This window comes from Callithrix jacchus, chromosome 14, assembly GCF_049354715.1.
Source record: "Callithrix jacchus isolate 240 chromosome 14, calJac240_pri, whole genome shotgun sequence".
In the NCBI taxonomy this organism is placed as follows: domain Eukaryota; kingdom Metazoa; phylum Chordata; class Mammalia; order Primates; family Cebidae; genus Callithrix; species Callithrix jacchus.
In genome coordinates, this window is record NC_133515.1 from 5,610,653 (window position 1) to 5,680,712 (window position 70,060).

Below are 70,060 nucleotides of genomic sequence, written 5' to 3' on the forward strand. Positions count from 1 at the left end.
TGGATAAACACAGATTGTTCACACATTCACCTGTTAACGGAAAACAGGATGGTTTCCAGTTTGGAGATTTTACAAAAAGTCTGTTGTGAATATTTATGTATAAATGTTTGCATGAGCATATTTTTTCAATTCTCAGGTAAAAAACATAAATCTGGATTTCATAAGGAGAGAATTTATTCTAAAGGATTGTTGTGGGGTGTGGAGGGGACTATTGCAATAGGGAAACGTTGCAGCATGCCTACTCTCGGGCTCCCCATATGATCAGCAAGTGTCTCAGAAGTTAGGCAAGTGGCTAATCTTGTATAGGGAGGAATAAACTTGGCTAGAAATAACTACTATGGAAAAGTGGGCTGAGCAGGAGTGTCACAATCCAGCAGGTCTTACCCTGAGGACAGCCTGTTGTCACGAGGGACTCCCAGGAGGGCTGTGGGTTGCCACAAGCTGCTGGTGGGCCAAAGCTCAGGGGCCTGGAGGACAGAATCTGAACCAAAGTTTGGTTACAGGCAGTGTGTTCTTATTGATGCATGGGGACAAGCAGTCCAGCTAATCATTTATGACGCCAAGAATAGGAATTTAGAGGGTCTGCGTCTGGCCGGGTCATGGATGAACAAGGGAGCATCTGGGAGTCTTATCCAAGTTATATGGAAAGTCACTGGTTCTTTCCAGTAGGGTGTTTTCTGGAACCAAAGAGTGGCGGGATTCCTTAACCTTCACTATTTCTAGGAGCAAAAGGCAAAGGTAAAATTCAATACTGTCGATCGTCACAAGTGAAATGGCTAGATCCTATGCTAGGTGTATGTTTAACTCTCTTCACACACTGCCAAATGGTTTTCAATCGTGGTGGTAACTATTTTATGATCCCATCAGCAGTATACAAGAAGTCCCAGGTCCTCCACACTCTTGCCAAGACTTGGTATAATCAGTCTTCTTTGCCCATTCTAGTAGGTGTGAGATGGTGTCACATTGTGCTTGTAATTTGCATATCCTTAATGATTAATGATGTTGAGTATCTTTTCATGTCTTAATTTTCTATCTGTATATCTTTTTGGTGAAGTGTCTGTTCAAATATTTTGTCCATTTAAAAAACTGAATTTTGATTTTATCAATGGACTTTTAAGTGTTCTTTCTGTATTCTGAATACAAGTCTTTTATCAAATATATGCTTTGCAGATATTTTCTTCCAGGCTGTAACTTATCTCTTCAGAAAGTCTTTGGGAGCTATGGCTTAGTGACACGCTTTTGCCAGGTTCTCCTCAGCGCATCCCCCTGGTCACAGCCACCCCCACAGGTTCCATTTCTGTATCTGTGGTGACCTCCTTCTGCAAGTCAGGCTGAAGTCCCAAGCTCCTGACCCATGTCTCCAAGTGCCCACCATGCCCCATGCAAAACAGAGCTCACCATCCTCTCCCCAGACCTGCTGCTCTTCCAGAAGCCCTGTCTCCATGAATGGCCGTGCACCTACCCGGCTAGAGAACCCCAGGAGTCGGCCTTGGACGTCCTTCCCACTTCCACCTCCTGTCATCCAGAGCTGTCAGTTCTTCCTCCTGAACATCTCTGGACACTCACCTTCTCCCCCACACACCGCCATTATTCTCACCTGCACCACTCACCCAGACACCCTTCCTTCCTTACAGGGGTGGCCAGGGAAAAACTTCTCAAATACAAGTCGGGCACTCAAATACATGCCGGCAAGGACCTTCCAGCGGTCTCCTGTGCACTTAAACAAGATCCAGACTCCATCGTGGGCCAAGTAAACCCCTTGATGATCTGGTCCTTGAGTAATGTGGGGGCCTCTGGCCCAGAGCCCCTCACACTCTTCAAGCCCACAGCTCAAGAGCTAGCTGTAGCTGTCTGTGGAGTTCAGCCGCTGCTCCCTGCGTGCCTGCCCTCTGCCGGGGATGGAGCCTCGTTTCCTCTCTTCCCCACCTGCGCCCAGCAGTGCAGGTGAAGGCCGGGCTGCTGAGAGAGGCTGGGAAACGCTGGGCTTTGGGGTCAGGAATGCCAGCGCCACTACTCACTGCCTGTGTCGCCCTGGGAAAACAGCTCTGGCCCCAAGTTCCCCGTAAGAAAAACAGGGGCAGTGATCTGTCCCCTCCTCAACGACCTATGTCACAATCGGAAGCCACAAATCTCTACCAGCCAGCACGCTGCCTTGGTCTCCTCCACCACTTTCCCCAGCAATGAGAACGGCGCCAGGCCCAGAACGGGGCCGACACTGGGTGAGGCCAGCAAGGCGTTTAGGGAAAAACTTTCGGGCAGCGCCCACTCTCGGGCTCGAGCCAGAGCAGGGTAGCGAGCGACTTCGGAGAATATGCCGGTCGCCGGGCTACGTCAGGAGCCTAAGAACCACCAGTAAACGCCTGCCTAGCGTTGGGCCCGCCCCTCAGGCCCCTCAGGATTGGCGCCCGGCTTGTGGCCATTGCCTGTGACGTCACCGGACGCGTCGGCTTTTCGCTGGAAGGATCCGGCCGGGAGGCTCTGGGTTCGCTGGGGCCGCTTCAGTTTCCCGGCTGGTCGCAGTCACTGGTGCCAGTGCTCAGGCGCCCGCCGCCCTTAACCTTCAGCCCCGGGAGCCCTAACTGGGCGCGAGAGGACCGGCTGCCGCCGCCAGGTAAACTGGGCCTGGCTGGATCAGGCCAGAAGGGTGTCCATGGAGCGCGTCTCCAGCCGAGGGCAGAACTGGAACCGGTCCCCAGCAGCTTAGTGTGGAACCGTGTGAGCGCTCACTCACTGCAGCGGACGGAGCTGGGCATATAGAGAAACTGGGGGTTTCCAGGCGAGTGGACTGTGGTTTGGGATCCCACGTGCACAACCCAGTCTCGGGCTTTGGAAGATGGGGGCTGCTGTTTCCACCTCAGGTCACCGCCCCTTTGCTTACGGACTCTTGCAGAGTTGGATTGAGCTCGGGCTGCGTGACATAGTGGTTGCTGCAGAAGCCCCAGGGCCACTTTCTGACTGGTACCTTGGGCACGTGTCTTCGCCCCTTTGAGAGTCAGTGCCCCATTCTGTAAAATGAGGGCGCTCTACCTGAGGGGATTGCTGTAAGGTTGGAATGAACCCGCATGTGTGTCATGTGGGAAGGGCGCAGTCAGTGTGGCCCGGGGTCCTCTTGGAAAGCAGGTAACCAGCCTTGTCCCTGAGGCAACAGCCAGAGGGTGCCTGTAGTTTCCCCACTCATGGCTGTTAGCATTTAGGGCCTCTGAAGGATCTCCTGTGGAGGTCCCTGCTTCTCACCACAATCTTTAGGGCCTTTGAAGGATTTCCTATGGAAGATCGCCACTTCTCACAACACTCTGGGTTAAAATATCGTTGGGGGATGGGGGCTGAAGCTAGATTTTCTTATTTGCATTATAAGCTCTGAACCAAGGACTTCAGTGTCATCTGGACTTGGATTCATATCTCAGCTCCTTCCCCTCCTGTCTCTAGGACTGCGTAACCTTGGCCAAATCCCTTAGCCTCTCTAAGCCTTAATTTTTTTCATCTCTAACTTGGGGCTAACAGTACCTACCTTCCACAATTGTCAAGAGTTAAATCTGGCATTGTAGGTAGAGCACTTAATAGTTGGCATTCAGCATCAGCCGTTACCGTTATTTCTGGGTGTGGGGTGTGGAGTGTCTGAGCGTGTGCAGTTTGGCTCGAACCACCTTTTCACAGTAGCACAGCTGGTGCTTGTGTAAGACAGCAGGGCAGGGAACTCAAAGCCTCGGTTTTCTGGTCAGATTGGCGGGCCACAACAGTGGTGACCTAAGTCTAAGGAGTCTTTAACTGAACAAGGCAGATTGAATCATCCAGGTGAGGACCAAGAGGCTGGGGCTCAGGTGCCTCCACACTTTTGGGCATAAAAGGCTATACAACCTTTACCGTAAGAGCAAGGAGCAATTCAGGGAAGGCACTATGTGGTAAGGAATAGAGGCCAGACTTGGATTAAGAACAAAACAAAAGGGCAGTGTTTGTCTTTAAGTGGAGCCTTGGACTCAAAACAGGACCTGAGCCCTGTGGATAATTTTTTTTTTCTTGAGGTGTAGGTGCTCTGTCACCCCGGCTGGAGTGCCACGGCATGATCTCAGCTCACTGCAACCTCCGCCACCTGGGTTCAAGCAATTCTTGTGTCTCAGCCTCCCTAGTCGCTGGGATTGCAGGTGCCAGTCACCACTCCCACCTAATTTTTTACATTTTTAGTGGAGATGAGGTTTCACCATGTTGGCCAGACTGGTCTTGACCTCCTAACCTCAAGTGATCCACCTGCCTTAGTCTCCCAAAGTTCTGGGGATTATAGGTGGGAGCCACGGTGTCCAGCCCTTGTGGATACTTTCTAAGTGATTTGAGGAGGAAAGGCACAGCCATGTTTCCTGAAGTTAACAAGCACTAAACTTTCCCAAGTAGTGAAAAGTCAAGGCCCTGCTTCTGTCATTCGTTCATTCGGCAGAATGTCACTGAGAGCCTTCTGTGCAGCAAGCACAGTGCTAGGCAGTGAAAGAGACAAACATGTCCCCTGGACACAGGGAGGAGATGACCAAGTGATGCCTGTCAGGCCCAGACCCTGCTGTTTGTCTGCAACCTCTTCCCTTAGGCAACTTGTTCTCTGTCAGGAGAAAAGAAATAATTATTATCTGGAGAGGCAGGTGAGGCACTGCTCCTAGAAGACTGGGACAGCCTGGTAGAGGGTCTAGCTTGATCATGTGACCATTGGAAACCATTTTAAGTAGGAGGTTAACAGGAACAGATTAACATTTAAAATCATCTGCATATGGCCGCTGTGAAGCCTATTTCACCAGCAGTCTCTTGCCCACGCTGTGCTGCCACTCAGCCAATTCCTGGTTCCGCTCATTCAGCCCAGTTCAGCTCATATCACTTCCTGAAGAAACTAGATAAGAGTAGGGGCCCCTGATCATCTTCACAGCACTAGTCCTGATAGCTGAATCTTAGGTCGGTTGTTAACATCTGTGACCTCTGCAGGGAGAATGGCAGGGCTGAGTTTGAGCTACATTGTTTCCCCAATGCCTGCAGCAGAGCCAAGCACAATGGGAACTTTCAGAGAGCACCGGTTGAAGGAATCCTGGAATCCCTGGGACTTAGTGCCTAGCACATAGTAGTTGCTCCTCTAGAAAAGTTTCACCTTATGAAGTACAGCAAGGTAAAATACAAGCCTGGACCACTTCCCATGTGGTATGCAGGGAACAGTTGTTGGGGCAAAGGGCCTGGGGCTGTAGCCCTTGGAATTTCAGGGATCCTGATGATGGCTCTGGGATCCTCCGTCTCATGGATCCTGCTTTGTTCTTTGCAGGCTCTGATGCTGGTCTCTGGTAGAAGAAGGGTGCTCACAGCTCTGATGCAGGCTCAGAAATGGCCCATTCAACCATCCAGAGACATGAGACTAGTGCAGTTCCAGGCACCCCACCTAGTGGGGCCTCACTTGGGCCTGGAAACAGGGAATGGTGGAGGAGTTATCAACCTCAATGCCTTTGACCCCACACTCCCCAAAACAATGATACAGTTCCTCGAGCAGGGAGAAGTCACCCTGTCAGTGGCAAGAAGGTAAGTGGGCAGCACCGCCCTGAAGCAGCGGCCCTGGTCCCCCCGCACTCTCCCGCCCCATCCCTGCTCTGGGAAACAGCACCAACAAGTAGCTCTTTTGCAAGTGATCAGAGTAACCCCACCTTTCCTTTCCCACCTGTTCTCTTTAAAGATGCTTAGAAATCTTATTTAACAATATCTTCAATTTTCAGAGGGGAAAACTGAGGCCTAGGGCAGGTGATTAACCACGCAAGGCCATGCATTTGGTGCTGGAACCAGGACTCTATACTTCATCATACTGCCTCCTCTGGGAGTGGAGTCCGTGACTGACAGGTCTGGGACTAGGGGTCCTAAAAGACATCTTATGCAGCTGGGGATGTGATTTAGACTCCTGGATCCTGCAAGGAGAGAGGACTGCAAAGACGATTTCTACAATCCAATTGTTCCTGGGTTTGGACTAGATTAGGTGAGAGTGTCCCTGAAGCCTGGAGCCCTGTAGAATCTGGTCTAAAGAGTTGATGAACAATAAATTAAAAACACTTTAAAGATGTCATTTTCATCTATTAAAATGGGAAAAAATACAAATATTTCCCAGCCCCAGTATCATTAACTGTATGTTCCCATATTGCCATATTCTTTATTTTTTTAATTACATTTTAGGTTTTGGGGTACATGTGCAGAACATGCAAGATAGTTGCATAGGTACACATGTGGCAGTGTGATGTGCTGCCTTCCTCCCCTTCACCCATATTTGGCATTTCTCCCCATGCTCTCTCTCCCCAGCGCCCCCCCCCCACTCTGTCCCTCCCCTATTCCCCCCAGTAGACCCCAGTGTGTAGTGCTCCCCTCCCTGTGTCCATGTGTTCTCATTGTTCATCACCCGCCTATGAGTGAGAACATGCGGTATTTCATTTTCTGTTCTTGTGTCAGTTTGCTGAGAATGATGTTCTCCGGATTCATCCATGTCCTTACAAAGGACACGAACTCATCGTTTTTGACTGTGCCACATTTTCCCAGTTCAGTCTATCTTCGATGGGCATTTGGGTTGGTTCCAGGTCTTTGCTATTGTAAACAGTGCTGCAGTGAACATTCATGTGCATGTGTCCTTATAGTAGAACAATTTATAGTCCTTTGGATATATACCCAGTAATGGGATTGCTGGGTCAAATGGAATTTCTATTTCTAGGTCCTTGAGGAAACGCCACACTGTCTTCCACAATGGTTGAACTAATTTACACTCCCACTAGCAGTGTAAAAGTGTTCCTATTTCTCATATTGCCATATTCTGCAAAGATTGGAAACAACCTCCATGCCCCTCATTAGGGACTTAGGTATATCTCTATAGAGCAGTAATATGCAGCCATAAGAAAAACAAGAGGGGCCGGGCGCGGTGGCTCAAGCCTGTAATCCCAGCACTTTGGGAGGCCGAGGCGGGTGGATCACGAGGTCAACAGATCGAGACCATCTTGGTCAACATGGTGAAACCCCGTCTCTACTAAAATTACAAAAAATTAGCTGGGCACGGTGGTGCGTGCCTGTAATCCCAGCTGCTCGGGAGGCTGAGGCAGGAGAATTGCCTGAACCCAGGAGGCGGAGATTGCGGTGAGCCGAGATCGCGCCATTGCACTCCAGCCTGGGTAGCAAGAGCGAAACTCCGTCTCAAAAAAAAAAAAAGAAAAACAAGAGGATGCTCTCTATGTATTGTTACATAATGTTAAGGAGAGATCCCCAAAATCAGTTGTTTTTTTAAAAAACTGTAAATAATGTGCTATCATTTGCGTACAAAAGGGTTCTAGAAGAATATCCATAGAGTAGCAGTGAAGAGCCAGGGGAATGGGGTAAATAGAAGGGGAAAGGGAAACCTTTCCATGTATTCCAGTTTGCATCTTTTGAATTCTCTTACATGGACATGAGTTACCTAAGGGGAAGAGGAAATCGACACTGGATAAATAACAGCCCTGCTCTGATATCAAAGGACAATAGCTGGGCTTGATTTTCATGCTGACTCTGATGGTTGATAGAGCTAGGAAATCATTTCAAAAACCAAACCTGTAGCTGCTGCAGGATCTGCCCAGCCTGCCGGGGGTTTGCAACCTGTTCCCAGCCAGGCCGTCTCACTTGCTCTGGTCTCTACAGAGCCTTGGCTGCCCAGTTGCCAGTCCTACCACGGTCGGAGGTAACCTTCCTGGCTCCAGTCACACGGCCAGATAAGGTGGTGTGTGTGGGCATGAATTATGTGGACCACTGCAAAGAACAGAACGTGCCCGTGCCCAAGGAGCCCATCATCTTCAGCAAGTTTGCCAGCTCCATCGTGGGGCCCTATGATGAGGTGGTCCTCCCACCAGAGAGCCAGGTCAGTGCCTCCCCACTGCTCTCCCTAGTCACTGGGCCCACCACAAGGGTGTTCTGAGCTCAGTATTCAGCCTACTGGAGCCACCTCTCTCTCAATAGTGCATTCAACAGAAACTCTAGGCAATTATATACATAGTAATAACACTGGCCTTGGAAATAAAGTTAATGTACATGTTTTCCCAATTACAAAAGCAATACACCTTCACTGTAGAAAATTAATAAAATAAAGATAAATATTAAAAAATTACATCACCCATATTCCCACTGCCCAGGACTCACAATATTAATTTTTTTCTGTCTTCCCAGTGTTTCTCCACTCCCATATATGTTTATACTGTGCATATACTTACCTTTAACTTAAGACTGCATCAGAAGCAACTTTTCATGTCATTAAATACTCTCCCTGACGTGTTTTAGATTACTGTGCAGTTTTCTGTTGTACAGGATAGTTTATATTCCCAAGTATCTTACAGCTGGGTAGTTGTTTCCAGTTTTTGTCTTCTATAAATAAATGTTACAGTTAACATCCTTGTGTAGAAAATACTTTGCATGTCCATTAAAACATTATTATTTCATTTGAATAAACACTTAGAATTTGAATATGACAAACTATAGGCAATGTTTCAAAACTTTTGAGGAAATCTGCTAATTGGCCTTTAAAGAAATTGTAAAAGCAACTTACATATCCATCAGTAGTGTACATGCACTTACTAACACTGGTTACTTTTTCTCTCAAATTTTTATTTTAGAAGTGTCTTGGAAATTATAGAAAAGCTGAAAAGATAATACAGTGAATGCTCATATACTTTTCACCTGGTTTCACTGAAAACGTTTTGCCATATTTGCTTTCTCTCCCTTGCCTTTTCCCTGTCCTCCAGATGCAAACACATACTTTTTTTTCTTTTTTGCAGGGGGTAGGGTGGAGGGGACCTTTTAAAACACATTGCAAATATTAAGACAATTTAGTTATAGAAACTTAAATAGGCATCTTCTAAGAATAAGGACAATAGCTTTCATGACCATTACCACCATTATCGTAACCAAGATTAACTTGAATAATATTTAATATGAAATCATATTGTCCCAATTCCCAATCGGAACTACTGCTGACTGCCCCAAAAGTAACTTTTTATTTGGTTAGTTTATTGCTTGCTGATCAGCCAAGCTACACACTGTGTTCAGTTGTATATTTTTAGTGGTTTCAATCTAGAACAGGATTCCGTAGACTATTTTTTTAAAGGGCTGGATTAGTCTGTTTTCACACTGCTTATAAAGACATACCTGAGACTGGATGATTTATAAAAGAGGTTTAATTGGACTTACAGTTCTGTGTGACTGGGGAAGCCTCACAATCATGGCAGAAGAAAAGGAGGAGCAAATCACCTTAGGTGGATGACAGCAGGCAAAAAAAGAGTTTGTGCAGAGAAACTCCCGTTTTTTAAAACCATCAGATCCCTTGAGATTCACATTCACTATCACGAGAACAGCACAGGAAAAACCTGCTCCCAGAATTCATTCATCTCCCACCGGGTCCCTCCCACAGCATGTTGCAATTATTGGAGCTACAAGATGAGATTTGGGTAGGGAAACAGAGCTAAACCATATTAAGGGCCAATTAGTAAATGTGAGTCTTTGAATGTCATATGGTCTCTTTTGCAACAATTCAGTTCTGCTGTTGCAGTGTGAAAACCACCAGGGATGATACAGAAATGAATGGTGGGGTTTCAGTCAAACTTTATTATGGCAGACGGTGAACTGGCCATAGTTTGCCAACTCCTGACTTCAAACAATCCCCCCCTGCCCTTTCCCTGAAGCATTCATTTGTCTCATAGCACATTTCACATGCTGGGTTTGTCTGGTGGTTTCTTCATGATTAGTGTCAGGGTAAGCATTTTTATCAAGAGGTTTACAAAGAAGACATTATACATTTCCCGTTGCATTCCACTGGAAGGCTCATGTCAGTGGTCCCAGAATTTGACCACTTGGTTTACCTGATGTTCACTCGGTCCCTCCATTATGAAGATGCATGTCCACTTTTGTAATTAATAATCTATGGGTGGTAGTTTGAGATCACATAAGTATCTTATTGTCCCATGGCTTCTCATCCAGGGATCCTGCGGTCATCCTTACCATCCTTCCCGAATCCATTATTGCACTGGGGGATGGAGAACAATGACTTGACTTTTCTTTTTTTGTGATGGAGTCTTGCTCTGTCACCTGAACTGGAATGCAGTGGTACCATCTCAGCTCACTGCAACCACTACCTCCTACGTTCAAGCAATTCTCCTGCCTCAGTCTCCCTAATAGCTGGGATTACAGGCGTGCACCATCACACCCAGTTAATTTTTTTGTATTTTTAGTAGAGATAGGGTTTCACCATGTTGGCCAGGCTGGTCTTGAACTCCTGACCTAGGTGATCTACCCACCTCAACCTCTTAAGGTGCTGGGATTACAGGTGGGAGCCACCACACACCCACCAAGGACAATGACTTCTAAATCATGCTTTCTGTTTTTATTAACTGGTATTCTATGAAAAAAAGCTGCCTCCCTCATTACTCCTTTGTTTTCAATATCACTGTGAATTCCTTGGTTTTATTCAGTTGGTTGTAACCCACCATTTACATTCTTCAGGTGACCTCAATTTGGCCAGTAAGGGACCTTCAAGTTTTTCCATCCCCATCGCTTTCAGCATGTATTTGCTTTCTGGCCAAGACATTCCAAGCTCATCATGTACTGTCTGTCTTGGACCTGGAATTAGCCATTTCTCCCAAGGAACCTGGTGCTTCTTAGTGGGGAGGGGTATTAGAGACCAACATCTGGATGTCAGGTGTACTTAGCTATACCAACTCTGGTTATTATCATTAGAGAGAGCTGCCAATTTTAAAGCTAAATATGTGAACTTTGTAGCTGTATTTCATGAACTATGGGAGAGGCTGAGCATTTTTCATGTTTTATGGCCATGTGCCTTAACTTTTTGTTAATTGTTTATTCAAGTCCTTTATGGAATGTCAATCATTTTCTTACTAGAGCAAGTTAATACATTAAAGCACTTAGAGTAGTGCCTGACACAGTACGGTGACATAATGCTAGGTGGTATTACTTATTTATCCTTTGTCACAAGTATCCAGAGTGACTTAAACTCAGACCCCTGGACACACATGTTACTCTTCTGCAGTCACAGTGGGGTGGGGACCTGTGCCTGCAATCCCATGATGCTGCCTGCCACTGCCCAAAATGAATGTATAGGTCTGTAAGTCACACCTCCCTTGTCATTCATGTGGCTCTGGTTCGTGGTGATAGCAAACATGGGCTGGCAGCCAGGCCATACTGACAGAGATCCACAGTGTGCAGCCTCTCAGCATAAACAATGGGCCCAGAAACCACTGCGGCTCATTGCTCCTCTCCCACCCTACAGGAGGTAGACTGGGAAGTGGAGCTGGCCGTGGTCATTGGAAAGAAAGGCAAGCACATCAAGGTGAGGTGGAAAGGGTGGGCTCCCAGGCCAGAGTGCAGCAGAAGCCCCAGCTCCTGCCTCTCCTAGTGCTGACCTCACTCACCAACACACGAGTGCCAGCTGTCCCTGACACTAGAAAGTGGTCAGCCTCCTTGCTCCCTGACGCTGCCCTGCCCTTCACCCACCTTCAGCTGGCTCTGGCTACTAACATGGGATAACGGCTTTGAGATCCTTTGCTATAGGGGTTGGTGTCACCCATGATCTCACCTCCTGTATGGCCAAATCCCCTGCCCCCATAGGCCACAGATGCCATGGCCCATGTGGCCGGCTTCACTGTGGCTCATGACGTGAGTGCTCGTGACTGGCTAACAAGACGCAATGGGAAACAGTGGCTGCTGGGAAAAACCTTTGACACCTTCTGCCCTCTGGGCCCTGCCTTGGTGACCAAGGACAGTGTAGCAGGTAGGTCCCTGGTTCTTGCCCCCTTGTGCCTACTACTGTACAGATGAACAGCACTGCAGGGAGGAGTGTGGGTTCAGGTACGTGTGCACCTGCCCTCCCTGGCTGCCCTTTCACTGCTGACTCCATACAGGGCAAGTTTCTTATCCTCAGCCATGAGTTCTTCCATGGGCTTCCTTCCCAAGCCCCCTAGAGGAAACTCAACTGCAGAGGATAAAACTGCATGCATGAAGTAAATTACAAAGAACACTGAGCTGATGGGTGGATCGGGCTTCCTGTGGCTGCCACCATCTGGAACAGCCTTTAAGTTGAGCATCATGGAGCACAGCTCTCGCAAGGCCCAGGCATTTTCCACAGTACAGGAGACGAGAGCCAGTGCGACTCACCCAGCCACTGTGGAAACAGCAGCACTGACCACACATAGGAGAGCGCACCAGGACAGAGGCAGTGGCCCAGAGGGCAGAGTAGCCTCTAAGGCACAGACACCCACAACGGTGGTGGAGGTGGGGGGTTTCCATGTGGGCCAGCCTTGCCAGGATGCTGAAAACCCCAGTGCCTCAGAGCACCCCGTGCAGAGTCCTTGGCAAAGTTAAATTGTGTTTCAGCTGCTCTTCTTAAGGGGGTAGAACACAAAGACCACCAGCAAAACAGTTAAAAGTGCTGGTTAGCCAGGATGCTCTCACAGTAATGCATCCCCTGACAGCTTCCCTGTCACTGCTCATGCCATCACCTCACTTCTTTTTTCTTTTTTGAGACAGTCTCGCTCTATTACCAGGCTGGAGTGCAGTGGCGTGATCCCAGCTCACTGCAACTTCCGTTTTCCAGTTTCAAGTAATTCTCCTGCCTCAGCCTCCCGAGTAGCTGGGACTACAGGCACGCACCACCATGCCAAGCTAATTTTTTGTACTTTTAGTAGAGACAGGGTTTCACCATGTTAACCAGGATGGTCTCGATCTCTTGACCCTGTGATCTGCCTGCCTCGGCCTCCCAAAGGGCTGGGATTACAGGTGTGAGCCACCGCGCCCAGCTTTACCTCACTTCTTTATAGATGCTGAGTCTTTTTTTTAATCTTTTTATTTGAGGCACAGTCTCACTGTGTCACCCAGACTGGAGTGCAGCGGTGCTATCTCGGCTCACTGAAGCCTCAACCTGCTGGGCTCAAGCGATCTTCCCGCCTCACCCTCCTGAGTAGTTGGGACTACAGGCATGCACTACCGCACCTGGCTAAAGTTTTTATTATTTCACTACATTCTTCAGGCTGGTTTTGAATTCCTTAGCTTAGTCCTCACCTGCCCTGGCCTCCTAAAGTGCTGTGATGACAGGCGTGAGCCACCACGCTTGGCCCTGCCAAGTCATTTTTGTATCTACAAGTGTCGTCCTATACTGTAGACAGATGCCCCCCCCCCTTTTTTTTTTTTCAAGACAAAAACCCTAGCCAGTTTTCTCTCCCCCTTCAGAGTCTGGAACATCTTCTCAGCTCATCCAAGTGACCACTGCCTGGTGCTCTTGGTGGGGATACAGGGAGGCCTGAGAAGGCCAACGTCTATACAGAAAGTTCTAACGTAGAGCACTGAGTCAGTGTAGGCACAAAGCCTTTTCACCTGGCAAGTCACGAAGGCCCCCTACAGTTGTGTTTATGAAATATGGGGGGTCGAGGGGGGAAAAGGGATAACTCCAAGGTACCATTTTTGCATTTCAGATCCACACAACTTAAAGATCTGCTGCCGAGTGAACGGGGAAGTGGTCCAGAGCAGCAACACCAAGCAGATGGTGTTCAAGACAGAGGAGCTGATAGCCTGGGTCTCCCAGTGAGTGACGGCCTGTCCTGCCAGCCCCGCTTCACCTGCCACACATGGGGAGGCTGATGCGAGCCCTCCACCCTTGGCTGTGGCCACCTCAGTCAGCCCCTGGTTTCACTGGGTCCTCTTGCTTTGCTCCAGGTTTGTCACCTTTTACCCAGGGGATGTCATCCTGACTGGGACGCCCCCAGGTGTTGGTGTATTCAGGAAACCTCCTGTCTTTCTCAAGGTAGGTTAGCGAAAAGGAAAGAGAGCAAAGGCCCCGAAGACCTGGCAGGCTTGGCTCAGACTTGAGAAGTACAGGCTTGCGTGTATGTATGTGTGTCTGACAGAAGGGCTGACACCTTCATGGCCTCCTGCTCTGTTGCAGAAGGGGGATGAAGTCCAGTGTGAGATTGAAGAACTAGGTGTCATCATCAACAAGGTGGTGTGATGACTCCTGCACAGGCCCTCAACATAGGAGGGGGGCATTTGCTCCCACTCAGCCTAGCCCAGGGAAAGGCCCAATGCCAGGTGTGGGCAGGGGCCAGCCCTGCAAGCCTCTTCTTCTAGGTAGAAGGGAGAAAGACAACTCTCTTCAATAAACTCGTCTGGCCAAAGCAGCAGCTTGGCTTCTACGGTTTGTCTTCTTTTGAGCTTTCTTTCATGGGAAAAGATGGGGTAATTTTGTGGGACTGGGAAAGAGGAGAGCAAATAACACACATACACATATGCCGAAAAGATACTGCTGGGCTTGGGAAAAGACCACACGACCAGTCCCCTTGTTTATTATGTCAAAGGAGGGAATGGCAAGGGACAACCAAGCTCTGATTTTATAGAGCAGCTAAGGGTCTGCAGCCTCCTGTCTGTCTTCTGGCTCTAGGACACAGCTATGTTCTGGAGCTGAGAAGTCTCAATACGGGCTCCACCTCACAGTTCTAGCTACAAATGAACTGCCGGATGAACTGTTCCAGTTTTTCCTGATTGTCCCGGCTGGCAAAAGTAGAAGACAGGTGGAGCCTGGGGCCTGCAGGGCTCGGCATCTGCTGCAGAACCTGGGCCATGGAAAATAGGCCGTGAGTGCCCTGTCCACAGGGCCCAGGGGCCAGGCCTGTCCCCCAGAAACCTGTCTTGAGACCTCTGGCCCCTTAGGCCTCAGTGTTTAAGTACAAATGCTGCCTCAAAGCAGCCCCAATACCCCACGATGAGTCAGTGATTTGGAAAACCAAGAGGTAGGAAAACCATCCCACCTTCTCAAACCCATCAGCACATCTATTGCTGGAAGACACCAGGTAAACCCCAGGGTATTAATGAGGCACCATCAGGCCATCCCTGTGGGGTGATGGGACATAGCTGGGTTTTCCTGAGCAGCTCTATCGGGGTGGGAGCAGGAGGACAGGAAGATGGTGACATTGGTTCTTACCCCTAGGTCTCTGAAGGTCCAGATAGCACTGATGGTGAGCTTTGGGTCCACACACTCTGGAAAGAAGACAGAAGTGAAGGCTCTAGGTAGGGAGCACAGGGAGCCACTGGGCACAGGCTTCTCTCCTCTCGTTTAAAGCAGCAGCTCAGGGAGGGATAGAGCTCTGATTGGACAGAAGACCCTCTGTACTCTGCAGCCATCATTCCTAGAGTGGGCTGTCACTGTCCGGCAGGGGGCAGCAGCCACCAGCAAACACACCCCTGCCTCCAGAAAGCTTCGGACTTCCCACCCAGAGCCTCCCTCAGGAAGAGGGGTAGCAGCTCAGCATTCAGCCATGCCGGGGCTGACTACTTGGGACTCACCAAAGATCCCTTCTTCATGGGCGGTGGCCTGGAGGAACTGAAAAAGCTGCTTTGTGTAGCCAGACTCTGCGGAAGAGAAAAGACCTAGACCTGGGGCCCCGCACAGACACAGCCTGCCTGGAGGACTGCAAGGGAAGAAGGGCCTCACCAGTATCGGGCAGCTGGCCCTGGTGGAGGAAGGCTGCAGCCTGTGCAAAAGCCTTGAGCAGTGGGCTGAGCAGGCGGCAGAGGAAAAGAAAGAAGTCTGGGCAGCGCAACTGTTGGCTCAGCTGGAGGGGACAGGTGGGGGTGAGTGCAGCTCACCACAGCCTCCCTACCACATCCCTCCAGGGGCAGCTGCTTCCAACACACCCTGAAGTACCGGCCCTCGGCCTCTTCGAAGTCATCACTGTCACTATCAGTAAAGTCCCCACTCGGTTTCCACAGCAGCCTTCTGCTCATTCGCTGTCGCCCTGTGTCACAGGCTGCTCGGGAGCCTGGGGTCTAGGGGCCATGGAAGCATTGTTCTCTGACAAGCTGGCCAGAGATCAACCCTATACCCCCAGACCAGGCACATGCTCTGACAAGCTGGCCAGAGATCAACCCTATACCCCCAGACCAGGCACATGCAGGTGAATCCAGTAAAACCAGACCTAGAGAGCCCAAGAGGATGCCCAGAGCCATGCCACACCACAGCACCTGCTGGGCCAACTTGCAGAGTCAGAGGAAGTGAACACCCACCCTCAGTGGCAGCAGCCCTGTGGCCAAGAAACGTGAAACAGGAGGTGTGCAGAGAAGCTCAGAGGCACACAAGCCAGTGCTGTCCAGAGAGACGTACATGGGCCCAGGGCATAGGTGGCCATATCCCAAGGCACAGGGCGCAGAGGTGTGAGCTAGGCTTCCCCACTGCAAGGCCAGGGGCTTCCCACCCCCACAGCACACACAGGCCAGAGGAGGAGCCTGGGGCAGCTGGCACTCAGGGTGGGAGGCTGGAGGAGGCCAGGCCCCAGGCAGGGGTCTTACCTCCCCTGGCCCTGCCTACCTCCTCAGCAACCAGGAGCCCACATTGGATGAGCCGGTCGAGCACCTCCTGACAGTAACAGTAGGAAGACTGGCAGGGCTAGGGAGAAAAAGGGACCCATGTGGCCTCAGGCAAGCCAGGCACATGGGTGGGGGCCTAGCCAAAGGCAGGGCAAGGCCAAACCTACCACCCAGGAGATTTCAGAGGTGGTGCTTGGGCAGGGATGGCCATTCCTACCACCAAGAGGGGAAGGCCTAGGACCAAGTGGGCCGCAGGGGAGGCCTGACCTGCAGGAGCAGCAGCTCTTGCGGCAGCAGATGCATCAGCAGCAGGATCTGGCGGTACAGCTCGTTCTGGCTCAGCAGCTCTATGCCCTGCAGCTCCCAGGGCCCCTGGGGCGGCACTCTGCCTACCAGCAGCCCCCGCACCGCACAGGCTGGGGGAGGAGGGACCGTTATGAGGAAGGATCTGTTCCCTTAACACCTGCACACACATCCCACCTACCCCTCAAGACTCACCGCCCACAGCCTCACTCAGGAAGACGGGCAGCAGCTCAGCACTCAGCCGTGCCAGGTGCGCAAGGCCTGGGCCGGGCCGTGGCACCACTAGCAAATCCCCCCGGCGGATGCGTAGCAGAGCCACATGCGCCCGCAGCAGACTCAGAGTGTGCTGCAGTAGGCTCCGCAGCTGACCAGAGAAGCCTACATCAAAGCCACGCAACAGTATCTCCTCCGTCAGCCAGGAGAACTCTCCCAGGAGCTGCGACAGGAACACGCCCTGGGTGGGCAGAGCAGGGATGATCAGGAGGGCCATACCCCACCCAGAGTTCCCCACCATATTGTACCCCCTACCTTCTGGTGCTTGAAGAGCAGCAGTGTCGCCATGATGGCCGTGCTCATCACGGCAGAGCTCGCCACACTGGCTGGGGTGGGGCGAGGCAGGACAGCGGGTGGAGATGCTGGTCAGGCATTGAGGTCCAGCAGCTTGATCCCTCCATTATCAGACATCCCCACTCCACCCCAGGGAGGGGGAACATATGCCCAGAGCAGTGAATTTATCACACAGAGGCAGAGAGCCAGGCCAGGACCTAGGGGCCCTACCCTGGGTCTCATCATGGGGCCCACACACCAACCCACAGCCTCCACCACACAGGGGCACTAGAGAAGATACTGATGGATCTCCCTATAAGGGCCCTCTGCACAGGCACTGTGCTAAGCCCCTTACACATATCATTCCATTCAGTTAACACCATCCCCATCCACAGCTAGGGAGACTCTGCTCAGAAGGCAGGGCTGAGTGTGGCCTCGGGAAGCAGCTGCAGCCTCCTGTGCTCAGGCCATCATCTGTGTCCATGCAAGTAAGTGCTCCCTCATACTGGCCCTGACTGCCCTGCTCCTCCTGCAGGAGAAAGGTTCCATTCTTCTTCAGATGTCCCCAAGGTCCCACAGAAGGAGGGCAGCTCAGGTGCAGACACTCACTTGGAATGAAGGACCCTGGAAACTGGCTGACCCAGAGAGAGGGGACAGTTCAGGGACCCACCCCCAAAGGCCCAGATCTGGTTCATCCTCACCACTCAGGACATGATGGCTCAGTCTCCTGACCAGGAGCTGGTCCTCTTCCTTAAGGGCCAGGAGGGGCCCAGTTATGGGGGTCCACTCCTGCTCCTTCTCAGTGTCTGGAACAGCAGTACTGGGACAGAGACATAGATCACAGAATGAAGGCACCAACCTAAAAACAGTTGTGGGGAAGCCCTGGGCTTTCTGAAAGGTGAGGGTGTCCCCCCCATCCCAGCCCCAGGACAGAGGATAGCATTTATAATCCCCAGCCCCTTCCAGGCCTCTGTGCCATATCCCACACTCAGACTGTTAGCAAGGCGAGTGCCTGGAACTATTCTAGATCACCCCAGGATATCTGGTGAGGGAGGGCTGCTAGTATGTTTGTGTCTATGGAGGATACATAAGCTGATGTTGACGGGTTGCTTGCCTCTCCCCTGAGACCACACGCTCCCTTGCCCCTACCATTGGCCCAGCAAGATGGGCTGCAGTAGCTGCTCCAGGGTCTGCCTGCTGCCCCAGCAGCTTCTGGCACTGATGGTGTATTCCTGCCCAGGACAAGGCTATTAAGTGACCTGCTCTGGCCCACCAGGAAACTTGCCCACAGCCACTAGAAGTAGGCAAGGCTATCCCTGCAGTGGCTTTGAAGGCCAGGCTGCCAGGAGGCTCAGGACAGACCCCCAGGTACTCCCAGCCTTCCCCAGCTGGCTCCATACCTGCAGGGAGAAGGGCTGAGCTAGGTGCACCCGGGAGCAGATCTGACGGCTGCAGCCCAAGTGGCTGCAGAGGCTCCGCAGGACAGCCAGAGCTCCTGTCCACAGCCCAAGGGGGGCTGAGGCCTGCAAGAAGGGAGAGGATAACTGTACAGCCTCACCGGGGGCACTGCTCTCAGTGGACATCAGGGCTGCCCACCCCATCCTGCTCTCCAGGGGTATCCTCGGGTCCCAGCCTGCTCAGTTTTATCTCAGGCCACACTGGTGCATTACCTTGCCCTCCCCAAGTTCCTCTTTTCTTATCCAACAAACAGGGAAAATCCCTCCCTATCAAGGTCTTCAGAGGATGAAATGAGATGATGGCAATAGCCCTGGCAGGTGCTGCAAGATGACTATAGGGATGATTCCTTTGAAGCCCCCGCAGCTCTAAGAGGGACTCAGCCACAGGACACAATATTGTGCCTTCTCTCTGGAGCTGCTGTCCACCTAGGGGCCCCTTGCCTTATCAGCCTCTGCCCAAAGGGCTGGAGGGTCTCACATTCTCACATGGTATATGTCACATGGTGCATCCGGAACCACATCATAGGTGACAGCCACTGGTACCAGCAGAGCATCTGGGATGATGCCCACCTGGACTGCCCTTACCACAAATCCCAGCCAAGCCTGGCCCAGGGCTGACAGCCGTGGCCCTAGGGCCCCAGGAGGTTCCTCCAAGAAGATGAGCAGGGGCTGCCCACTGACCAGCAGCTGATCTATGACCTAGAATAGGAGGGGACAGAAGGGGTGTTAAGGCCAGTGCAGAAGCAGACCCCTGTCCCCTTAGCCTGGCCCATATATAACCACTGGGGGCACTCACCTCCTGGACCACGGCCCTTGCAAGGAGCCCCTCAGAGCTGTCCAGGGAGAGGTTGGCCTCTGAGGGCAGGAAAAGCCCCCCAAGCTTCCTCAGCAGAGCTCTGTGCAACATAGGGCAGAGCCTGATAAGGCAAGGGGCTCTGAAGATGAGAATGAATAAAGGGCTAGTGAGAGTCCCGGCTCCCCCAGGAATAGACTGTGTCCTACTTGAATACCCTGTGGCAAAGCCATGGCCCCAGGGCCTGTGGCTGACCCCTCCATCTAAGCCCCACAGGTTAGACTGCTGTGTGGCTAGGAACAGAGAGGCCAGGAAGAGGGCCTTTGGCAGGGAGCTGCCGCCAACACACCCCAATACACACCCCCCATCCCAACCTGCAACTTCTCCCATGTGTGTCTAGAGACACAGGGTTTTTACCTGAGGGAAGGGGAGCAGGCACGGGAGTCCCAGGCCACACGGAGCACACCCAGGCCCTGGGAGAGCAGCACAAAGGGCAGCAGGATCCCATCCAGGAGGGTTTTGTGAGTAGAGAGGAGGACAAGCGGTGAACCCTGCTCCAGGGAGAGCCAGAGGAAAGTGCCAGCCTGCCCCACTCTGAGGACACAAGCAGCCAAAAACCCAGGGCACCCCTGGAGGAGGGAGGGTTCAGCTGAAGAGTTCTTCCTCTGAGCACATTTCCCAAAAGCAAAGGAGCCTTTCCAAAACTTCTAAGGTAACTGCACTGACGCACTGATGCACTGACGTAATGGTTGTTAAGACCATGATGAAAAGACATTAGAGGAAGCCCCATGGGAGCAGGACCGTGAGACATAAAGGGAAGGTCGGCAAAGAGCAGTGGATTTTTCCCACCAGCTGATGGGGAATGCGCTGCTGTACAGCTGGGAGCAGAGAGGCCAGGAAGCAGGACCAGATGGGAGCTACTCCTGACTTAAGGGCTTGGCCCAGCCTCTGCTCCTCTGCTTCTCTGCTCCTGTCATCCCCATCCCAAAAGAGGGCAGGCCTTACCGTCTGGGCGGCCTTGTGGACCATCTTCATCTGACCCTTGTGGAGCTGCACATTCAGGAAGACGCAGTTCAGAAACCGCAGCAGCGCCCAGCTGAACAGCCTGGGAGTGACACCGGGGTTGAGGTGCAACAAGGGCGAATCTCAGCCCCATGTCACCTTGGAGGGCTGCCCAGTGTTCCTCTAAGGCAGGCCCCATCACCATCATCATTTTACAAAAGAGGAAAGTAAGGCTCAGGGAAGCTACAGAACTGCTTCATGGTAGAGAATACTAAGAAGAAGCAGTGCTGGGACTGTAAGTTCTGACCCAGAGTGCATGCCCACCAGATGCTGCTACTCTCCCAAGACCTCATGGTGCAGCTGCCTCACATCAGAATCAGAGCATCTGCCTCCATTTAGTCTAAAGGACACAAGAAGACCAAGCCTCTCCCCAGGCCAAACCCACCCTGGTCTTTGCAAACTGCCAGGAAAGGTGGAAGAACAGGGAAGAATTAGTGATAGAAAAAGGAAAGGGGATAACTGCAGGGGGGAAGTCCCTGGTGGGCAGGCAGGTGGGGTTGTCCCCCCAACTCAACAGGAGGAACAGCTCTATTTATTTTTGGAGACAGGGTCTTGCTATTTTGCCCTGGCTAGAGTGCAATGGCACCAACTTGGCTCACTACATCCTCTGCCTTCTAGGCTCAAGCAATCCTCCCACCTCAGCCTCTCAAGTAGTTGGGACGACAGGTGCACACCACTGTATCCGGCTAATTTTTTGGAGAGATGACATTGCCAGGCTGGTCTATTTTGCCTAGGCTGGTCTCGAGCTCCTGGGCTCAAGCAATCCACCTACCTTGGCCTCCCAAAGTGCTGGGATTACAGGCCTGAGCCACCACACCGACCTGGAACCTTTAATTGAAGACAGACACATAGCTGTATGTAGCAGGGAGGTGTGGTGGATAAGCAGCAGGTCCCATGTGATGGCTTTTATCTTTCTGTGAAGCATTACATGGGGCATCAGTTGACAATGGGTAAGTCCAAAAAGGAGCCGGCTGGGTGGGAGCCCTGGAGAGTGCCCTGTGTCCCTTTGACATTTGCACTTAGCAAGGAAACCAGTCCACTGTTGTGTTTCTCTGGCAATGCTGACCTGCTCAGGTGCAAAGAGAAGGCAGACAGCAGGGAGTTGTGCCCATGACTCTCTCACAAGAGCATTATTAGCACCCTGAGCCTGGAAACTCAGCTAGGCTCGGAAGGAAGGAAACACAGAAAGGGAGGCTAATGGCTGATGTCAAGGTAGGCAGATCAAGGGAGTAGAAATGAAATGTGAGCCCCCAAGCCTGGCTCCTTTTCCTCCTCTTGGCCCTGGCTTACAGTCTCTTTGTCCCCTTCCTGGTATTCTGTCTCAGCCCTGCTCCTTCCTTCTCCTAGCCACGTGTATCTGTTTACCCCTTCATTTCCCTGGAACAGTGCCCTGCATCTAACAGAAACTCAGACCTGTGCTGGGGGAATGTGAGGCGGTGGTGAAGGCAGCCACAGTTCCCTCTGGTAAACATTCTCCAGCTCCCCAGGAGGGAAGTCCAGCACTTCCCCAAGCCTGGCCAACACCCACTCTCCAGAAGGACCCCAACCGAGGGGTGAGTGCGCCTCAGCACAGTTACCTGACCAGGAAGGGCCAGGGTGGGGCCTGGATGTGACCCAGGATGCGCTGTACCTCTTTCTTCACAACGTCAGGCACCTGGCCTTCCCCAGCACCTCCTGGAACCTTCCCTGAGAGAAGGTTCTGTACCCTGTGAGGGGATTGGGAGAAGTGGTATCAGCTAGGGCGGGGCTTCACCCTCCTCTTTAAGGAAGAGTCCCAGGCAAAGCTCATGCTCTAGAACCTGTGCCCCAGCCTGCCCTCTCAACCACCCCTACCTAGTGTCATTTTCATCCCATTCAGGATCCCAGAAGTGCCAGCCAGACCCCAGTGCTTGCCTCCTCACCCAGTGCTTTCCAGGATCTTCTGTGGGGTATCCTGGCAGGAGGGGATGTGCTGCTCCAGGGACCACAGGAAATAGCAGAGCCTCCGAACCAGCCAGCCCCGAAACCTGGGAACAACTCCCAAAGCAGGAGGGAAGATCATTCAGAGAGGGCCCACCTCCAGCAGGGCTCACAGAGGGCTATTCAATCAGAAAGGAACCATACCCTAGTCTCATGTCCCAGGAACACCTGAGCAGGAAGAGGAACAGCCTACTCACCTGTGCCCCATTCCCACCCCTCACCCTGCTGAGTCGGGTACAGGTTCACAGCCTGACACATGGTGGGCAATCCATACATGCTCACAGAAGGAACTGCAAGAGAGCTCCAAGTGCCCCTCCCTGCAGACTTCTGTATGGAACAGAGGACGGGGCCCCTCTTTTTTTTATCACAGGAAGAAAATGGCCCCTAAACTCAGGGCCCCAGAAGCCCTGCACCAAAGGGGCCCTGTCCCCAACCCTGCTCCACTCTGCAGCTCTGACTACCTGGTGTTCTCCTCCTTCACCAGAATCACATTGCAAAAGCCTAGGTCCCTTATGCTTCTGTGGAAGAGGGAATCCTGCCAGAGAGGGAAGGAGATAGCATGTCCTGGAGGGCCACTGCAAACTGGCAAAAAAGAGCCGCTGTGCTGCCCCTCTGGTCTCTGCCTGGTGGCCTGCTAAGTCTTCCAGGAGAAAAGATTACAGCACAATATTTCCCAAAAGGTGTTTGATCCTAGATCCTGTGCTGGCCCAGGAAAAAGGGGCCCGTGCTCAAAACTGAAATGCCATATCCTGTACAGAATCACCCTCTTTCAGAGTGGCATAGGAAAGTCTCCAAGAAGTTATCTTCTTAACAGCAGACAGCATGAAGCCCGGGTCTTCATCAGAAATCTGGGACCCCTCACCACCATCACATGGCATGAACCAAAAGAGTTCTCCAAGTATGCACCAAGGGCTGGGGAAGTCTGAGTGCGTGATGTCCCCACAACTGAACAACAAAACTCACACAGGCATGATGAGACCCCAGCCCTCACGACACACCCTATCACCACCTAGGCCCCTCTGCACTTCCCCCACCCAACTCTCCCAGGCCTGGGAGCTAGCCCAACCACACAGCCAATACCAGTGCATCCATTCCCCTGAAAGACAGAAGCAGAGGCATGGGACAGGGAAGAGCCAAGCTCGGAGGGACACAAAGGAAGCAGCTTCCCAGAGCTTTGGCTCCCAGAACCATGCTTCCTGGTTGGGGCCCGGCCCTACTATCACTCACCCAGCTCTTGGGGGTGCAGGTCTGGCAGCAGCGACCCACAAAGGGACGATACTTGCCCAGGAATGGGGTGACAGCCTCCAGCTTCATCCCAAGGCCTGAGGACCACAGGCTAGTCTGGAAAGAGCAATGAGGAGAGATGAGAGGACTCAAAGTCCTTGGCAGGAGAAGGGGAAAGATGGACTGAAGGAGGCTCTAGGAGTCAGGGGCACAGCAGAAGGGGTAGCAGAACAGAGGGGATCTGAGGAATGGGAGGAGGCACACTACCTCTCGGTCATTGGGGCTGCTCCTTGGTTTGGTCTGGAGTCTGCTTTCCAACATGGTGGCAATGAGAGCCTATATGATTCGGGAACCAGTCACCTCTGCCACTCTCCTTCTCTCCACAGAAACCTGAGCTAGGAAAGGTGCAAGGATGGAGCCATATGGAATCTGAGCCATAATCCAGGGATTCCTGGGGTAACTGCAATACCCCACTCCCAGGACAGACATCACTTAGGCCATCAGCAGTGAGTAGAACTTAGGGTGAAACTAGGGGCTGGCTCAGATCAAGGCCCCGCCCCACACCCAACTGGTCCCACCAAGGAGCCAGCTGTCCTCAAAAGGTCTCACAATGTCCAGGTCAGGGGCTGCCTAAGGCCAACGTGAGTGGGACTGGTTGTCTTACCATCCACACCCATCCTGCCATCTGCTAGCACAGATAGGGGCTGTACTGGAGATGCTGATTCTTTCTGTGCAGAGAGAACGAGTAAGGGCTGGATTGGCAGGAAGGAGGCATAAAACTGCCAAGGAGGACAAAGACCATCACCATGAGGCCACCAGGTCCTACTCAGCTGCCCTTTCCCTCTGCACCAGGAGATACCCCTGTAACCATCCAAACATTATGGGAAGGTGGGCTGACTAACAGAAGAGGGACAACTGGGGGTCAGAACACAGAGACCTACTCACAGGGAATGAGCATCTAGTCGGAGACAATCAATCCCCTCTCACATGAACTTTCTCCTCAGAAGAAGCCACTTGTACCTCCTCAACCACTCCTTCCCACCACAATATTTCCCTGAACTAACAAATATCTGTGTTCCTTAAAACAGCACTGAACCCCTTCTGACTCAAAACTTGGGGCCTAAAAGCCCCTCTTCCCTACTTCCTAGCATGACCCTGATGAGTAGGCTGGTCTAATCATATTTCTCCATCCCCACCGCACGGTGATCAGGCCCACCTGGGAGCCTCTTCTCCCTTCCCAGCCACCCACCCAACTCTGCACAGGGCTCTAAGTCCACGTTGCTTCTGGTACACCCTCTAGGCCCTCCCTCTCATCCTTGAATTCCCCAGCCCAAGCCTCCCAGGCAAGGAGCCATACAAAGCCCTCTTCCAGGGCTACAGTTTACCTCCCTATGTGATCAGAGTGTCCTGAGGGCAGAGGCTCATCTCTGTATGTCCGGCTGTCTGCCCTCAGTGCAAGAGGGGCCCAGAAGAGCCAGCTGACCCACGGTAACTTCCTCCCAAGAATTCCCCAGGCATACTCCTCCTTTCCCGAGTCAGCTCACTTTCAAGCCATGAATCCAGACAGTAATGGGATCAGGATTCCTGCAGTGCCCAGGGCTGGGGAGCCGTGGGAGGCTCATCCCAAAGGCACTAGCTATTTTGAAAATATTTGCATAGCCCCGTTCACAGACACATGGTACAGGAAGGCTACAAACACAGGCCTGTGGCGAGTCCTGCCTACTTTGCAAGGAGGTGTCTGTCCCCTAGCTTCAGATCACCCCCAGTGCCCATATCTAACCCCGGTAGGTCTCTGCTAGCTTTACCGAAGCAGAGTCAAAGCCAGGGTGAGGGGTAACCCCCATCTTCCAATTAACTCAACGACTAAGCTCAGGATTCCTATGGCAGAGGCTGCAAACTGGCACCCCAGGGAAATTCAACTCATAGATATATAGAGAGAGACAGATAGATATAGATATTTGGCTATACAATATGCTAAAACATTATAAATTAAAACGTACATTAACACCAGAGGGCTTGAGATACACACACACACACACACACACACACACACTTCCTTTTTTTAAAACAAGGTTTCCGGTCGTGGTTGTCATAGAAAAGGCTGAACTCTGGCATCTCTGAGCACACACCCCGCAGGGCCCAGCTGCCCGCCACTGTCCCTTTAGCCCAGCAACAGGACCCCTCCCCTTTGCCTCCATCTTGATTATCACTGATGCCTGGCCTTGTACACATCTGGGCGTTCAGCCCTTGATCAAGGGTAAAACTCTAAACCTGCCCCCATGTTTGGAATGCCTGTGCCCTACAGAGAGCCTGGAACATGGCCTCGGCGCCCCACAGTCCCCGCCCAGGGCCGCTCAAAACTCTGCTCCCTCACCAGAGCCATGGCGGGCGCTCCCAGAACTACGTCAAGATATTCGCAGAGCACCTGCCCCACGTCGGGTCCCGGATGCCCCCTCTGGATGTAGGGGAACAGGATGCCAAGGACGAGGCAAAGCGGCGCTCTCCACCACCGCCCCCAACACCACGCCCCAGAGAGACTCATTCCCACCACAGGCCCCGCACTGCCAGCGCTCCGTCCCCTTCAACTCCTGCGGGGTCCTCAACAGGCCGCTCAGACCAGGCTCCTGGAGCACGAAAGCCCCTGGATGGTCCCGATCGGGGTCTGACAGGGCCTCGCCAGAGAGGGGCCATTGCGAGTCTCACCTCACACCAGCCGCCAACTCCCGCCAAAGAAGCGGCCCCGCGAAGCCTCTGGAAGGCGCGGACCCACCTCCCTGCGACCAGCTCAAAGAAAGCCCCGAAGCCAATTGGGAAGCGCGGCTGGGTCGGAAGCCCCGCCCCACGCAGCGTGCCCTCGTAGCTGGACGTGGTCACCTGACCCGTGTTCTGGGCGGGGTCTGTTCCTCTTCTCAGTCAGCCCGGGCTGGCGGTGCGAGGGTGATGATGCAAGCAGCCGCGAGGCCCCGGATGACCGAGCCTCAAGCAAGAACTCAGGCCATCTTCTGATAAGGAGGTTCCCAGGGCTCACTCTCCTCGAAGCAGGGGTTTCGCAAAATTCCCAGTTGGAGACGTTTAGCAGAAAAGATCGTCAAGAGCCAGTTGCAGTCATGAAAAACAAGTCAGCTCCCCCCGCCCAGGGTCATTTCCTTTGTTCGTGAAAACCCTAGACCTCACTTGGGGACCTTCCGCAGCCTCGAGGTGCCGAGGTTTCAGCTGGGCCTGTGGCCAGTGTGTTCGTCCGTGTGGTTATTCCATTAACACCCGACTCCTGTCTCGGCCCTAAGGTCCACGTGAACAGAGACCTGGGTTCCTTCGTGTTTTGACTGTGCTCCCAGCACACAGCAGGAGACCAGCCAGTGGGAGGGAGGCAAGCAGTATAGAACAAAAGAACCCGCAATGACTGTCTCTCTGTTCCTGCCCCCATGGAAGGAGCCCACCTGACATGCCAGAGGATTCCAGTGTCACAGCATGTAACACAAACGTGTCGGAGCAAAGCCACACGTGAGCCTGGCGGGACCCAAGAGAGCACAGAACGTGTTCACATCCCTCCCTCCTCTCTGACTCACCAACCCTGATGTGACTCCACACCCTGTCCCTGCAGCATGTAGCCTTTCTCTCCCTTTGTGCCATTTCCTGTCTATCCAGGCTGGGTGTGGCTCCATTCACCTTCACCCGGATTTGCAATGTCCTCCCGGTACCTGCAGACTCTATTTTGTACCCCATCTTACCTTTCTTTTTTATCACGGTGCCCTGTCTGCATTGAGATCCTGAGACTCTGAAGCTGAAAAACGAAAAATATAGACCATTTAGAAGTTGTAAGTTGCCCCCTAACAGGGCAGACTTGAACTTACCGAGGGCTGATGCCCGTTAGTTCTAGGAACACCGTCTGTACAGGCAGCTGAGTTTTGCCATTGTGAACAGGTCCTCACCTCTTACGTTCTCATGCTGAGAAGTACCCCAAGGCAGAGGCCTTAGACTAGAAGTTTGCATGGGTTGGCTATAGAGAGGAGGCCCAGCAGCTCACATAGTTGAGTTCGCAGGTGTGCAGCTTCTTCGGAAGAAACATACTTTGTCGTTGTGGTGGTGCTGGAGGTTGTTTGCTGCAATTTGGACATTTAAAAAGAAGCATTCCTCTCAGACCTGGACTGGGACACCAAGGACTCAGTGTACTCTTTCTCCTTCAAGCAGTTTGCAGGACAAGCAGAGCTGCAATGCAGCAAGACCTGCAGGCCAGCCACCATGCCCACTGATGGTGACCGACCCGACCCGGAGAGAAACAGAAACCAATTTGGGGTGTGCTCTGCCCAATCTGGTCTGGGCTTGGTGAGCCCCATCCTGGACTTACGCCATAATGCATTACCCAGAATGTCCTGATGCAACCATAACTGCCTGCTCCCAGAGGGACAAAGGCCCTCCCTGTGGCTGGGGACAGGTTTTCCCTGAAGGTGCTGACAGGCCTTTCTCCTGTACATCATCTGGAGAAAAGGACTTGGGCTGGCATTAGAATGGGCAGAGGGTCTCCTGCCTATCTGTCTGGGGCTTAGAAAAGGAGATGTGATGTGTAATTTTAGCTGTCAGCTTGACTGGGATACCCAGATACCCAGATAGCTGATAGGGCATTATATCTGGGTATATCTATGAGGGTATTTTCAGAAGAGACTGGCATTTGATTCACTGGACTGAGTAAGGATATTCACTTTCACTCAATGGGGGCAGACACCATCCAATTGGTTAAGGGCCTTGATAGAACAAAAGGCAGAGGAAAAGTGAATTTGCCATTCAGGCTCTCTCTTTTCTTCTCTCTCTTTCCCTCTCACCACCCACCGCTTCCCCCTTCCTCTCTTCTGCAGCTGGGACACCCTTCTTCTCCTGCCCTTGGACATCAGATCCAGCCTTTGGATTCTATAACTTGTACCAGCAGCACCCCCACACCCAGGTTCTCAGGCTTTCAAACTTGGACTGAACTACGCCACCAGCTTCCCTGGTTCTCTAGCTTGCAGAAAGCATATGGTGGGGCTTTTCAGCTTCCATAATGATAGGAGCCAATTCCCATAATAGAGCTCATCTGTCCCTCTCCGTACCTATGCTCTTGGTTCTGTTTCTCCATTCTTGGCGAGAATGGAGATTGTGGTTTGCTACAATGTCGAACAAGACTTTATGGAAGGTTCTGGAATAATGGAAGGGATCTACAACATAGACACCACCAATGGTTACCTCTGAAGGTGGCTGTGCTCAGAGCACATAGGCCTGGGAGGGAAAGGGGTGTCTCAGAAGGAGGCATGTCTCCTCCATTAGTCATGGTTATGTGGAAATTCGCTTTTCTTTTGCCTTTTGTTTCTATCAAGGCCCTCCCCCGATTGGATGGTGTCTGCCCTGTGGGGTGAAGGTGAACATTCCTTACTCAGTCCAGTGATTCTAATGCCAATCTCCGAGTAACCTGATTAATGGAGGAGACATGCCTCTTTCTGAGACACCCCTTTCCTTCCCAGGCCCAGGTCCTCTGAGCACAGCCACCTCAAGAGGTAGCCACTGGTGGTGCTCTATGTTGTAGTTCCCTTCCGTTATTCCAGAACCTTCCATAAAGCCTTGCTAAGCGTTGCAGCAAACCACAGCCTAGAATGGAGAAGTCCAGGTTGGGCACTAGTGGCTGGAGAATGGGAACATTGATGCTAGAAGCTGCCAACAGACACTCACCACACAGGCCACTTTCCTCTGGCCAAGGCTGGCACCACCTCTATAGATGAAAACTTGAGCCAAGAGACTGTGAGAGAGTGAGTGGGGAACCTGAGGTCATTTCTAATATTGGGACTCCGGGATTCTGTGAAGGGACAGTGTGAAAGCTTCAAGGGCTGACACCCTGAGGGAGGAGGGTGCAGCATGCTACACTGTTCTGCCTCCACATCAGTATCTTCATCACCAACTTGTAGGATGACACAGAAGGCAGGCTTGGCCTTCTAGCAGATGTTAGAAATCAATAAGGAATAAAGGATACTTACTGGCAGAATCTGGATTCAAAGACATTTTGAGAAAGGGGAATTATGATCAAAATAAGCCCCAACCAAAAAGAGTCTGGTGGAATCTGAGGGGTGAAAGTTCATTAGAGGGAGCAGAGAGGTGGATTTGTTGGTAGGGGCTCTGTCCAGTGGGACTCCTTGTTTCCACTTATTCCAACTCAAATTAGCATAAGCCAAAAGATCATGGGTTGGCTCACATAGAAAGTATGAATGTGTTAACTTCGGGCATGGCTGGACCCAAGTACTAAAGCAACATTGGCAGGCCTCTAGTTCTCTCTCCTGTGTCCATACTGCTTGTCTCTGCTTGGTTTTCTTCTTCCTGAAGCCTCTTTCCTTTAAAAAGATGACTGGCAACAGCCCAAGATTTGTTTCCACCCTCCTCCAGCAACCTTAGTAGAAAGAAACGTCTTTCCCCAACATACATGTGAAACCCCAGGGCAGACTCTGGTCCTGCAGGGCTCTTCATCTTGCCCTCTCAGTCAATCAGTGTGGCTAGGGGGTGTGGCATGTCCTGCCATAGTGGCTGGACCTAGACAATTGCCCTCTTTCCTGTCTTTGGCGAGGGGGCACCACGATTGACCGGCCTAGCAGGAATGGAGTGCAGGGGGTTTGTTCTCTCAGGAAATGGTGCTGCCTGACAAGAACAACATGTCCACCATGGTGTCTAATGCTGACTGGAACCATTTGACCATTTGTCTGGTCTCTGCCAGCTCCCAGGGCCGAGAAGCTGCTGCGCTATGGGCTCTTGATAAATGTTTGTCAAGTGATGAGTGAACTTCCTTCTCTGCGGACCTTAGCAGGAGATGGCTTCTCCTCTTCTCCTGAATAGGGGTGATAATCTGGCTCCTTACTTCACAAGGTTGAGGTGTGGCTCAGTCAAGTCATGAGGAAGACAAGCTGAGTGAAGCACATCAATCCTCCCAATGCCCAGGACGAGGGGGAGCTAGCCGGTGCCACCTCAAGATGCTGACTGGGAGGACTGGCTCATGCTAGGGAAAGCCAGGAATTCTGTTGCTCTGTGTCCCCTCGTCCTTTGCCCCAACTTCCCGCCGTAACTGCTTCCTCTAGGATACCTGGGTTTCATCCACCCAGGAAATATAGATCTATGACAAGATGTTTCCTCCCTCTTGCCAGGCATGGCTGGGAATGGAAGCAGTGGTACAGAAGAATATTCCAGGCCCACTCTGTTTTCCTCCCTGGAGATCTCTTCCCTAGCATCGATTTAGCAAACTCCATCCATTGCTGATTCATTGGTGGGTGGGAGTAGAACGGGGTGTAGACACTCCCCACGTAAATTCATGTCCTGCTCCTGGGAGGGGTGGCCTGATATATCAAGGTGTCAGTTTTCCCTTATTCAGCTATCACTTCACTTCAGGCGATTCTCCTGCCTCAGCCTCCTGAGTAGCTGGGATTACAGGCACGCGCCACCGTGCCCAGCTAATGTTTTGTAATTTTTAGTAGAGACGGGGTTTCACCATGTTGACCAGGATGGTCTCAATCTGTTGACCTCGTGATCCACCCGCCTCGGCCTCCCAAAGTGCTGGGATTACAGGCTTGAGCCACCGCGCCCGGCCAAGAGTTGCTATTGTTATTGAAAAACCTCTTACTTAGTATGTGGAGAAAAACAATGTGATCCCATAGAATGTGGATGCTCAGATGATGGATTAAAGAATCAGTGAATGATTCTTTTCAGTTTGTTTCACATTCTTTTCACATTGTTCATGAATAATTCTTTAATCCGTTATCTGAGCGTCCACATTATATGGGATTATTTTTCATGCTGACCACCATGCATGACCAGATTATAACATGCTAGAAAAAAAAAAAAAACATACACTCACACAAAGGGAAACATCTTTTAGACTCAAAGGCAGTAAGAGATTTCTTAGACAAAAATTCAAAGCAGAAACCATAAGGCAGAAAAAGCAGAGGGGACTTCATGGTGTTAAAATCAAATAGATCTGTTCCAAATGACACATGGCAAAATGAGAGAAGTTACGTGCAGTATAAAATTGACAGGAGATTAGTAGCCTCAATATACAAGGAACTCCTGAAAATTAACAAGGAAAATAAATGGACAAAGGACACGAGCAGGTAATTTTTGGGAGAGGAAACCCCAAAATCCAGGAAGCACATGAGGAGGTGGCCAAGATCATTAGTACAGAAACATACATTATAACAATATGAGCAGATATTTCTCCAAAAAAGATATACAGATGGCCAATGAGCACACAAAAAGATGCTCAGCATCACTTAGGATAAGGGAAATGTGGACGGAAAGCACAGTGAGATATCACCTCATACCCTCTAGAAGAGCTACTGTCAAGAAAACTGAAAATACCGAGTGTTGGTGAGGAGTGAGACATTATACCCTTGTGCACGGCTGGTGGGTATGCACAAGGTGCAGCCACTGTGGAAAACAACATGGCCATTCCTAAAAAAACAATTCAATAGAATCACCATATGACCAAGAATTTCCACTTCTGGACATATTCCCAAAAGGATTGAAAGCAGGATGTCAAAGAGATACTGTATATCCAAGTTCATAGCAGCAGCATTCACGGGAACTGAAAGGTGAAGCAAGTGTCCATTGTTGGATGAATACATAAACAAAATGTGGTCTACACGTGCAATGAAATATGATTCGGCCTTAAAGAGGGAGAGAATCCTGTGACAGGCTACACCATGGATGAACCTCGAGGGCATTGTGCTAAGTGTAATAAGCCAGTGACAAAAAGACAGTATTGCATTTACCTCTGATACCTAGAATAATCAAATTCATAGAAACATAAACTGGAATGATTGCCAAAAGCTTGAGCCAAGAGGGAATGGGAAGATAGTGTCTAATGGGACACAGTGTTTCAGTTTTGCAAAATTAAAGAGTTCTTGAGATGGATGGTGGTAATGGTTGCACAATAGTGTGAATATATTTGATACCCCTGAAGTGTACAATTAACAGTGGTTAAGATGGGAAATTTTACATTATGCTTATTTTACTACAATTTGAACAACAAGATACCACCTAATACGTACATAGGAGACAAAATTCTCAGCTGAACCCCAATAGGCAAGCCCTTCTGTAATCCTCTCCTGGTAACTGTGGGGAGAACCTGTAACATGTTTCTAATCAATAGCTTATAACAAAGGTGACAGTGTGCCATATGGAAAAAGGGAAAGGAACTTGTCAATGTAATTAAAGTCCCTGATCAGTTGACTTTGAATTAATCAAAAAGGACATCATCCTGGGTGCAACTAAGCAGGTGAGCCCTTTAAAAGAGGATGTAAAGGTATGAGACTCCCTTGCTCCTGCTGACCTTGAAGAAACGAGTCTCCTTGAGTTCTACAACGACTCGGAGATGACTTCCACCAGGGAACTAAGGCAGCCTGGAATCAGATCTTCCTCCAATGGAGCCTCTGATGAGAATGCAGCCTGGCCAACACCTGATTGCAGTCTGAGGAGAGAACCCAGCTAAGCTGAGCCCAGAATTTTGGCCCACAGAAAATGGAAGATGAAAACTATATGGTGTTTCAAGCCACACAACTTGTGTTAACTTGTTCAGTAGCAGTAGAAGACTAATGCAATCTATTGGGCAAAATTTAGCTGGGTAAAGACAAGTATTGGAGCTGGGCACAGTGGCACATGCCTGTCATCCCATCTACTCGGAAGGCTGAGATGAGACGATCGCTTGAGCTCGGGAGTTTGGGGCTGCAGTGAGCTATTACGACAACTGTCAATAGCCAGGGCAGCAACCGAGATTCTGTCTCTTAAAAAAACAAAAACACAAGCGTTTGTGTTGGGTGTGGACGTGGGACGTTGGTGAGGGCACTGCTTGTGGAGTATAGACCAGAGCCACCATTGTGGAGGGATTTTGGTCAATAATATGCATCCTCTACAACCATAGATGTAGAAGAAACTGACACAGATTCATCAAACATGCACACCGAGATGTTCACTGCAGAGTTCTGTGAGGCAGTGTGGGATGGGGGCTGTGGGAGGCACCCTAGGGGTCTACGCTGGAGAATGGAAAGGCAAAGTGGGAATGGTCCACACCATGGAGAATTCTGCAGCAGCAAGGAGAGACGAAATGCACACACGGCCACATGGTTGGGCCTGAACACAGGGCTGAGTTTAAAAAGGAGGAAGCAACATGGGAACCCAAACATTACCATTTGCAGAAATTAAAAGCACATAAAGTATCTGTTTTGCAAGAGCATTTTAAAAGCAGGGCAAGAGGTGGGGGAATCTATGGGGAGTGTGTTGCCCATGCAGGGGAAGGGAAGGGGAGTAAGTGTGGAGAGAAAAGAATAAATAAAACCAGACCGCTTTGATTGGACCAATGATAATAATTCACCGAGGAGTTTAGCTGGACTTGAGAGTAGAATTAACTGCAACTGGATCCAGGGGTGGCTGCAGAGGCAGCGCTGTCCACTCCTTTGTGGAGGAGGGAGGTCACCCGTGCAGGTGGGGAAACAGTAAACACCAGTGAAGTGGGTATGTGTGGTATAGAGAGAGCAATAAAGGAGAGATTAATTTGGCTTAAGAGGGACATCTGCCTTTATATTACTAAAGACTTTCCATTGCAAGACACAGAGTCTGACTCAAATTGATTTGTTTTTAACAAAGACAATTTATTGATTAAAATGGCTAAAAAGTCCAGGCTGACTCCATTGTGTGGGAAAGACGGTCTCCAGCAGTGCCAGGCATATTCTCTCCAGCTGGGAAACCAGAAATGTGAGCCTCCATTACTAAGAGGTTTTCACAAACGCCCTAAGGCTGCCCCCTTGGCCTAGAAAGAATGGCATGCCTGTAGTAATTCCCAGCTCCAGGCCTGGGTCACATCACCACCTGCCGCCAGCACGGGCATCCAGCATTGGCATGGCAGGAGCACGAGCTCATGGAGGGACGTCTTGGAGAATGAATCTTGAAAAGTAGAAAGCGCGATTCCGCGGCTGTGCAGCTCACCTGTGACCTTCGCCCCATTCCCTCAACTTGGCAGCTAGTAGTGATGGAAGAGAGCCCTGGAGCATTTCCTCCTAGAAAGAAAATGCCTCCAGAAGTGCCTCCCTCTGGGCCTTTCTCACTACCAAAATGTCCCTTTCCCAGAGAGAAAGGAGGCTGAAGGGCGCAGAGTGTTCTCAACACAAATGCCTGTAGGGAGGGCCCTCATGGGGGCCTGGGTCATTGCAAGAGGCAGCTCATGTGGATGCACATCTATATAATCAGTTGGCAGAAAAGTACCAAGCTGGCCACTTTTCATCTGGCACCAGGCAGGCTGCAGGGGACAGAATGTCCATGATGTCTCTATAGAAACACATTCCGGCCTAGCCCCAGGGCCTTGGGGTTCTCCAGCACTTAACCACCAGCCCTCCTGCCCTGCCCAGCACAGGAGAAGCCAGTGGATGACTGCCTTCATTGTCTCCAGGGGCACTGGAGGAGATGCTGGGCTGGGTAGGGCTGTGTGGGGTGAAGGCAGTGTGGGCTCTGAGGGTCAGGGAATGGCCTTCCTTTATCCATTCCCACAACACCTCCCCAAACCACTCCTCCCACTTCCTGGGGTTTTGAACACAGTCCTTGAAAAGTAGAAAGGACTGGTGGCAGGCAGTGTGGTTATGGAATGAGCAGCCAGCCGCAGGAGGCAGCGCTCCCACTGTGTCAGCGAAGAATAAGCACTGTTGCTTTTCCCCAGAGCCAGGCTGCCTGGTACTGGTCTGCACCTGTGTCTCTGGAGCAGGAAATTGAGCAGAGGGAAATGTGTGGATTGGTTAGAGTGCTGTCAGCTGTGAGGAACAGAAAGCCCAACTCACAGGGCTTAAACAATCAAAATGCGTCTCCTGTGCCAAGCAGTGCAGAGGTAGGACAGCTCAGGGCTGCTTAGTTCAGTGCCACAGGGACATCAGCAAGGACCCAGGTTTCTTCCACCTTTCCGTACTGCCCTCTTCAGTGGGCCAGCTCTGTTTTCAGGCCAGGTTCCCTCATGATCACAAGACAGCTGCCACAGTTCCAGGCATCACCTCCAGATATGACAACACCCAGCAGAGGAGACTCTCTTTTCCTGGATCCATCTTTCAAAGAGTAAGGGAACTATTCCCAGAATCCCACCCAGCAGCTCTTCCATCATGTCTCACTGGTCAGAATTGCATCACAGACCTATCCTTAGCCAGTATCTGGCAAAGCAAACAGGAAAGCCATGACTGGCTTGAAGGGTGCGGACTACCCCAGTAGCACACGGTTCAGATACTCCTGCACATGCTTCAACAGCCTCCACCACACAAGGAGACAGAGGCCCTTCCCAATCGGAGATTAGCTTTATTCACCATTGAGGATGTGCTGTTTGGAGCTATGGGGGACATCTTGCCACACTGGGAGACATCTTGCAACAATGGGGGAAAATCAAGACAATCTCAGACCTGCCAACCTCATGACTTCATTGGCCTGTGAGACAATCTTGGGACCACACTAGTTTGTTACATGAGTAAAATTAACTCCTGTTCAATGAGGCCTCCATTACTTGAGATTTCTTTGCTTGCAGCCCACCTGACACAGACCTCAGTGTTTGCAGCAGTGGAGGGAGAGGAAAGGCTCCAATGGCGGCCATTCTCCTTTGGGCTCCCGTCCTCCGTGACGAGAAATCCTTGTAAAATTCACCCACCAGTCACTGAGAAGGCCAAATTTCTGCTGACTTTCCATCTGTCCTTGCAAACTTGAGAGGAAACTGGACCCTGAGCAAAATGATGAAATTAGAAAGTCCCTGAGCCCTTCTTCTTCTCACCAGAAAGCTCCACCCATGACCCAAATTTTCAGAGGACATAGGAAAGGATCAGTTATAATTGCAAATAACAAAGACTCAGAAACCTGACAACAGGGTCTTAAGCAAGCAGGATTAGATGTTTTTCTTTTCCTTGAGTAATGAGAAGCCCAGAGGTCAGGATCCCTGCTGGTCCCACTGCTGGGGTTGGGTGAGGCTTTAGGGGACCAGGGTTCTTCCAGTTCCCTTTGCCATCCTCAGCAGGTTCCTTCATCCTCAGGATCACAAATGGCTGCTGCTGCACCTTTAGGCAGAGTTTCGTGCCCCAGGGAGCAATATAGGGATGGGGAAGGGTACAGTGAAGAGCCACCAGCTCCAACAGGAAAGCAGTAGCTGTCCTGGAAGCCCCACTCAGAGGACGGACACCTGTCCTGCGCTGTCCTGAGTTGTGTAGCCACTTTGGCTTTGAGGGAGAAGAAGGGGAGAATGGCTGTGGGCTGGGCAGCTAGCTGCCTGGGCCACCAGGTGTGGCGTAAGGAGTCCTGGGACTCAACTCAACACTGCTTCCTGCTGCCTTCAGTAACCCGGGGCAGCCCACATCATGCCTGCCACCTCAGCAGCCTCCCATGCCTGGCACAAGGTGGGAGAAGAGAACTGCCTCGGTGAGGGTCCCTGCAAGCTGGGTGTTCACTTGGCCTTCTCCCCATCTGGGGCAGTGGGACCTGGGGCAAGCGTGGGATTGGGAAGAGTGGCTTATTCAAGGCTCTTCTGATAGCAAGTGATGGACATTCATTTATCTCATTGAAAGCGAAAATGGCCGGATGATCATTGATTTATTTCAGACCCAGTGGGCAAGAGGAGCTGTCAGACCTCAGGAAGAACCTGACCTCAAGCTAGTGAGCGCTTGGAGACAGAGGCAGCTGCTCCTTCTGGCTCCCCTGGCCCCAGGGTTGCCTGCCTCTGCTGTTCTCTCCTCACCCACCATACCTTCCCTCCCTCTGGATAGAAAGGGGTTTCTCAGCCCCACAGCTCCTGCATTCCCATGGACAATGGGCTGCTGGCCTCTCTGAATTCATATTTCAGATTCCTAGGAGAGACTGTCTGATAGTCCAGCTCACCCTGGTGTCTCTCTTGGCCAGTCAATCCAGCCATGGAGTTAGAGCAGTTTCCAGAAAAGAGGGGCTGGATGAGGCTGACCAGCACACCTAAACACTGACTCCAGGGAAGGAAGAGAAGTAGAGGCAGGAGGCTCCTCTTGGAGATCTGGGGGAAGGTGAGACAGGGCATTCGTTTAGGACCCGTGCCTCAAAGGCTGGTGAGAAGTGACAACTGGGTGAGGACAGGCTTCATGAGCTCTCATGAGTCCAGATCAAATATGGCTTTAACCCCTCTCTGAGTCATGGCAGATCTTTATCTTGCAAATAGCAGAAAATCCAATTCAAACGGCTTGGCCAAAAAAGACAATGTGTGGATTCACCTAACTGAAAAGTCAGAGCCAGGAGGGACTCAGGCATGGTTCGATCCAGAGGTTCAAACTGTACTTGCAATATTTTCTCTGCAAGTTTCATTTTCTTTCTGTTTCCAGTTCTCTACAAGTCATTCATCTCTATTTCTTTGTGAGACAGTTTCATTTCAGGCTGGCTTTCCCCTGTGGCACAAATGGCCTGCTTTTGTCAGCATCTCAGTGAAGTCCTTATATGGGCTGTGAGTGGCCCAGCTTCTGTCACATGCCCCGTCCTGAACAAGAGGGAGGGTCGTTTGCTGATTGGCTTGGTCAAGTCACATGCTCCCTTCTTCTCACTCCCTTCAAGGAGGAAATTGGCTTGTTTGGGGTCACACCATCCCCCAGCAGATCTCTGAACTATAACCAAGAAAAGGGAGAAAATGAAGCAGTCCCCACACCAGTCATTTCCAAGACCTGGCCAGTTTGCACAGAACAAGAAAACAGATGTATGGGGCACAGGCAAGTGGGCAGCTGAAGAAAGGCCCCAAAGATGAACAAGTCCTAATTTCTGGAAGCCATGCATATGTCAGCAAACTGGACCCTGGGCAAAAGAAGTTCAGGTAGCAAATGGGATTAAGGTAACTAGTCAGCTGACTTCAATGTAAGGAAATAATACTGAATTATTCAGGTGGGCTCTGTACAATCACGCTCATCCTTCCAATGTGCAAGAGGGAGGTAGGAGAGTCCGCATGAGAATGTGAGGCATGAAAAATCCTCACAACAATTGCTCACTTTAGAAATGGAAGGGGGCCATGAGCCAGGGCATGTGGGCAGCTCAGAGAAGCAGATTCTTCTCCACAGTCTCCAGAAGGAATGCAGCCCTGGTGACACCTTGGCTGTAGCCCAGTGACACCCAGGTCAGAGTCTGACCTTGAGAACTGCAAAATAATAAACGAGTTGTTCTGAATCACTGAGCTGGTGGCAATTTGTTACAGCAGCAGTAAGAAACAAAGCCACGGCATTCCAAGAGCAGGGTTCCCCATGGTGAGAGTGACAGAGCGGTGCCCTGTGCAGTGGTGGGTGACAGAAATACAACGTGCACTGCAATGGGGAACTAAAGTTTTCTAGTGGCCACATTAACAAAGAAAAAGAGGCCCTGTCCCCTCGCCGAGTCCTTCTGCTGCCGCCACGATGATGTGCGCGGCGCCCTCCGCCGCGCAGCCGGCCACCGCCGAGACCCAGAACATCGCCAACCAGGTAAGGTCCCAGCTTGAAGAAAAAGAAAACAAGAAGTTCCCCGTGTTCGAGGCTGTGTCCTTCAGGAGCCAGGTGGTTGCGGAGACGAACTACTTCATCAGGGTGCATGTCGGTGATGAGGAATTTGTCCACTTGCGAGTATTCCAAAGTCTCCCTCATGAAAACAAGCCCTTGACCTTGTCTAACTACCAGACCAACAAAGCCAAACACGATGAGCTGTCCTATTTCTGACCCTGACTTTGGGCAGGGTCCTTCCACCAGAAGGCTGGTAATTAGTGATTTCTGTGTGGACCACAGCGTACACTTGGGATCATAAAATTAGCATCTCCTGGCTGCGCCCCTCGGGTGGAAGGGGCCGGATGCAGCAGCTGCTCTTGCATTTCTGTTCCTAAATTTCATTGTGTTGATTTTTTCTCCCTTCCAATCAGGTATCTTAATTACTTTCAAAATATTTTCAAAAAATAAAATACGTATTTTAAAAATCAAAAAAAAAAAAAAAAAGAAAGAAAGAAAAAGAGGCCAGGCATGGTGGCTGGAATACCAGCACTGTTGTAGGCTGAGATGGGAAGATCTCGAGGTCGGGAGTTCAAGACCAGTCTGGTCAACATAGTGAAACCTCATCTCTACTAAAAATATAAATATTAACACAGAGTGATGATGGGCACCTGTAATCCCTGCTACTTAGGAGGCTAAGACAGGAGAGTCACTTGAATCCCAGAGACGGAGGTTGCAGTGAGCCAAGATCGCACCACTACACTCCAGCCTGGGCAACAGAGCGAGACAACATGTCAAAAAAAAAAAGAAGAAAAAGAACAAGTAAAATTAATTTCAATAATATATTTTAACCTAGTATATTCAAAATACTATCATTTCAGTGTGTCATCAATACACAAAATGGTGATGAGGTATTTCACATTCTTTTTATACCCAGTCTTTAGAATTCAGTGTGTATTTTACACCCACAGCACATCTCAGCTTTTCTGAGCTCCTCTCAAGTACTCATCAGCCACATGTGGCCAGTGGCTGCTGTCCTGGATGGCACAAGCCCAATGACTGTACCTCTGGTTGTAAGGTTGGCAGCAGCTGGCATGACCCAGAACAGGAGTTTGCTTGTGACAGCGACAAGGAAACCGCTAACCCTTGCTGATCTGTGTGTCCAGTTTTCTTTCTCCCTTTTTTCAAATTCTTTATTTCTATGCATGCCCTGCTTAGGTATCAAGTTCTTTTCTAATCAGGGATCCTCAAATGACAGGAGATAACCTCTGATTGTGTTTGTGAATTTCATAGTCCAGAGCTGTGACCTCAGCCACGGTGGGCAGGAAGGGCGCTGGAGAAGGGTATTAAAGCTGCCAGCTTTGTGGGAGAAATGGTGTCTTCTTGGGTAAGCGGGAAAGAGTCCCAGGGAAATATGCAAAAGCTAGGAAGGACATTTTTATAGCCTGTGCTTGGAACATTCTGCCCCTAAAGAATCAGGTGAGCTGGCTCGGAGCAGGGAGCCAACTGCAGAGCCAGGGTGAGAGGGCTTTGAATTTGGAAAGTGAAAAGAATACGGTGGCTTGGGCTTTGGACACAGAGCATCAGAAACTCCAGAGAAATGAGATCAACCAAAAAAAAAAAGTGGGTTTGATGTTGTGGACCAAACATGAACACTGGAGAACAGGCTGAAAAAGGAGGGGAGGAGAACAGCCAGAGGCTTCCATGGCTTCTCCCAAATGGAGGGAAGCAGGGTCAGCTCAGGGGACAAGCTGGAGGTTTATGATGGAAAGGTAAGTGGGGTATAGGTGTGGCCAGGAGAGGAGAAAAGGCTGGGGCTGCTATGGGACAGAGGGGCAGAGGAAAAGTTCATGCTGCTGATAGGGTCACAAGAGTCACTTGTGGCCTGAGGCCTTGAAGAACCAAGGGAAGCCTTTCCAGAGCCCAGCAACACCTCGAGCAATGCTCACCGCTCCAGCCAGCAAGAGTTGGGGTGGCAGCCCCCAACCTCTCTCCCCATACTAGAGACAGAAAAGAGCTGAAGAAGCCAGAGAGAGGGAGCTGGCCAAGCCCCCTCTGAGAGGGCACAGCCCAGGCCGCCAGCATCCCATGGCTCAGGCCCCTCCCCATATGTGTTCAACCCTTTAACACTTTGCTCAGCATTATAGTAGTGGCTTCTGCTAGAAGTGGCCAATCAAATGTCCCTGACCTTGGCTCTTGGCCCATGGCAACATTCCTTGCTTTTGGAGAGGGTGTGGGGTCCAGGAGCTGAGTGTACCCTTCAACCAAGTCATAGATCATCTCACTCAACCTCACAATAATGGTTCTAGGTGGTGTCTTTCTTACCCATTTTACAAAGGTGAGGTTGCCCCTGTTTAATAGTCAGGGTAGGCTTGGTTATGCTGCTGTAACACACAGCTCTAGCCATCACATAACTTAACACAGTAGTTTACCTCTCACTCCCACTACATGTCTCAGGGGTGCTGGTGAGGGAATCTGTTCCATGCAGGCACGCAGGGATTCAGGCTGATTGAGGACCTGCTCTCTGGAACAGCAGCCTCTGCCAACTCCCTGGGAAGGGAAGACACAGATGCAGGTGCATACTGGCTCCTTTAGAATTTGGCATGATCCTGGCTAACTGAGAAGTCTGAGGAGCATCTGGGCTGTTTGATGACCTCCGAATTCCCTAGGGTGGGGAGTGGAGCGAGGCTTAACTGAAGCGTGTTTAACATGAAAGTCCTTGCTACCAGCCCTGCCTTATGCAGCTTCCCCCAGATCACTGTGAAAACGTGTGAGCCCTGTGGTGATATGCAAATTTCAGGGGTGTCAGCACCATGACCCCCAGATATTCTCATAAAGGGCCTCCTTAGCCCATCCCAGGCAAAGAGGGCTCTGCAATCCAGGGGCTGTGTGAGGCCAGGGGACAGTTGGGATTATACTGCCCCATCCACTCTGGCCTGCCTCCTGCCCTTCCAGCCTGCTCACTGTGTCCTTGCTGAGTCTCACAACCAGGTTCCCCAGTCCAAAGAGTCCGTTCCATCCTGTGGAATCTGGAGCCTGGTCCTTCCTCACTGGCAGCAAGCAGCCTTGCCAACAACCTTTCTAATCTGTTAATTATCTGCTTTTAGCAGAGGACCTGTTAATTGAAAACTCCACCCTCTTCTTTAATTGCCTGCCTGCCTCTGGCTGTCTAGGTTTCCCTGAGTTCTCCCCAGGCCCCCCAGCCCTTAGTTCTCTGCCTTTGGGCTCCTGACTTCTTCCTGGTCAGTAAGGGTGTCTGTGGCTGCCTCTGCAGTGCCCATTACTGGGGTTGTCAGGTAAAAATCCGGGGCTACACCCCCTACCCACAGCTAACAGCCTTTCTCCTGCCTGGCCCACTGTGGGAGGAAGGAAGGCTTCTAAGGCAATTTACACCAAGAATTGAGGGGGAGGTATGGGGCCTGCAGGAGTATTCCACAGGGAAGCAGATTTCACTAAAATCAAAGGCTGAACTCTTCCAGGCCAGAGCTAGCCCAAGGGACCGACTGCCTGGAGGGGCTACTGGGAGCCTCAGGAGGAGCCGCACCAGTTTCTGGAAGATTCTACCTGAGTCGAAGTCTCAGCCATGCCTGGAGGATTTTCTGACCTCAGTCGTTTTAGTCTGGACACACAAGGGCCCAAGGTGGCCCTGACCTTCTTCACCGCTTCCTTCCTGGACACATCACCAGATTTGCCAGGCAAAGAGGGAATCTGGCAATTTTGACAATCTGAAGAGTGAAAAAAGTGAATTGCAGAAAGAAGAGGTGAATATTCCATTTTCCAATTTAACTGTATGAGTGCGGTATACATACATCTTTACAAACACATGCTTTAAAAGGTCTAATACAATGCCCACCAAACTCTTAAGAGTGGCTGTTAGGGACGAGCTGCCTCAGAAAACCTGTTCCTGGTAAGCTGACCCCTCCCCGCCACTGACTGCTCTGCAGCTGCATTCCTGAACCCCTAGCTGGGCACCACATCAAGGCTGCCAGACGTGTTACATTTAAACAAAGCCTGATTACAGCCATCCAGGCAGCTTGAGGGAGGACAAAGAAAACATATGTTGGTTATCTATACTTGTAAATTCCTGTTTGACACATATCTGTAAAAAAATCCTGGTTTCTCTCTTTTTTTAAAACACTGCCAGCACAAAAGTCACAGGATGATGTATTGTCTGTTAAAAGTAGACAAACTATCCCTGTGCCTGTTACCAGCAGATAGATTACCTCAGTCCTGAAACTCCCTTATGCCCCTCTCACCCCTTATAAACCCCTGTTTGGTAAGCTTGGGATTGCCTCCTCTGATTGTTATGGAGCAGCCGGACAGGTTAGTAAAACTTGCTTGCCTGGCTTTGGGTCTATTCTTTCTCTTGGCTACCCTTACAGTGGCCACTTCTGAGAGTGGGGTAGGAGAGGGAGAGGGAGGACTCACAATGGATTTTACCGTTTGGGTTATTTCACCAGAAAGGGAGCAGGTGAGCATTAGTCCTCAATGGCCCTATGATCCTGGACAAGCGCTTGGCCACTCTGAGCCTCAGTGTCTCATCTGTAAGATGGAGACTTCTCCCATGTCCCCTTTGACTCTGTTAGGACTCATGGTTGTGAGGAAGGAGACCTTGAATCACCCTTAAGCATCTAAGAGCACCTCTCCCTTGACTTCTACATTGCATTTCAACAGGAGAAGTAAAGGCTGGCAGACAGGGTGCCACCTGTAATCACCCTCCTATAGATCTCAGGCATCCTATGGAGGAATCTTTCCATAAGGTATTGTTTTTACTTAAGCACGATCAAACCCCCACCTAAGTCACGTACCCCAAACCTACTCCATGGACCCAGACCATTTCACATGTAAATTCTAGAGTTGTGAGCCTTTAAAAGGACAGGGATTTTCTTTTTGTTAGGGGATCTCAGCTATTTGGGGCATTCAGACCTGCCCCAGCTCCCAGCTGAATAAATCACCCCTTCCTTCCCAGTTCACTGTTCAAGAGATTTTGTCTGTGGGCTGCCCTACAATACTTGAAGCAACCTAAACCAACCCAAGCTTGTACAGGAAAAGGGAAGTGTTTTCCAGGACACAGGGAGATTTAGGCATCCAGATCTTAGGCAGCAGAGAGAATCCTGAGGAGGGCTGTGCACCTCTCCTTACCGTGTGCCTGCTTCCTTCACTGTCCTTGAAAAATGATCCCACAGTGCAAAACACAGCAGCCAGGTTTACATCTTACGGGCCCAGCCCTCTGGAGAGTTGGAGGTCCTATTTCTGAAGTCCTGGGCAGGGATCTTACTGGCCAGCGTGGTGACTATATCGAGGCTGACAGGCTGGGTTACGTTGGTAACAAGCCGCCCCTGATCTCAGTGGCTGAAAACAGTGAAGTTTCCTTCTGACATATTCAGCGGGAGGGCTCTGGGCATCACAGTCACTGGGTGACCCAGTGTGACAGAGGCTTCATCTCAACAGGTGTGCCCTGGATCTCAGAGACAGGGAAAGAGAACATGGGCTCCTAAGGCTTCTGCCTGAAAGTGACGTTCCATCCACTTCCACCCACATTTTTCTGGTCAGGACAACTCACATGGCCATGCTTGAATTGAGGTGGATGGAGAAGTCAGCTCCTACCATGGGCCTGGTGTAAAGGAGGCTTGAACACCTGTGAACAGCCCCAGTGACTACCATAATGACACCTCACCAAGAGCCCCTGCCTGCTCCGTTTCACCTGGCCCTTCGCTGCAGGAATTCCCACTATGCAAGTGAATGTTGCCAGGGAAGGAGGAAGACATTCCATGGAGGGTTCAGTTTCTAGCTATTGCTATCTGGCTCCTTTTCTGTGGCTATAAATAAATAAAAATTATCATGGCAGAGATCTAGGAGTCCCATAGGAGGCTCCCTATGAATCCCAGAGAGCTGCTCAGCCCAGCCTCTGGGCCTCAGGGTCCAGGGAAGATGTCTTCCCAGTTCAACCCTTCCCCCTCTTAGCATGAAAGATGAACTTTTGAAGGTGATGGCCGGGTGGGGTGAGGTGGGAGTGTGGGACCTTTGGCATTTTCTGTCTGAACAAAACTGCGGCACCTGTTTGCCTTGGCAGCCCTCCCTGGCTTTGCTTTCAGAGACCTCACCTCCCTGTGGTCATTTAGGAGGAAGATGTGGACTCAGGATCCAGAGACCTGGGTTCAAGCCCTGGCTCGGTCGCTAATGGGCTGGCTCCGTGACCTAGGCAGGTCAGTGAACCCCTCCAGAGGCTCTGTTTCCTCATCTGTAAACTGGGTTATCATAATGTCTGCCCTTCTAGTGAGCTCTCTGGGTCCTTGTGAGGACTGGCAGTTATGGGGGCATCACAGCTCTTTGTCCAGGTGACGCGTGGGAAATCTGAGGGCTTATCTTTGTGCTGCTGTGGGCTTCCTGGGATTCTCCCTGAGGACCGGCCCTGCCCTGCCTTGCTCCTGCCCCTGCAAACGGCCCATCCTGTCTCCTGCCTCCCCACCCAGACATGAAGCTGTCACTGTGCCAGCTCTCAAGGACTCATCTCTGAGATTTTAGACAGAATAATTTCCTCTCCCTCTCACACCTGCTGTCCAGAAAAATTACACAACCCATTTGGGCCCCCACACGTGCACCCACATGCCCCACAGCCATTGCCTCCTTCACCAGTCAGCAGAAAAGCAGAGTGGGGGCATGGGAGGAGGACTGGGAGGCAGCAGGAAGGGGGGCAACCTTCCCAACCCTGAGGGGCTCCTAGCATCAGGCCAACGGCTGACATCCACATGGGGAGGCAGGAGCCAGGCTCTTCCAGATCCCCCAACAACCTGGGTTTCAGCCACCCTCAGCCACCCTGCTGAGGCCACAGGAGCTGCACAAGACCACAGGCGGGTGTCCGGCTAAGGACCAAGGTAGGGGCTGGATCCCACAGCCCACTGGTGGCAGAGACTGGATAAGAACGCCCAAATCCTGTGCTGTTTCTACACTGCTTCCCAAAACTTCCTGCCACTAGGGGCTTGCAAGCCAGAAGGGACAGGGCAGGATGTACAGAGATCCTGCTCCCAGAGACAGCCCAGGGACAAAAGGGGCCTCATTCCTCCCAACCAGCACCGGCCACGCCCAGGCCAGTCAGGACCACCCACAGGGCGCTGCCTAGCCCTGCTTGGGCTGGGATCACCAATCCTTAGGAACAGCAGGCCCCACCTCCCAGGCACAAACACTTGGCAGGGGAAAGCCTTGGGTCCATATAAAATGCAGGCATCCCCAGACAGAGAATTGGTCTCCCCAGGATGGGAAGATTTGCCCAGGGAGGGGCCACCCTGGATACCCTGCCCTCCAGTAGGAGCCAGGCTCTGGAAGACTCCCCAAGGGGTCGATGTGGACCCCTCCCCTTTGACCATCCAGGCCTGCAGAGCTAGGGCTGATGGTGGGGAAAAGAGGCTGAAGGACCTGAGTAAGGAGGGACAGAATAAGGAGATGGAGGCAGAAGGTGAGCAGATCTCAGGTGCATTTTCTGTGGTGATGAAGACCTTTTGCTCTGCAGCTAGCTTCCACGGGCAACTCTCCCCGGGATGGTGCTGTCCTAGGGCCACAGGAGAAGGTTGGGAGTAGGCTGAGGCATTGGGTCCCCTTCCTTCTTCCAAACACACCTGACTACAGGGGCCACTGCCCCTTCTCAGAGACTGGGGCTAGAGGCTTAGCTGCAGGGGGCTGGGTGGCTCCAGGACAGGAGAGCCATGCAAGAGAAGGCAAGGGCTCTGGGAGAAGAGGGGGTCCTACCGCCCTCCTGGAACAGGGCTCCTGGCCTGTGAAGCCATCCCCATGGCTGCCACAGCTGCCTCCTCCTGCGCCTCCGCAAACTCCCACAGCCGCCTCCAGCTCCCAAGCCATGAGGTCCGCTCCATACCCACAGGAGCCAGAGAGGGAGCATTTCTGGGTGGCTGGGCTAGCCTCAGGCACCAAAGGAAAGACACTTTTGTGGGTGTTCACCCAGAGCTAGACCTCAGGGAAAACATGGGTGGCCTGGGGGCTGAGAATTAGGCAGTCCCAGTACCCAGTACATCCGGGACCATAAATATGCCATGCTCTTTGACCCACTAATCCCTCTTTTTGGAATTTCTCCCAAAAACATAATTGCAAAGCGAAAAATAGCTATATGTGCACAGCTGTTTATAGCAACATTATTTATAATAGTAAACAAGTCAAGTCAGCCAAAATACTTTGCAAGTTGTGGGAGGGGGAACTGTGGGTCAATAAGGCAGGGTATTTATTAGACATCCAAGAAAACTGGTAAACTTGGAAAATTACTGATAAATATTGTTAAGGGCAGTGAGAAGACAAATTTGCACATATTTCTGCAGGCAGCAGATGCTGACTGAGCACCCGTCTGGGCTATGCAGCTGCTCCAGGTGCCAGAGAGATCCCCATGAACAGGACCAAGTCCCTGCCCTCATGGAGGGAACATTCCAGAAGTGAGACACAGGATCAAAAGTGAATCAAAACCACAGGTAAGTACTTCCCCAAGGCAGGGAGATGAACAGAACTGAGTGTTGCCCACGGCGGGGTCCGTCCTGCCAGGGCTGGGTGGGTCACCAGGGAGTGGCCCCACAGAGGTCCGAAGGCTGCTAAGGCAGGAGCCAGGCCCAAGATCAAAGCCAGGGTGCCTAACCAAGGGCAATGGGTCCTGCCAGACCACAGGGTCTTCTCCCCACAGGAGGGAAATTTTTCACGCTGCTTTTAGGAAGCCCATGAAGCTTACAGATTTGTGGGTGGACTCGGGGAGGAGCTGTCCCCAAGAATGTGAGTTGAGCTTTCTAATAACCTAACCAGTAGGGGCTCAGGAAGGGTCAAAAATGAGGGGCTAACAGGGTGGGGTCCATCCTGCCCTCATCATGGCAGATCTGCACTAGAAGACATTGTATAGCTGCCTTGGAGGCAAAGGAGTCTGAGACAGGAGTAGAGTTGTAATCAGAAGGTGCCCCGGCCTCTGCTCCGCCAGCTCCCTGTGGTCTAGAGAGTTGGAAAAAGCCCCTTGGACCAGAACCTTCCCACACGTAGTCCAGTGTCAGGTAAGAGATTTGCCAGAGGCCGTTTCTGCTGTCCCAGAGCTCAGACAGACTTCCCTGGAGTGTGGGAGCCAAGGCATGGCATTGCAGGCCACCTCCCAAGTGCAGGGCCCTGGGTGAAGCCACTGGCTACAGCCAGGGCCAGGGTGTCAGAGATGCCCCTCTGCCACACTGTCCCACCCCAGCCAAGGAAGAGACTCCAAGCTCTGGGCCCGTGGGAGGCACCAGGCAAACAGGAGTCGGCAAGCTAAACATGCTATTAGCAGTGATGGAGAGTGACAATTACCTGCACAGCTGTCAGAAGCAGCTCCCCACTGCCTCACACCAACACCTGGGGAGGGGCCGTCACTCATCGGCCTTCACAGAGATGCCCCAAGCTGGGCAAGAAAGGCCAGCAGGCCTGACATTCTGTGCCACCACTCCCTGGTCCTTGGCTGTAGGGATCTTGCCCTTCATCCAGAGGCTGAGACCTGGGAGCCAGGCCCACCTCTGCACCTGCCCCTGCACCTGGGCCTTCGTTCCTCAAACTGTGTGCTGGGGATGAAAGTAACACCACCTTTGGTGGCGGAATTGTTGGGAGGGACCAGTGAGATGTGTCTGAAAGTACCTTGCAAATGGTAAAGGTTATGGGGTCACTGCTGTTACAATTCTTCTATCAAAAATCTAATCTTCAAGGGCTTTCACTATCTGTTTCATTCACACACAATGAAATTGAGGTTCAAGAGGTTACACGATTCGACCAAGTCACGCAACTGCAAACAGAAGTAGGTGTCGGTTTCCAGGATGGGAGCCAGGAGGAAGCTCAAAGACCATCCAACCCCACGCTGTAAAAGGGATTCAAGGCCCAGAAATGGGAGATGATTGGCCTTGGAGCAGGAGAGGGGGCAGACAGCACTGGAGTCCAGCTCTGCTTGCTCTGCTGGGCGCACTTCCCAGGCCACTGTGGATCTGGGCCTGGTCCTCAGCTGGAGGTGGCTACAGGAGCAGGCTGAAAATTGAAGCCATGCCAGAGCACTGAAGATGGGCCCCCCACCCCACAGACTCTCCACCTGGGTCGATTCATCTCAAAGGGGTTTTCATAGATGCCCAGGGCTATGGACTGGAGGAACACACTCCACCTTTCCTGATATCCAGCCCATCTGTCACTCTAATGGTGGAAAGGTGGGTTCCAGAGTCTGCTCAAGATGGGAAGCCCAGAGCAGGGAAGGAGCCTGCCCAGGTGCAAGGCAGGGACACCCCTCAAAGCCTCAAGTGCTGCCTGGAGACCTTGACAACCCAAGGCCTTCCAGGAATTTTTGAACTTGGTCTTCCCAGCCCTGCTGCTGCCCCACTTGACAGAATAGAGATGGACTGGGAGGTGATAAGCATTGCCCACCTGACCACCCACTGCCTGTTGCCTCTGCCTTTTGAAAGCACTTTTGTGGGCAGAGAGGGGAGATGCTGATTGCACCATGTGGGAGGGATGAGGAGGGTGGAGCAGTGACTCACAGGACAGTGGGGGATAGGAAGCAGCTCCAGAGCCTCCCTGACAGTGGAAAGGAAGGGTGCCGGTGACTCAGGGACAGCTGGGGAGGGGTGCGTGTGGAGGGAGCTCATTCCTCGAAGTCACGGTTGTCTGCACCCAGCTCTGTGTCCTGGGTGCCTGGGGGGTGACCTCCTGCTGTGGTTCCTGCTCTTGCCCTGGTGGGGCAGTCTTTGCCCTCAGCTTGCTTCCCAGCAGAGGCCAGGCCTCTAGTGGCTGCATGGGAGTGAATTCCATCCTCACCCAGTGCCGCCCAGCTGTGCAGACCTGTGGGCTGAGTGCCCCTTTGACTTCACATGTAGGCCTGTAGATGGGAGCAGAGCCTGACTCATAGAGCTGATTGCCTATCCTGCAGCTCTGAATGTCACAGCTTCCAGCAGGTTCTTGCTGCAGACTTGCTGAGAAGACTAAAGCACTGTGGCAGGTCACCACAGCCCACTGGGCACCCCCTGTGAGATGGCCCCCACAAATAGCAAATACATGCCCTACTCCTGAGCCTGCTTGCTTCCAGTGCTCCTTTCACCCCTTCCCTGCACTGGCCCCCTGACTATGGCTCCCTGATTCATTCTCACCAACACCTGGTGTCCCCAGAACGCTATCCACTGGACCCTGGCGGGACACAGGGGAAACAGCACATCTCAGACTGGGCATCCTCACACCCAAGGAGAGTCATTCACCTGGATGGAGGCAGAGGACAGGGAGGCTCACATGGTTGCACTGTGTCCCCTGTCCCCATAACACTCAGCCCATCCCCTACTGCCTCCTCCCAGGCCACCTTCCCTGACATCCAGCCCATCCATCACAAGTCTCCCCAGAACCCAACTACTGTCATCCCCAGCCCTGCCTCAGCCAGGCCACTGCCCCCTTCACTTTCTATCCAGGAGACCCAGGCAGTGAGTCAGCTCTGTCCTGAGATGGAAATGCAGCCACAGGGAGGAGAGCAGGAGCTCAGGCTTCTTCCCCTCCTCATCGACCCATCCATAGATTGGGTCATCTGTCTGTCCATCTATCATTCCATCAATCCATTCTTTCATCTGTCTATCCATCTACCATCCATTCATTCTTCCATCCATTCACTCATCTGTCTGTCCATCTATCCATCCATCCATCTATCCACCCTTCCATCCATTTATCTGTCTATCTGTCTATGCATTCATCCATTCATCTATCCATTCCTCCATCCATTCATCTGTCCATTTATCTGTCTATCCATCCATCCATTGATCCATTCATTCACTCAACTGTCTGTCCATCTATCCATTCATTCATCCATCCATCCATTTACCATCCATCCATTCATCCATCCATCCATTCATCTGTCAGTCTACCTATCCACCCATGTATTCATCCACCCTTCCATCCACTCATCTATCCACCCATCCATCCATTCATCTGTGTATCCATCTATGCATTCACCCACCCATCTGCTTCCATTCCTCCATCATTCATCTTTCATTCCAATTATCTATCCATCCATCCACTGATCCATTCATTCACTCATCTACCTACCCACCCATTCATTCATCCATCTTCCTACCATCCATCCATTCTTCCATCCATTTTTTCATATACCTATCCATCTATGCATTCTATCTATCCATTCCTTCATCAATTCGTTCATCTGTCCATCCATCTATCCATCTACCATCCATCCATTCATCCATCCATCCATTCATCTGTTAGTCCTTCTATTCACCCATCCACCCATCTATCCACCTATCTATCATCCATCCATCCATCCATCCACCCATCCATCCATCTATCCACTCATCTGTTCATCCATCCACATATCCATTCATCTAATCTCAGAGTGCTTAATGATGTCACCCTGTGCCCTTGGGTCTCCTAAAACATCAGCTCTAAAGGGACAAGGATTACTGCTGAGTTTGTTCTCTGTGGTATCCTACTGCCATGGAGTTGGCACAAAGTCGGTGTTTAATGCATATTTGTTGAATGTCAAATGACTGAATGAATGAATAGAATCTTCACCTAGAGAAGGGGAATAGAGCCCACCAACCCACATCTTCAACTCTGGATGATCCAGCTGAGTCCCAGAACATCCAGAGGTAGAGCCCCAAGTCCCGGGAAGGGGTGCACTTGCCCAAGGCCACCTGGCAAGGTAAGAGCAGGGCCAGGTGTCCAGCCCAGGGATTCTTCTCCCAGATTAGTGTTTTCCCCACTAACTACTCAGAGCCTCCTGTGCTGGGAGTCACTGGGACTAGGGAGCAGTCTAGATCCCAGGGGGAGCCAGTGGCCATAGTCAGGAGCTGAGACTGGGGGCCTCTGAGGGACAGGCACCTTCCTGAGCTGGGTTTGGATATTCCCAGCAGGAGAAAGAGTGTGTGCTGGGTGGCAAAGCTGTCCCAGCTGCCCAGAGGAGCAGCAAGTGCTCTGCTGGCTTGCAATCCCAGCCCCAGGGAAGGATGAACAGCCACCGCCCCTAGACCTTTATGCCCCTCCCCCTCCAGCTCTGGGGGCCCCAGGAGCCAATGCCCACTTCACCCCCAGCTGACATGACCTGGGATCCAGGCCTATCTATGCTCTGATGTCAGCTCTGCCCCTGGCTGGCTGTGTGGACTTGGGTAGTTCACTTCTCTCTGCCTCAGGCAAGCTCCGCTCTTCAGCCTCACTCAGGACTGCAGAAAATGCATGTAATTGGGCCTGTCCCTAGAGATTCTGGTTCAACATATCTGCAGAGGTCTCATAAATAAGTAGTTCACAAATGCTGCTCCTCAGCATTTAAGGAGACAGGCTGAATGAGGGGCAGAGGGCCCCATGGCTGAAGCCACCCCATGGCATCTGGCTCTGGACAGGCCACCTGAACACTGCCCAGCCTCGGTCCTCTTACATGCTCAATGAGGATGCCAGGGAATCCCGTGGGTGTTGGGAGGTCCTGTGGGAGATAGTGTGGTGACAGCCCTTGGCCATAACTACAGGACTCCAAAGGGTAAGGGGCTCAGGTCTGTTGAGATCCATTTCTGCTATGAGTAACGGCACCTGAATACCATGGAAGTTGGTTTCTCTCTCCTGTCTGTGGGAAGATCAGAGCACTTACTAGCTACGTCCTGCAAAGGGAAGGGTCTCAGAGGTGGAAGGGGCTCCACCCTGCAGCCTCAGCCTCCCAGGCAGCATAGAGTGGGGACAGGCATGTGCAGAAGTCCTACCTTTCCTCCCTCTGCTTGCACTTTTCAGCTGTGTGTGGAGCCTCCCTGGGCCTCAGTCGCCTCGTCTGTGAAGCGGGTGTAGTGATCGTGTTCGCTCTAGGAGGTGGTCACTTTGAGGATTTGATGAGGTCGTCTGTGCAGGGCCTGCTCAGGGCCTGCATGTGGTGCCCCACAGATCACAAGGACAGCTCTGCTCCTCCAGGCTGCTGCAAAGGGCTGCCAGTGCAGGGCCTCTCCCTGGGGACTTGGGAAATGCCAGAACCATGAGGCTGTTGCTCTGGCCCTGCTGCCCACATCACTGATCCATCCTCAGCCTGAACCTTAGCGGCTGCAGCTCTGAAGAATTCTGCCGCTGCTTCCTAGAAGCAGAGTGAGGATTCCAAGGGGAGGTGCTGGGAGCAACCAGGGACATCAGTGCCTCCTTCTCAACCAGACGCCCTGGGCTCTGAGCCCTAATAGTTCTCCCTCCCACTGTGGCCTAAGTGTCTTGGCATTCAAGGCTCTGACAGTCATGGGGATTACATCTGAACCTGAGATTTGGAGGGACCATCCAAAGTATATCACATAGTAAGACATGATGTGTGGTTATATACTTTATTGGACAATTTGTTTACTGACAGCCAAAAGCACCCTAACAGATGCAAAGGCTCAACACTATCTGCGGAGTCTTTCCAGTCTCGTTTTCCACCACTGCCCTTCTGATGCCTCTCTGTGTGAAACATATGTTGCTTTCTCTTTGGCTGCTAACTACAAGGTCCCTCTAGTCTTCTGAAACTGGTGAACTTCTAGCCATCCTTCAAAGCCCAACTCAAATGCCCCCATTTCTGCAAAGGCTTCTGAGTTCCCCTAGGCAGAATTCAAAGCCCTGTCTTCCTGCCTTGAAATGTCTTCACTGTGGAATTTCTCACATCATCCTCCATGCACTTGTCAGCTGGCCACTCCACTGCGCTGTGGGCTCTTCAGTGCTGGAGCCCTTTCTCCGTGATCTGTTATGTCCTAGCATTGCACCTGTATGCTTCAGGTGCTGGTGAATGCTGCATATTGCATTATGGAAAACACTGCTTTCTCCAGGCTTCCTGCAACCCTCAGCTCTCCTAATGTTTTTGCCCAGCTGGGCAGGAAGGTGGTATATCTCTCATGCCCCAGGGGAAGCGAGCTCTCAGCGAGCACACAATATGGGAATAGACTCCTGCTGCACCACACTGCCCCTGGTCTCTTTGACCCAGGTGGATCCCTGGCCCAGACAGAAAAAAGGACACCCAAGGTCACCAGGCTTCTTGGAGCAGAGCGGGTCCTCCAGAATTGGGTAGGGAACACTGGGTGTGTTTCAGAGCTGGCATGACAGCTGTCCAAATTGACACAATGGTGCAGGAGGCAGGAGCTGTGGGAGTGGAGGGAGCTGTCAGGTGCCGAACAATGCCACCTGCCAGCCACTGAGGAGCAGAGAGTATGGGGGGAGTGCGGGGAGGGGGAGGAGAGGTTGGCACAGGGAATGGGCCTGGGATGCCTCCCCAAGAACCCTCTCCCCTCCAGCCCTTGTTTTTCACCCTCAGGAACCAGAGGCCACGGGTGAGGGGAAGGAGCAAGAGAGCTGAGTGAGCTCACCGTGGGCAAAGATGTGGACTGCTGGCTCAGGGTCCACCAGAGCTCCTCAGGGAAGGAAACAAGGACAGAGGTTAGAGGACTTTGGAGACTAGGATGGTGCTTTATCTGTCTGGTGGGTCAGGACCAGTGCCAGGAGCATCATGCATTGCTGGGGAACTGGCCAGGCTCCTGGGCTCCCAACCTGCCCCTCTGACAGCCCACAGCAGAATTGATTAAGTGCTGTGCCCTCTGAGCCTTCCTGGAGCCCCATGGAGCTGGGCAGGTGCTGAGCTGCCCTGGCCACAGCACAAAGCCTCTCTTGGAAGTTGGTGGGGCCTCTTAGGAAGGTGAGCTGCAGGCAGGGGCTTGTCTTCCTAAAACCTGAGATCCCAGGCAGGGTGTGCAGGGGAAGGAAGGCCAGAGGCTGCAGACAGGAGTTGTTTTGGTTTTTTTTAATTTATTAGCATTTACGGATTTTTTAAATTGTCCGAGATCATCTCTTTTTGTTAGAAAAACACTGAAGTGTTACAGACAGTGCTAATATGTCTCTTAACCCCCTAACCGTCCCACAAAACAAATTTCTGTTTCTAGAGGTAACCACTTCAGCCAGTACTGCTTAATAAAATAATATATCGCCCTCCAAAAACATACACTTTAAGCGACACCAAATGTCTAAGATAAAATGTTTCCCTTTCCCCAATAATCATTACAATTTCTCAGGTACTCCTCCGGATCTTTTAAAATTCATGCTCATGTTCAGGCACCAGATATTTGTTGTTGTCTCATAAAGATGAATGGATACTTAATAAGAGTAACAATAGGCCCTCCTCTGCATCCCCCACCCCCACCTCCTGGGTTCCCGTGATGCTCCGGCTTCTCCCTGCCAGGGCCCCGCACTTTCTTCACCATTTCCGTGGGGGTGGACGCCTGTGGTCTTACCTGTTTGTTTCCAGGCAGCACAGGAGAAGGTGCAGACTCTCAGTCCTGGGTGCACATAAGGTGTCTGCCCCTGAGGTGGCCTCTCAGCGGTCCTGGGCAGCCTCTGCACGGACTTGGCCTCTGCTTCCTCCACTGGAGCTGGGGGGTTAGACTCGATCTAGTCCATTCCAACCTCCCCAAGGATGGGCAGGGACCACACCCCTTCCTCTGTACCTGTTCTAGCAGATGACCAGGGCACTGAATGTGGGAGCGCCAGCTGGATTTCCTCTGCGCCACCTCCCCCGCCCCTGCCACACAGCCCTGCTCTTCTGCCCCCACCCTCTCTTTACTTCTTCTTCCCATCCCAATATCACAAGTCCCCATACCACAGCAGAGACAGGAGCGAAGGGGGTTTCGGTGCCATCTCCCACCCCCAGCAGAGGAGGGAGAACACCCTTAGGTAGTTTCAGCTCCCCCATTTCTCCTTTACTGGCTGTTGCTACTGGTTCAAAAGACAAAATAAACACCCTCTGCATCAACAAATAAAATAAAATCACCATAAAAAATTTAATATTCCTGGGATATAGGTCTTCCAAACAGGAGCAGCTGCTGCCAGAGCTGGGCTTGGCAGGAGCAGGGCTGGGCTTTTCTTTTTATTACTAGGAGTTTCTTTTTTTTCCCAAGGAGGCACCACTAATTAAAAGACACTGCTGGAATGACAGCACCATGTGCTTTCCTGGTCAGCAAAGCCACCCTTTGTTAGTATGTCCTTTGCCTCCTTGCCTTGTTTGTTTCTGAGGATTACTGTGGTTTCTTATTTTTTTTTTTTTTAGACGGTGCTGCCCAGGCTGGAGTGCAGTGGCACTATCTTGCCTCACTGCAACCTCCACCTCCGGGGTTCAGGCAACTCTGCTGACTTAGCCTCCCAAGTAGCTGGGATTACAGGCATCCACCACACGCCCAACTGATTTTTTGTCTTTAGAGGAGGTGGGGTTGGATTGCTGGAGTTTCTGTGTGACGAGGTGTTGCAGCGGAGGTGGTGCAGGGAGGGCCGTATCCACAAAGTCAGGGGAGCTGCCTAGCAACTGGAAGCCAAAGGGGTCAACCCGCCAGCCCCGCTGGAGACAATACCTGCAGCTCAGCACCTCGCTGAATACGCCAGACGCTCTATCGGCTAAACATGGGGATGCATTAATGACATTTGCAGACGTCCTTTCCTCTATGCACCTTTTCTCTGGAAGCTTTTAGAAGCATTTTGTCTAAACAACAGATTATAACATGAGTCATCCCCTGCACGATGTGCAGTCCTGTCACTGAGCAGTTTCCTGAAGGCTACTACCATCCCCCATCTGTGCTCCAGATGCAGTGCCAAGGCTGGGCTGGGGATATAGCGAGGAGTTGGCCCAGTGAACAAGGCACAAACCAAGACAGCCCAGTGAAGGGTACCCAGTGAGAGAAAGAACATTAGGGTGCATTCAAGATTCAGTTTCCCAAGACCCCTACAGCACAGGCTTTACCCAGTGTTGGCATGTGGTAAGGGGCCTGTTGTGCTGGTTGGCCACTGCTCAACTAAAAAAAAGTGGCGCCCCCAGAGGTTGGCCTTGAACCAGGGAAGCTACCCAGTGTTTAGCCAGCACTCTGTACTCTGTTATGTTGCCATTATGGAATGAAAGTGTAGCCTGATGTGGACTCAGCCCTTGACCCTGAGAGTTCGGTGCCACTGTCTGCCCAGAGCCCCTCCTGTCTGTCTCTTCTTGTCCTGGAGGACAGTGTGGCCACAGGTAGGTTCCAAAGCCCTTCCTTAGGGGCTTCTCCTGACCGATCCTGCTTCCCAGGCTCAGGGGGCATCTCCCAGAGTTGAAGATCCAGCAAGCCTCGTGGAAGGAGTGGTGTGTTGTCTTTCCCATGTCCCTGTTGTCTCTCCGTCCCTCTGCCCCTCCCTGTCCTCTGAGAGCTCCAGAGTCACCTTCCTCCATCACAGAGCAGTTGAGCTCCAGGCCAACAACCCTAAGATGGACAAACCCACCCAGTCTTTGGCTCAGCCAAATCCTGCAGCTCCCAGCCGCTCACCCAGTCAGAAACACAGGTACACCTTCACCTACATGTGAGCTATGCCATACTCCTAGGGGTGTCCAAACTCCTGCCCTTGGGCAACTCTGTGCAGAGGGGACAGCTTCCCTCCATGGGACTAAAGTGGATGAATCCTTATGCTTTCGAGACACAGATCACGCAGGAGAGACACAGCTGGGACCGGAGTAAAGGGGCCTCTGATGCTCTGGCTTTCCTGAGCCTGGAGCTCCAGCTGGCACTGGCATGGAATTCCATGGACTTTTGGAGGAATGAAGGACCAATCCAAACACCTCTCCTGAGCAACGGGAAACAGGGCTCAGGAGGAAGATGCTGAGTGTCTGTCCAGGTCCCTCAGCCAGGCCTGAGTCACTGCTTTCTCCCTGGGGACAAGTGAGCTGTGGAAACACCCAAACATGCCAGGGGTGTGAGGACGCCGGGATCCAGCAGTGGCTGTTCCTCAGGTCACACCCTTTCTGGGTCCCAGGGTGACATCGCCCAGGGATGAGGGGAAATGGACTCGATGGGGAATTTAGAGCCAGTCACCACTCCCTGGCCACCCTAGCCTCGCTATCTGGAGGGCCGTTTGAAGAATCCCGATGCAGCCTCGGCTCAGTAGGAACAAGCGCAGCATGACAGGCACGGAGGTTGTCAGATGTGGCTGAGGATTTTTCAGACCAGCCTCAACGCCTCTGACATCCTGGCCTGGCATATGTTCATTGCTTCTCTGATAAGGCAGAAAGTGCCACGAATGCAGCCACACACCATCCAAGGCTACTCCAGAGACCAGACCAGGCTCTGGTGCTTCCAGAGGTCGGCTCTTGAGACTTTTTTCCCATGCATGCCATTCCCTAGAGGAAAAGCTGCAGCCCAGGGGAAGGGGTGATGCTCCCTCAGGGAACCACACCATGACTCTAGACAGTCAGTACTGGCAGCTGTCAGAGCTGTCATTCCCTGAGGGTACCTTTTAATGAAGGCCCATTAAGCCCCCTCTTATGACTGCATAATTATTGCCATAAGGAGTCTTTGTTCTCTTTGTTTGGGAAATAAAACCGTTTTAAATCCCTAAAGCAAGAGAGGTGCACAGCAGCTGTGGGTCGGCACTGAAGAACACAGAACCTCAGGGCAGGGGCTCCACTGGGTTGTGGCTCTGGTGTCCGCAACTCCTGCAGACACAGCCCAGAGCCCAGGGAGCAGCTGGTGTTTCTGAGCAGAGCAGAGTGGCCAGGTCAGCTCCAGCACTCCTGTGAGCTTCGGGAAGTTGCCGCAGGACCCACCAGCCCTCCTCACTTCTCCTGCAGCTCCCAGCAACTGTCATCATGAACCACCTGTGCCCCTCACCACCCCTTAGGGGCTGGGCAGTGCTGGGGCCCTTATTCCCCTTCACCATGAGAAAACAGAGGAGGCTTGGTGGCCTGGCCAGGGTCCCTTGGGTATAAGAGGAGGATTCACAGGAAGAAGAAGCTGAGCATGCCCTATGTCCCAGGCACGTCTGCTCTAAGTCTTCACAGACACAACCTCACCTGCTCACTACCACGGGCTGCAGAGGAGAGCTGGGCTCCTGTGTTAAGGTGAGGCTCAGATGCATTAGGTGAAGTGCCCCGTTCACCAGCTCCTATGTGACCAGCTGGGCTTTCAGCCCAGATATTTCCACCTCTCCAGCTTCCCATCCTCAAGAACGTGCCTGGGCCAGACCCAGACTCTGAGGGCATTCAGGGACACTGTGCCATGCCAGCCTGCTAAAGTTCTCAGAACGTGTGTCCTGACCCCACTGCATGCCACGTCTGAGCATTAGGAAGTGGGTGGACAGGAGACGCAAGACACGCTCCTTCCCCGCGAGGAGTCTGCAGGCAGCAAGGGAAACTGAAGTAAGCTGGAAACAGCGTCCACCACTGACAGCAGGAGCCGTGTGCTGCCTTGGGGAGCTGCTTTGCTGGGAGTGTGCTCAGCAGAAAAGAAGAGAAGGGCATCCAGGCAGAGGGGATGCCTCGGCAAAGGCTTTGAGGTGCAGAGGTGGGAGGCATTTGGGAGCTGGTGAAGGCATTGGGGGTGGCTTCCCCTGGGGAAGTATGAGAGGGAAGGGCCCCTCTGGCAGGGGCCCCATACTTGCCCCTGGGGACTTGAGCGTGGCTGGCTCTGCACTCCCACCCCTGCCCAGGGAGGGCTCCACTCTGCTGGGCTGACCAGAGAAGCAGCTGGTTCTGTCTGGAAGGGAAGGCTCCTTTAGCCCCACCATGAGGCAGCCTGGGGGAGGGGGAGGAAGGCAGCGTCATCCCACACAGTGGCCCTGGGCCACTGACCCGACCACTCTGCCCCATTCCCTCACCTGTGACAAGGAGACCCACACACCCAAGTCTCTAATCTGCTTCTAAGAACATCGTGAGAGACGCTGATGATCCAGGGGACTGCTTATTGTAAAGCAAAAGCTCCAGAAAGCTGTAAGTGAACAGGGCCGGGACACCAGAGCTTAAGGGCCCGGGGCTATCTGAGTGTCCAGCCTTCACTTAACAGCAGAAGAAACTGACACGAGGAGGTCAGAGAATGTGTCTAAGATGATCCCGTGAGCTTCGCCAAAGACGGAGCCCCGCTTCTCTCCTGCACCATGCCACCTCCAGACTAACAACCCCCACCTCTGCCTGCTTCATCCCGAAACATTTCTCCTCAGCCTGCGTGCGGAATGGGGTCACACCATTAGAATGGTTTCTTGGAGGTGGTTACTATGCATGCCCTTCTTGGGAAGACTTTAACTGTGCATCAGTCACTCACATTTTCATATAAATTAGTTTTATCATCAGTTATTTAGCGTTGGTGGCATGAGGATTTTAAAGAAAAGAGAAGAGAGTGGAATACTTGTGGACCTAGAAAGGACAAGCTTGAATGGGCCCAAGACAGCCGCTACAGTATCAAGAGGACACCTGGTTTCCAGTCCTGTTTCTAGAATATATTCACTCTGAACCCCGGAGCCCTTCTCTATAAAATGGCAGCCATCAAGTGGCTAAATCAGAAGTCCCTTCCAGGCTGACATTATGGTTTTCTCCACCAAAGAAGAGGGTCCCCAGAAGCGACACGGGTTCAGGACAAGAAGGCCAGGCCTCTGGGCTCTCCACTTCATGGGCCAAGTCCTGTTGCAATCTCCACAAAGGAGAATCCCAGCCAACCCCATCTTCAGCTCCCAGCAGCCTCTGCCAAGGAGGGGGCCCTGACTCTCCCCTGACAAATGTAAATATCTGCTCCATCGGCGAGTCTGCCTTGGCTGCAGCGCTCTGTCACGCCCATTCTCTCTCTCCGGTAATGGTACTTTACTAAAGTGCAGGATAGTTAACATGTAGTGAAGTACACAAATCCTAAGCCACGGCTTGATAAATTTCCACAAATCATACACCATAACCATCACTCGCCTCCAGATCATAAAAGGAGCTTGCAAGGGTGTAATTGTATTGATCCCTCTCTGCCTGTTGCACTAGTGTTATTACACATTTTACTTCTACATGCCTCTAGTTTTGCTTTAAGTGGACAACCATGTATTTCTAAAGTAAAACACAGAAAATAATCTCTTATATTTGTCCACTTATTTATAATTCCTTGTCCTTTCTATTTCTTTTGGGTAGTCTGGGCTTCCATCTGAGATTCTCTCCCTTTGGCCTCAGAAATTCCTTTAGTACTATTTATAGTGTAGCAATGAACACCTTAAGCTTTAATTTGTCTGAATATACCTTGACTTGGCCTTTAGTTTTCAATAACATTTTTTATTGGATATAGACTTGTAAGCTCACAGATTTTTTTCTTGAGACCCTTTAAAGTGGTCCTTCAGTTGTCTTCTAGCTGCTTTTGTTTCTAGTGAGATATCAGCTACAATTCTTATTGTGTTTCCCCTAAATATAATCTGTATTTTCTGGATGATTTTAGGATCTTCTTTTTAACTTTGTTTTCTAACTTGATGATTACATATCTAGGTGTAGCCTTTCTTGTATTTATACATCTTAGGGTTATTTTTATTCTTAAGTCTGTGTGTTGATGTCTTTCATGAGTTTTGTGAAATGTGTTTAGTCATTCTCTCTTCAAATATTTAGTCAAGCCCCATTCTCATTCTCCTCTCCTTCTGGGACTCCAGTTATACAATAACATACCACTTAATATATTGTTTTATAGATTTTGATGCTCTATTACAAGGGTTGGCAAACTTTTTTCTAAAGGGAAGACTTAATATTTTAGGCTTTGCAGACCATATGGTCTCTGTCACAACGACTCGGTTATTCTATAAACAACATCTGGTACGTCTGGGTTGCCATAAAACTTTATTTACAATAGCAGGCAGCAGGTTATATTTGGTCCATGGGCCCACAGTTTGCTGACCCTTCCTCCGCTCTGTCGTTGTTGGTTTCTTTCTGTGCTTCAGCTTGGAGAACTTACTTTGACCTGCCTTTGTGTTTCCGACCCTTTCTTCTGGTTGTGTCCAATCTGTTGTCAAGCCTATTAAGTGAAGACTTCATTTTAGATTATATTTTTCAGATCTAGAGCTTACACATGTTTATTTTTTAATAGATATTATTCATTTTTTAGTTTCTTTATTAATAGATTTTATTTTTTAGAGCCAGTTTACATTCACAGCAAAATTGATCAGAAAGTGCAGAGAGTTCCCCTACACCTCCTGTCCCACACACACACAACCTCCCCTACTATCAACATCGCCCACCAGCGTGGCACTTTTCTTACAACTAAGTCATGTTCATATCATTATCAACCAAAGTCAATATTTAACATTAAGGTTCACTCTCAGTGTTGTGCTTTCTATGGATTTTGACAGAAGTATAATGACATGTAGCCACTATTATAGTGTCACCCAGAGTAGCTTCACTGCCTTAAAAATTCACGATGCTCCATCTGTTCCTCTCTCCTTCCCTCCTAATCTCTGTCAACCACTGAAATTTTTACTCTCTCCACAGTTTTGTCTTTTCCAGAAGATTGTACGATTGGAGTTATACAGTACGTAGCCTTTTCAGATTGACTGCTTTCATTGAATAATATGCATTTAAGATTTCTTCTTGTCTTTTCATGGCTTAAAAGCTCATTTCTTTTTAGTGTTGAATAACATTCCGTTGTCTGGCTATACCACGGTTTGCACATTCACTTACTGAAAGACATCTTGATAACTTACAAGTTTTAGCAATTATGAATAAAGCTACTGAAAACATCCACGTGCAGGTTTCTCTGTGGACGTACATTTTCAACCCATTTGGATAAGTAGAATGGACTGCAGTTGCTGGATTATATGGTAAGAGCATGCTTAGTTTTGCATTTTCTTCTGAAGTGTCTGTGCCATCTGGTACTCCCACCAACAATGAATGAAAGTTCCTGTTGCTCCACATCATCAGCAGTATTCGGGGTTGTAAGTGTTTGGATTTGTGCCATTTTAATAGGTGTGTAGTGGTACCTCGTTGTTTTAACTTGCAGTTCTCCAATGGCATATGCTTCTTTGCCATCTGTATGTCCTCATTCATGAGTTGTCTAGTCAGGTCTTTTGCCCATTTTTCAATTGGGTTATTCATTTTCTTATTGTTGAGTTTTAAGAGTTCTTTATGAAGGAGGACTCAAGATGGCGCTGTGAGAACAACCCAGGATTGGAGCTCTCGTTGAATCCGCAAAGAGGTGAGTCCGAGCTGCATTTCCAGACTGATCTTTGTTGCCCACAGAACAGGGAAACTCCCAAGTATAAAAAAGACACAGGACGCCAGGCAGTAAGTCTGCCTGGCGAAGCCGGCAGCCGGGGCGCGGCGGCGTTCGGCCCTACCCAGCAATCCCCACAGGGCGCGCTTGTCCAGGTGCCCTGTTGAACCGGCAACCTGAGACTTGAGAGGGCTGGACTTGAGACTGAACGAGACTTGGACAGTAGGCCAGCCCAGGGGATTGCAGGGACAGAGCGTTCGGGATACCCAGTGGGACGAACAAAACCGCAATTTCAAACTATCCCGAGCAGACGGTCCGAGACACTCTGTGGGGGAGGGGCGTCCACCACTACTGAGGCAACCTGCCCCAACTGAGATACACGCCCACTGCTGACGCAGACAGCCGTTGCCAAGGCAACCGGTCCCTACTGAGATACACGCCCACTGCTGACGCAGCCTCCCGTTGCCGAGGCAACCCATCCCTACTGAGATACACGCCCACTGCTGACGCAGCCTGCTGTTGCCAAGGCAACACGCTACAACCAAGAGACTCCGCCGCAGGGCGTGGCGGAGACCACAGCAGAGCCTGCAGGAACAGGGCGAATCACACAACAGCAGGGCGGAGACTCGGCAGGCAAACAGTGGCTAGTCTGCCTCCTAGCTGGGCAGGACACCTCAAAGGACATCGAAAAATAAAGCCTGAACCCCCCAACACAGAGCATTTGAGAAAAAAAGGGTTTTTTAAATGACCTCTGTTGCAGCAGAATCAAACATAGCAGCCTAACAGCCCTGAATGAACAACAGAGCTCACAGCTCAGAAATTGAGCTCCTAAAAAGAACAGACTGTCTCCTCAAGAAGCTCCCTGACCCCTCTATATCCAAAAGACTGACATTTGGCAGGCATCATCCTGGGACAAAGATAGCAGAAAAAGAAACGGGTAGCATCCCTCGCTGCGCCACAGCTGCTAGAGGTGCACCCCAGACAAGCAGGGCCTGGAGTGGACCTCAGCAGTCGTACAGTGAAGGGGCTAGGCTGGTAGAAGGAAAACCAAGTAACAGAAATACTTCATCATCAACAATCTGGGTGTCCACTCAGAGACCCAATCGAAAAGTCAGCAACTACGCAGATGATAAGCGGATAAACCCACAAAGATGGGAAGAAACCAGCGAAAAAAGGAGGAAAACACCCGAAACCAGAACACCTCGCCTCCTAGAAAGCACCAAAACTCCTCACCAGCAAGGGAACAAAGCTGGACGGGGAATGACTGTGACGAAATGACAGAATTAGACTTCAGAAGGTGGATAATGAGAAACTTTTGTGAGCTAAAAGAACATGTATTAAATCAATGCAAAGAAACTAAGGAACTTAAAAAAAGATATGAGGAAATGATAACAAGAATGGATAACTTAGAGAGGAATATGAATGAATTAAAGGAGCTGAAAAAACACAATACGAGAACTTCGCGAAGCATGCACAAGTTTCAATAGCCGAATTGACCAAGCAGAAGAAAGAATATCTGAAGTCGAAGATCAACTCAATGAAATTAAATGAGAAACCAAGATTAGAGAAAAAAGCGCAAAAAGGAATGAGCAAAGTCTCCAAGAAATGTGGGACTATGTGAAAAGACCTAACCTACGTTTGATAGGTGTACCAGAAGGGGACGAAGAGAATGAATCCAAGCTGGAAAATACTCTTCAGGACATCATCCAGGAAAACTTCCCCCACCTAGCAAGACAGGCCAACACTCAAATGCAGGAAATTCAGAGAACACCACAAAGATATTCTGCAAGAAGAGCAACCCCAAGGCACATAATCGTCAGATTCAACAAGGTTGAAATAAAGGAGAAAATACTAAGGGCAGCCAGAGAGAAAGGTCGAGTTACCCACAAAGAGAAGCCCATCAGACTCACAGCAGATCTCTCGGCAGAAACACTACAAGCCAGAAGAGAGTGGGGGCCAATATTCAACATTCTTAAAGAAAAGAACTTTCAACCCAGAATTTCGTATCCGGCCAAACTGAGCTTCAGAAGTGAAGGAAAAATAAAATCCTTTGCGAACAAGCAAGTACTCAGAGATTTTGTCACCACCAGGCCTGCTTTACAAGAGCTCCTAAAACAGGCACTACACATAGAAAGGAACACCCAGTACCAGCCATTCCAAAATCACGCTAAATGCTAAAGAGCATCAACATAATGAAGAATCTACAACAACTAACAGGCAAAACAGCCACTTAGCATCAAAATGGCAGTATCAAATTCACACATAACAATATTAACCCTAAATGTAAATGGACTAAATGCACCAATCAAAAGACACAGACTGGCAAATTGGATAAAAAGCCAAAACCCATCAGTGTGCTGTATCCAGAAAACCCATCTCACATGCAAGGATACACAAAGGCTCAAAATAAAGGGATGGAGGAAGATTTACCAAGCAAATGGAGAGCAAAAAAAAGCAGGAGTTGCAATTCTCATCTCTGATAAAATAGACTTTAAAGCAACAAAGATCAAAAGAGACAAAGAAGGCCATTGCATAATGGTAAAAGGATCAATAAAACAAGAAGAGCTAACGATCCTAAACATATATGGACCCAATGCAGGAGCACCCAGATACATAAGGCAAGTTCTTAATGACTTACAAAGAGACTTAGACTCCCACACAATAATAGTGGGAGACTTTAACACTCCACTGTCAATATTAGACAGATCAACCAGACAGAAAATCAACAAGAATATCCAGGGCTTGAACTCAGACCTGGAGCAAGCAAACCTGATAGACATTTACAGAACTCTCCACCCCAAATCCACAGAATATACATTCTTCTCAGCACCACATCACACCTACTCAAAAATTGACCACATAATTGGAAGTAAAGCACTGCTCAACAAATGCAAAACAACTGAAATCATAACAAACAGCCTCTCAGACCATAGTGCAATCAAGTTAGAACTCAGAATACAGAAACCAACCCAGAACCGCACAGCTTCATGGAAACTGAACAACTGGCTCTTGAATGTTGACTGGGTAAACAATGAAATGAAGTCAGAAATAAAGAAGTTCTTCGAAACCAATGAGAACGAAGACACAACATGCCAGAACCTCTGGGACACATTTAAAGCAGTCTCTAGAGGAAAGTATATAGCAATAAGTGCCCATATGAGGAGAATGGAGAGATCCAAAATTGACACCCTATCGTCAAAATTGAAAGAGCTAGAGGAGCAAGATCAAAAAAACTCAAAACCCAGCAGAAGACAAGAAATTACTAAGATCAGAGCTGAACTGAAGGAGATTGAGACACAAAAAACCCTTCAAAAAATCAATAAATCCAAGAGCTGGTTTTTTGAAAAGATCAACAAAATAGACAGACCACTAGCCAGATTGATTAAAAATAAAAGAGAGAACAACCAAATAGATGCAATAAAAAATGATAAAGGGGAAATCACCACAGACTCCACAGAAATTCAAACCATCATCAGAGAATATTACAAACAACTCTATGCACATAAACTAGTAAACCTGGAAGAAATGGATAAATTCCTGGACTCCTGTGTCCTCCCAAGCCTAAACCTGGAGGAAGCTGAAACTATGAATAGACCAATAACAAGGTCAGAAGTCGAGGCAGCAATTAAGAGCCTACCACTCAAAAAAAGCACAGGTCCAGACGGATTCACAGCCGAATTCTACCAGACACACAAAGAGGAGCTGGTACCGTTCTTTCTAAAACTATTTCAAACAATCCAAAAAGAGGGAATCCTTCCCAAATCATTTTATGAGACCAACATCATTCTGATACCAAAACCCGGCAGAGACCCAACGAGAAAAGAAAACTTCAGGCCAATATCCATGATGAACATAGATGCAAAAATCTTCAATAAAATATTGGCAAGCCGAATGCAACAGCAAATCAAAAAACTTATTCACCATGATCAAGTAGGATTCATCCCGGGGATGCAAGGCTGGTTCAACATACGCAAGTTTATAAACGTAATTCACCACATAAACAGAACCAAAAACAAAAACCACATGATTATCTCAATTGACGCAGAGAAGGCATTTGACAAAATTCAACAGCCCTTTATGCTAAAAACCCTCAATAAACTCGGTATCAATGGAACATATCTCAAAGTAATAAAAGCTATTTATGACAAACCAACAGCCAATATCATACTGAATGGGCAAAAACTGGAAGCATTCCCTTTGAAATCCGGCACTAGACAAGGATGCCCTCTTTCACCACTCCTATTCAATATAGTTCTGGAAGTTCTAGCCAGAGCAATCAGGCAAGAAAAAGAATTAAGGGTATGCAAATAGGAAAGGAGGAAGCCAAATTGTCTCTATTTGCAGACGACATGATAGTATACCTAGAAGACCCCATCGCCTCAGCCCAAAAACTCCTGAAACTGATAAGCAACTTCAGCAAAGTCTCAGGATATAAAATCAATGTGCAAAAATCACAAGCATTCGTCTACACCAATAACAGACTTAAAGAAAGCCAAATCAAGAGCGAACTGCCATTCACAATTGCTACAAAAAGAATAAAATACCTTGGAATACAACTCACAAGGAATGTAAGACACCTCTTCAAGGAGAACTACAAACCACTCCTCAACGAAATCAGAGAGGACACAAACAGATGGAGAAACATTCCATGTTCATGGTTAGGAAGAATTAACATCGTGAAAATGGCTATACTGCCCAAAGTAATTTACAGAATCAACGCTATCCCCATCAAGCTACCATTGACTTTCTTCACAGAACTCGACAAAACCACCATGAACTTCATATGGAACCAAAAGAGAGCCCGCATAGCCAAGTCAATTCTAAGCAAAAAGAACACAGCTGGGGGCATCACACTACCGGATTTCAAACTATACTACAAGGCTACAGTAATCAAAACAGCATGGTACTGGTACCAAAACAGAGATATAGACCAATGGAACAAAACAGAGGCACCGGAGGCAACACACCATATCTACAACTATACAATCTTTGATAAACCTGACAAAAACAAGCAAGGGGGAAAGGATTCCCTGTTTAACAAATGCTGTTGGGAAAACTGGCTAGCCATGTGCAGAAAGAAGAAACTGGACCCCTTCCTGACACCTTACACTAAAATTAACTCCAGATGGATTAAAGATTTAAACATAAGACTTGGCACCATAAAAACCCTAGAAGAAAATCTAGGCAAAACTATCCAGGACATAGGAGTAGGCAAGGACTTCATGAACAAAACACCAAAAGCATTGGCAACAAAAGCCAAAATAGACAAATGGGACCTAATCAAACTCCACAGCTTCTGCACGGCAAAAGAAACAGTCACTAGAGTGGATCGGCAACCAACAGAATGGGAAAAAATTTTTGCAGTTTACCCATCTGACAAAGGGCTGATATCCAGAATTTACAAAGAACTCAAACGGATTTACAGGAAAAAAACAAACAAGCCCATTCAAAAGTGGGCAAAGGATATGAACAGACACTTTATGAAAGAAGACATATATGAGGCCAACAATCATATGAAAAAATGCTCATCGTCACTGGTCATCAGAGAGATGCAAATCAAAACCACATTGAGATCCCATCTCACGCCAGTTAGAATGGCGATCATTAAAAAATCTGGAGACAACAGATGCTGGAGAGGATGTGGAGAAAAAGGAACACTTTTACACTGTTGGTGGGAGTGTAAATTAGTTCAACCATTGTGGAAGACAGTGTGGCGATTCCTCAAGGCCTTAGAAATAGAAATTCCATTTGACCCAGCAATCCCATTACTGGATATATATCCAAAAGACTATAAATCATTCTACTATAAGGACACATGTACACGAATGTTCATTGCAGCACTGTTTACAATAGCAAAGACCTGGAATCAACCAAAATGCCCATTGATTGGAAAAATCAAAAGACTGGATTGGAAAAATGTGGCACATATACACCATGGAATATTATGCAGCAATCAGAAATGATGAGTTTGTGTCGTTTGTAGGGACATGGATGAATCTGGAGAACGTCATCCTCAGCAAACTGACACAAGAACAGAAAATGAAACACCGCATATTCTCACTCATAGGCGGGTGATGAAAAATGAGAACACATGGACACAGGGAGGGGAGTACTAAACACTGGGGTCTATTGGGGGGAAAAGGGGAGGGCCAGTGGGAGGGGGAGGTGGGGAGGGATAGCCTGGGGAGAAATGCCAAATGTGGGTGAAGGGGAGAAGGAAAGAAAAGCACACTGCCATGTGTGTTCCTACACAACTGTCTTGCATGCTCTGCTCATGTACCCCAAAACCTAAAATCCAATAAAAAATTAAAAAAAAAAGAGTTCTTTACACATTTTGGATAACAGTCCTTTTTCAAATAGGTCTTCTGCAAATACTTTTTCCCAGTCTGTGGCTTGTCTTCTTTTCTCTTTTTAAGAAGTCATTGTTGGCCAGGCACAGTGGCTCACACCTGTAATCCCAGCACTTTGGGAGGCCGAGGCAGACAGATCACCTGAGGTCACTAGGAGTTCATGAACAGCCTGGCCAACATGGCAAAACCCTGTCTGTACTAAAAATACAAAAAAAAAAAAAAAATACTAGCTGGGTATGGTGCTGCATGCCTGTAGTCACAGCTACTCTGTGGCTGAGGCAGGAGAATCAGAATTGCTTGAACTCAGGAGGTGGAGGTTGCAGTGAGCCAAGATCATGCCACTGCACTCCAGCCTGGGCGACAGAATGAGACTCCGTCTCAAAAAAAAAAAAGAAAAAGAAAGAAAGAAATCATTGTTTAGTGCATATATTTATATCTTTTAAAAAATTTTTTATTGACACTTAATGTCTTCTTATTCCCTTGGCAGTGTGTTCCATGAGCAGAAATCTTCAAATTTAATGAAGTCCAGCTTATCAAATATTTCTTTCATGAATTGCACCATTGCTGTTGCATTTTAAATATCATCAGAGTACTCATGATA

The 70,060-nt window shown here is 50.4% G+C and overlaps 2 protein-coding genes and 1 pseudogene across 18 annotated transcripts; 2 read left to right on the forward strand and 1 right to left on the reverse strand.

Annotated features, from left to right (window-relative positions):
* The first annotated feature begins 2,445 nt into the window (after positions 1-2,445).
* LOC144579209 (oxaloacetate tautomerase FAHD2B, mitochondrial) lies at positions 2,446-14,196 on the forward strand. Its single transcript, XM_078348577.1, has 8 exons — positions 2,446-2,611; positions 5,285-5,535; positions 7,651-7,867; positions 11,282-11,341; positions 11,620-11,782; positions 13,479-13,587; positions 13,720-13,807; positions 13,949-14,196. The coding sequence occupies exons 2-8, from the start codon at positions 5,291-5,293 to the stop codon at positions 14,009-14,011; spliced, it is 945 nt and encodes a 314-aa protein (XP_078204703.1). The 5' UTR covers positions 2,446-2,611; positions 5,285-5,290; the 3' UTR covers positions 14,012-14,196.
* Positions 14,197-14,298: 102 nt separating this feature from the next.
* On the reverse strand, positions 14,299-26,515 carry LOC118142871 (glycerol-3-phosphate acyltransferase 2, mitochondrial). Of its 17 annotated transcripts, none has more exons than XR_013526270.1 (23): positions 26,410-26,515; positions 23,974-24,101; positions 23,710-23,823; positions 22,944-23,017; positions 22,425-22,529; positions 22,101-22,229; positions 20,467-20,566; positions 19,879-20,012; positions 19,465-19,603; positions 19,155-19,367; positions 18,612-18,734; positions 18,361-18,443; positions 17,913-18,031; positions 17,194-17,264; positions 16,861-17,119; positions 16,630-16,778; positions 16,364-16,441; positions 15,975-16,079; positions 15,694-15,825; positions 15,491-15,611; positions 15,343-15,408; positions 14,981-15,036; positions 14,299-14,612 (listed from the first exon to the last, which is right to left on the reverse strand). XR_013526270.1 is itself a non-coding variant. In XM_078348567.1 (23 exons), exons 3-23 carry the CDS (start codon positions 24,025-24,027, stop codon positions 14,496-14,498), a joined length of 2,436 nt encoding a protein of 811 aa, XP_078204693.1. In that variant the 5' UTR covers positions 24,028-24,096; positions 24,371-24,434; positions 26,410-26,515; the 3' UTR covers positions 14,299-14,495. The 17 variants fall into 17 exon arrangements, 15 of the variants coding, with proteins under 15 accessions (XP_078204693.1, XP_078204692.1, XP_078204697.1 ...); XR_013526269.1 differs by having other exon boundaries at positions 16,063-16,141; XM_078348567.1 differs by lacking the exon at positions 15,975-16,079 and adding an exon at positions 24,371-24,434 and having other exon boundaries at positions 23,974-24,096.
* A 12,586-nt stretch (positions 26,516-39,101) lies between these two features.
* On the forward strand, positions 39,102-39,398 carry LOC118147461 (cystatin-B pseudogene; annotated as a pseudogene).
* Positions 39,399-70,060: the final 30,662 nt, after the last annotated feature.

Excerpts from the sequence above, each read along its gene's own strand:
- LOC144579209 (XM_078348577.1), top strand. The coding sequence starts at position 5,291 with ATGCTGGTCTCTGGTAGAAGAAGGGTGCTCACAGCTCTGATGCAGGCT. Across the intron at positions 7,868-11,281 it reads TCCTCCCACCAGAGAGCCAG|GAGGTAGACTGGGAAGTGGA; the intron begins GTCAGTGCCTCC and ends CCCACCCTACAG. Across the intron at positions 13,588-13,719 it reads CTGATAGCCTGGGTCTCCCA|GTTTGTCACCTTTTACCCAG; the intron begins GTGAGTGACGGC and ends GCTTTGCTCCAG.
- LOC118142871 (XM_078348565.1), bottom strand. The coding sequence starts at position 24,027 with ATGTTGGAAAGCAGACTCCAGACCAAACCAAGGAGCAGCCCCAATGAC. Across the intron at positions 18,032-18,360 it reads CCCATCTTGCTGGGCCAATG|TACTGCTGTTCCAGACACTG; the intron begins GTAGGGGCAAGG and ends TCTCTGTCCCAG. Across the intron at positions 16,779-16,860 it reads CCTGAGTGAGGCTGTGGGCG|CCTGTGCGGTGCGGGGGCTG; the intron begins GTGAGTCTTGAG and ends CTCCTCCCCCAG.